Genomic DNA, 61,646 nt, shown 5'->3' on the forward strand with positions numbered 1-61,646 from the left:
TGGGAAAGACTCATAGAAGAGTGGCTGGTTCTCCACATGAAGAGGAGTTGATCTGGTTTGAGCATCTTGTAAGAATTCCCTGCTGGAGTTATACTGGATGCATCGCACTGGCAGGAGATCCCAAGGACAGATTCAGCACACATTAGAGAGATTATACAAATACATCGGATGGATATTAAAAGTCTACACACCCCTACTGAAATTTCATGCTTTGATGATGTAATGACTGAAATCAAGTCAAGCGATGCCAGACTCATTTTGATCTTTATTAAGATCTTGAAACAAACAATAATGTAGTGAAAAATGAAAGAAAGCCTTCTAAGAAGAATAATTAAACACAGAACACCTTTGATGGCTTGGTTGCATAAGTATGGACACTCTTTGTGCTGAAGCTGTTCTGATTTGCTGGACTTACAGTGCAAATCACTTGAAAAGAGAACTAAAGGTTTCTAACTCACCACACATGAACTGAAATGATTATGATTTCCCTTTAATATCATCAGTTACTTGTGAAGGATTTTGCCGAAGGTTTCTTCGTTGAACAGTGCAAGAATAATCACAAAGAGATGGATGGATCAACTGGATCTCATTGTTGAAAGGTACAAATCAGGAGAGGGATGTGAAGGAGTTCAATGTACCATGGTGCACTGTTAAGGCCATCAGTAAGAAGCTGAGGAAGTATGGAGCTACCTGGTAAGTTCAAAGTTCATGACCAGGTGAAGAGCGAGCTCATCAAGAAGGCTACCAAAATTGTCATGCTGCGCTCAGGAAAGGACTCAAGCACGATTACTTTGTAGCTGTAGGGAGCAGACAAGTAGCGGAGTCAAGAACAGGCGAGGGTCGAGAAGCACAGAAAAGCCAAAGTCGCAGTCACAGAGCAGAGGGTCGAAGAGCCAGAGAAACACAGGATGGGGAAGAAGGGAACAAGAAGGGGAAAAGGAGACTTTGCTGTAGATCACTAGGAGCTGCTTCTTCTCAAGATGAGGTTCCGCAATCAGGTGTTTCCTCATTGCTGCTCTTATGCCCGTTCTCCTTAATCACCAACAGGTGCGATCGTCGTTTGGGGGCATGACAAAAATATCAATGGCAACCTTGAAGGAGCTGCAGGAATTTATGGCAGTAAGCGACCTTTCCCTGCATATTACAACCGTTTCTTGAATAAGTCTGACCTGTGGGGTAGGGTGGTGTTAGAATTCTTCTTTTTCAGAAAATTCAAGGTACTTTGGAGTCTCAGTGGTCAGTCACAGTACAGCTAATAAAGGTTTTAGTACTATTCTAGAGAATTTCACCAGCCGTTGTCCATCACACATATATGCACACAGCCGGAAAGATGTACAGCCGCGCTCATGTTAATGCACCCATGTTTGCCCTATGTGTGTCCTGTGTGCTTGCAGCTGCACCCCTAGCATATGTCTGATACATCTTTTACTACTGCCCACATATCAGTGTGTTCGTAACAGAAACACTAGTCAAGGTCTTTTAGCCTCTATTCCTGGTCTGCAGAAAATTACCAAGTTGCTCAGGTTTTTCATGTTCTGGAACTCTCTGCAGTATGCACGTCCCAGTAACACTAAAACAGTAAAAAAAATAAATAAAAAAGTAAAAAGAAGATGAAAATTACACTCCAACAGTGTCAAGACCAAAGCCATTGTTCACAAACACAGAGACATCAAAGCCAGTTTCTAAATATATGTATATTCAGTCTCCCAAACCCATGTGGAAAAATGTCTCCAAAGTGACATACACCTAGAAAAACACCAAAATACTACATATTAAAGTAGCATACATTTTCTTCAGTGGTGACACCTTTCCTGCATGTAGGTGTGCATCTGGTTTGTTTTTCCTTTAAGGTGCTACAGTGCTACTTCAGACATTGTATTTTTGTAGAATTTCAGTCTTCAACTTTGGCAACCAGCTTGTCACGTAATGGTAATTTAGTGAATGGGGATTTATAGTGTTATATTTAAGTTGATTTTTAAAAATTTTTTTGAAATTTGATTTCTCTACTTGCTGGAAGCCTTTGTACTAGAGTGTTCAGAGCTTCCTGGAGACTAACATATTTTGACTCATAACACATGTATGACAGGGGGTGCGGCAGCACAGCGGGTCTGGCCTGCACCCGCTCTCTGGTGGGTCTGGGCTTTGAGCCCTGCTGAGGGTGCCTTGCGACAGATTGGTGTCCTGCCCTGGGTGTGTCCCCTCCTCCTCCAGCCTCGTGCCCTCTATTGCCGATTTAGGCGCCTGTTTGCCGTGACCATGCTTGGGATTAGCAGTTTCAGTCAATGTGTGTGTGTACATGTGTAACATATAGATAAGAAATTGACCTGCTAGTGTTTTTCTGTGTCCTCAAAATGTATGGTGTTCATGCTTAATGCCACTGAACAGCATCGACTATGATTTTAATTCTTAGCATATAATGCAACATTGTAATTGCATGCAATCTGTGTACAATAAAATGAATATATTCACGCTGTTCACTTACACAGCATGCATTTAAAGAACATGTTCTGAATCCCTTTCCTGTTGATAATATTGCTCTAAAACAATGTAGCCATTTAATAAATGTATCTGAGAGCTTCAGTCACATACTACATGGAATGACCTCCTCTGCATAAAATTTGCAAACGTTTCTGATAGAAAAGATATTTACCACAAGTTAAAGCTTAAGTAACGAAGAAAAATATTAAGAAACATTCCACAAAATTTTGCAATCCTTGATTAGGTATTGCAACTTCTCTGCAACACCAAAATGTTTGCTCTCCAAGAGCAAGAGCTCTGATGTTGCAGATATTAAGTTGCTATGATGCTGGATATCATTATTTATTTAAAATGGGCCAAATAGGAATGATATAGTAAAGTGTGATGATAATAAAAAAAAAAAAATAAAGTCTGAGAAAGGAAGCTGCATGACTTTACTGAGTAAATATTCGCCTGAACATGGGCTTTTCAACAAAATGTTCACCAATGTAAATATAATGAAAACAAATCATTTTTATTCTGCTGTGATAGAAACCCCATTTCTTGTTTATAAATAGTAATGTCATTACTCACAGAGGACCCCTGTGTAGCACAGTGCCACAGACAATGGAAGCAAACCCAGCACCTCAGAGGATCCACCCCTGTGCACTGATCAATGCCTTTCATGGTTTGTACCCTGTCCAAAGCCTTGTCTAGACCCAAGTACAGTACTTGTCAAAGTCCTCGTCCAAGGCCAGTTCTGATTTGCGTCCGTGTTTTGTGTCATCTTCATTCGAACAGCTTTTACATTATAAGACTGTATGCTGTATACTGGAAAACTAGTTCCTGATTCACAAAATGTTCAACCATGCAAAATTACTGTTGTTTTTCAAACATGGAACCAAGTCCAGAATATTAGAGCTACCTGTAAATCGAGGCTTTGGACCCGCATGTTAAATATCACTTATTTACAATATGTTTGCATGTTCCATTTTGCACCAAACCTATCCCAGAATCACTGTGGACAAGGCTAGGTGGCATATACTCTGGACAGGACACCAGTCCATCACAGGGTTTGCACAGAGATGCACACAACTTAACATCACCAATCCAGCTGAAACACATGGCTTTGGACTGTGGGAGGAAACTGGAGCAGCTGGGGGAAACCCACAGACCTGGGGAAAACACAAAAATCTTTCACAGACTGAGCTGGACTCAAACCTATGCCTGAACTACCAAGGTGCTGTCAGGCAGCAGCACTACCCGCTGTGCCACCATGCCACTCCTTCTCTTTTCATTGTGTCATTTTATTCTGTTGTTCTATGGCAGCATGGTGGCACAGCAGTCAGCACTGGTTCCTCAGCTTGTGTCTGTGGGTGTGTGTGTGGATTTGTACCTGCTTCATTCTATGTGGAGTTTATATGTTCTCTCCGTGCTTGTGTGCATTTCTTCCAGGTTCTTTTGTTCTACTGTTCCTGCCTCCTGTTCCAAGGAACCTTGTTGATTCACACTCAGATCTTCATGTACATGCTTCATGAACAGCACAGAATCTGCACTGATCTCCTTTTGCACTTTGCATTAGTCATTAGTATTTGCAGTACATTAGTCATTTACACTAGTAATTTTGTGAACAGCATTTGTAAATAGGGGTGTGGTGGTGCAGCGGGTTTGTCCAGCACCTCGCAGTTTGGTGGGTCTGGGGTTTGAGTTCTGCTTGGTGCCTTGCTATGGACTGGTGTCCTGTCCAGGGTGTACTCTCCCACCCCTTCAGTCTTGCACCTGATGTTGCTGGGAAGGCTTCGGGGCACTGCAACCTCACTTGGGACAAGGGGTGGTTGACAATGGATGTTTATAAATAAACAGTGTAACTGCACCCAGAAACTTTCTGTCACGAACCCATCTGCTAGCACATCGGCAACACCTGCTGCTCCCCTGATGGGATAGCAGATAAAATGGAACGCCGATGTGTCCTCAGTGTAGAACCATAGTAATGAGCAACCGCTGTTTCCCACTCGACTTGCGTTTGCTGAAACACTTCTTGGATTACTGACCTTTTACCTATTTTCTACTCGACCACGATTCCTGTCTTGTCCTTTCATTGAAGTTCGCCGATCGCCTGACCCTTGCCTGTCCCTTGACCATTCTCTTGCCTGATCCTGGATTGCTAATAAAACCGAAAACTCCATCTGCACTTGAGTCAGTCACCTTCCTGAGCCCCGTCGCCATGACAGAAGGTTCTGCCTTTACACCAGACTCAGCAGAACTTGCCCAGGTGTGGACTGCTTTGGCGTCACAGGGCGCACTCCTCAGTGCTCATGAACAGACACTAATGGGCTGATAAATGCTCTCCAAGCCGAGGGGGGTCCTCCAACCCACAGAGGAGACTGAGCCCACAGCCTCCGAAGACGGCACTACGTCTACACCCCCGAGTGCCCCCTACCCGGGAATGCACATCGCCACCCCAGAGAGGTACGATGGAACACCAGAGCAGTGCCAAGGTTTTTTGGAGCAGTGCGAGCTGGTGTTCACCCGCTTGCCTCTCATGTACCAATCTGACGATGCTAAGATCGCATTCGTAGTAGAGCGGTTGGAACTCCACAGCCCTCCTCACCTGCTTTCGCAATGGGCTCCAACCCCAGATCCAAGCGGAGCTGGCCTATCGGGAGGAACAATGGGGCTTCGACCGCTTTGTGGAGACCGCCATTCTGGTGGACAACCTCGGCCAGGAAGGAACCCCACGACATAGCCCGCTTTTTTTCTCCACTGTCACTGCCCGGTGAGTGTGTGGCTACAATGCAGGTGTACCAGAGCACACTGGACCTCAAGGAGAGGAGGCGCCGCATTCTGGGAAACCTGTGCTTCTACTGCGGCTCCCCGGGCCACGCCCGGATGGTCTGTCCATTGCGGCCACCTCGAGAGACCCCAGGGTAAACGAAGGTGAGCTCCAGGGAGTACGAGGACAACTGTCTGTGTATCCTGGGAGGGATATCTGTTGCATGCCTGCATGGTGGCGGCCGGTTGTTTCATGGATATGGAGTTCGCTAACATGCACCGCATTCCCTGCCAGACATGTGAGTTCAGGCTGCTCGTGAACGCCCTTGACTGCTAACCCTTAGGCTTGGGTGTGGTGGACACTTGCACCATCCCGCTACAGATCGGGATAGGGGTGTGTCACCAGGAAAGCCTAACATTCTTTTTGATCCATGCTCCAGACACCCCGATCATCCTAGGCTTCCCGCGAGTAGTCCGTCATGACCCAACATTCCGGTGGAGTACCTGGGAGCTGGTGGCCTGAGGCGACAGGTGCTGGTACTCCTGCCTGGCACTCCTGTGCTGGGCCAAGTCCGTGGAGGGAGTTGCAGGCCTTCCCTCTATGGAGGTGCCTCAGGAATACAGGGACCTTCAGGAGATCTTTAGCAAGACCTGAGCAGCCAAGTGGCCGAACTTCCCCCTCACTGATCCTGGGATTGTGCTATCGAGCTGTTGCCGGGAACAACACTTCCCCGGGGTCGGGTGTACCCTCTATCCTTACCAGAACAGAAAACCATGCAGGAGTACATCACGGAGGCGCTGGCTTCAGGCCTCGTTTGGCCTTTCATCTTAGCTGGCTTCTTCTTCGTAGGTTAGAAGGACGGGGGCCTCCGTCCCTGCATCCATTACGGCGGGCTGAATGCCATCACCGTCCGTTATCCACATCCCTTGCACCTGATAACAGCCACCCCGGAGAGCATCCACGGATCCACCATCTTCACAAAGCTAGATCTCTGAAGCACATACAATCTGGTGCATATCCGCAAGGGGGAGGAGTGGAAGGCAGCGTTTTCCACCTGCCTGGTTCATTATGAGTACCGTGTCATGCCTTTTGGCCTGTCGAATGCCCCCTCAGTCTTCCAGGCCTTTGTGAACCACGTGTGGGGGGGCTTCGTGATTGCCTATCTTGATGACATTTTGATCTTCTCCCAGACCCGAGAGGAACACGTCAACCAGATATGGACAGTCTTACGTGGATTACTCCAGCACCGGTTGTACGTAAAAGGAGAGAAGTGCTTGTTCCACCAGAGCCAGGTATCTTTTCTGGGATATGTCCTAAGGCAAGAGGGGATAGCTAAGGGCCGTTAGAAAGTCCACACAGTGACCACCTGGCCTAGACCCACCACGGTGAAAGCCCTCCAGTGCTTTCTCAGCTTCACCAACTCCTATTGTCGCTTCATTTGTGGCTTCAGCACCCTGGCGACCCCTCTCTCAGCCCTTTCTGCGCATATGGAGCGTAGACTACCACGGAGTGATGCTGCTGAAGAGGCATTCCAGGAGCTGAAGGAATGCTTCACTTCGGCCCCGGTGCTCAAGCATCCCGATGCCTCCCTACCGTTCGTGGTGGAGGTCGATGCCTCATCTGTTGGAGTCGGGACTGTTCTCTCTCAGAGAGAAGGGAGACCACAAAAGTTGTTCTATTGTGCATTTTTTTCCCGTAAGTTGTCCCCGGCCGAAAGCAATTATGACATAGGAAACCGGGAACTGCAAGCTGTCAAACTTGCTCTCGAGGAATGGCGACCCTGGCTTGAGGGAGCAGTGCACCTGTTCCTCGTACTCACTGATCACCGCAATCTCGAGTACCAAGAGAAGGCCTGTCAGCTGAACGCCCTTCAGGCCCGGTGGGCCCTGTTTTTCACTCGTTTTAACTTCACTGTTTCCTATCGACCCGGTTCCAAGAATACCAAGGAAGATGCCTTGTCTAGGGTCCAGCCAGAGCTAATCCTACCCGAGGGGTATGTCATGGGTCCCATCCGGTGGCAGCTCCTGGAAGATTTGCAGGCTGCGCAGACCACAGAGGCTGAGCCTCCGGGAAAGCCTGCTGGGAAGGAGTGTGTGCCCAGTCAGCTAAGAGCCCCTTTGTTGCAGTGGGCCCATGAAGCGCCCAAAGCCGGGCATCCAGTGCACTCTTTCTCTCCCGTAGAGTCCGTTCTGGTGGCCCTCCTTGGCAGACGATATCCGGGACTTCGTGCAGGCATGTGTCACCCAAGCCTAGACCCTGTTGGTAAAGCCCACCGGCCTCCTGGAATCACTTCCCATGCCATTCCGACCGTGGACCCACATTGCAGTGGATTTCCTGGTTGACCTTCCTGCATCTGAGGGTAAGACAGTTATACTAACAGTAGTGGACTGTTTCTCCAAGGCATGTCGGCTGATTTTACTTCCCAAGCTGCCGTCTGCCTTAGAGGCAGCCTAAGCCCTCTTCCACCTTTCGGCTGTATGAGCTTCCGGAGGACATCGTCTCGGATAGGGGACCTCAGTTCACCACTAGACTGTGGAAGGCCTTCTGGGCGCAAATGGGAGTCAAGTTAAGCCTGACATCAGGGTACCAACCGCAGGCCAATGGCTAAGTGGAGCAACTTCAACAAGATGTCTCCAGGTATCTCCAATCCTATTGCACCCATCAACAACAACACCAGTGGGCCCGGTACCTACCTTGGGCGGAGTATGCCCGCAATACCGCTTCTCATTCCACTACAGGGCTCCCCCCCCTTCCAGTGTGTACTAGGGTATCAGCTGGCCCTGTTCCCTTGGGAAGCCCCTCCAAGCCAGGTTCCTGCAGTGGAGGACTGGCATCGGGACAGTGGGAACGTGTGGCGGTCCATTCAGAACCACCTGCGCCAGAGCTCCGAGATGTACAAACGGCAGGCCGACCGCCACCGGCGCACCCTCTCGTTCATGCCTGGACAAAGTGTCTGGCTCTCGATGCGGGACCTCTGGTTAAAAGTGCCCTCGAAGAAACTTGCACCCCGTTACATAGGCCCGTTCAAGGAGGGTGACCCCTGTCACATACCATTTGCAATTGCCTCCAGACCTTAGGGGGCACCCTACCTTCCATGTGTCCCTTCTGAAGCCCTGCGGGGTCTCGCTCCATCAGCCGGCCGCCACAATGTCCCAGCCCCGTCCGGTGCCGGTGGATGGGGATCAAAGCTATACATTCCAGTCCTTGCTCGACTTCTGCCACCCACGGGGACAGTGTGTGGGCTGATAACACTACATAGAGTTCATTGGAAGTCACGTCACTGAAAAGCCTCTGATAAATAAATAAATGTAATGCCAGAACATCTCCTGGTGGTGGGGCAGTGTCAGGGACATTTCCCTGCAACTGACCTCAGGATTTACCATTCCCACATGTGATTCTTTCTCCATGACCCCAGCAAATGTCTCCTTTCACTGCTAACTACAAAGTCCTGGTCTTACACCCATTGCGCTCCCCAGCTTTTATCTTCCTTCTTAAGCACAGCAGGAAGCTTCCCTTTTCTGCCTTCTTGGCCAGCGCCTGCAGTGACCGTCCTCTCTGTACCTGTCGCTCCAACTGCTATCAGTCCACACTGGCTAGGTGTCCCACAAAGCCTTGGCATCCCAGCTCCTTCAGGCTGACAGCCGCCCTCCATCCTGTTTAAATTTACAGCTATTCACTCAGCAGGTGCTTTTCTCCAAAGAGACACACACACACATTTTCAGAACCGCTTGTCCCATACGGGGTCACGGGGAACCAGAGCCTAACCCGGCAACACAGGGCGTAAGGCTGGAGGGCGAGGGGACACACCCAGGACGGGAAGAGACACACATCTGCCGCAATTTCACAAATATAGAACATATTATTTAAACAAAATGTAATTTTCATTTGAAATTCATTGTTGGAGACAAATTATTTTTTCTTAGCAAAAGTATAATGAATTCTGAAAGTATGATGACACCTGTGGTTGGCTTATAACTGTTTACATTAAAGTAATTATGTGGCAAAGCAGTACCACAATATCAGCCAACCACACTTCTCAGATTTTTAAAACCACTGTTATGTTTGGCTACATAGTAATGCCTCCAAACTTAATGCTGACATAGCCGAAGCCTTTATTTAAAATTTATGCATTTTTCATCACTGGGATATTTAATCCAGTCTGAGCAAAGCACTGAGAACATTGATATTGAAAGGAAATTCTTGCCTTGCTAGTAGTTATGAAGCCTGTTTGGCACAAACAAATGGTTTGGTCTTTGAACAGAGGAAATCATTCCACTGTTTTCTCCCTGTGAAAAGAGACACACACACACACACACACATACACTTTCTAAACCACTTGTCCCGTACGGGGTCACAGGGAACCAGAGCCTACCCGGCAACACAGGGCGTAGGGCCAGAGGGGGAGGGGACACACCCCAGACAGGACGCCAGTCCGCCACAAGGCACCCCAAGCAGGACTCAAACCCCAGACCCACTAGAGAGCAGGACCCAGTCCAACCCACTGCGCCACTGCACCCCCCAAAAGAGAAACACACACACACACACACACACACACACACACACACACACACACACACACACACACACACTTTCAGAACCATTTGTCCCATACGGGGTCACGGGGAACCGGAGCCCACCCAGGAACACAGGGGCGTAAGGCCGGAGGGGGAGGGAACACACCCAGGACGGGACACCAGTCCATCACAAGGCACCCCAAGCGGGACTTGAACCCCAGACCCACCTGACAGCAGGACTGTGGTCCAACCCACTGCGCCACTGCACCCCCTCAAAAGAGAAACAATTCAGTCATAACGAGAGATCTTGTTTCACAATTTTAACAAATCATATAGAATCGAGTGCGAAGGGTTGGACACATCGGCTCTGTATATTGCAGTGAATAAATAGAAAGCAGGAGACAGCCGCTCTGTGAAAAGATTATCGCAACGACTTTATGAAAATTACGAGGCAGAATCTGCTGATTTTCAACAACAAAATTCATAAAGTAATAAATAACCAGAATCTGCTTTACTGCAGTCAGTGACGGCAGCAGCAGGCATCAGCGCTGCTAACCAACTTACTCTCGGTGAGGAAATAATATAAAAGTTCCGACATTCTGATAAGTGCAAAGCGTACAGGAAACGGATACAATTACAATATTTCTCAATATCCTATTTTTGAAAAAATATAAAGCCGTGAACCGCCACCTTATCGTGGTGGAGGGGTTTGAGTGCCTGAATGAGTCCAGGAGCTATGTTGTCTGGGGCTACATGCCCCTGGTAGGGTCTCCCATGGCAGACAGGTCCTGGATGACAGACGAGACAAAGCGCGGTTCAAAAACCCCTTATGAAGGAAAAAGCAAGGCGTCCGTTTACCCCGCCCGGTATGGGGTCACCGGGGCCCCACCCTGGAGCCAGGCCTGGGGGGGGGGCTCGCATGCGAGCGCCTGGTGGCCAGGTCTATGCCCACGGGGCCTGGCCGGGCTCAGCCCGAAGCCATAACGTGGAGCCGCTCTTCGGTGGGCTCACCATCTGCCGGAGAAACCGTAAGGGGCCGGTGCATTGTGAGTTGGGCGGTGGTCGGGGCCGAGTGCCCGGCCGACCCAAACCTCGGGCGCCAACTCTGGTTTTTGGGACTTGGAATGTCACCTCACTGGCGGGGAAGGAGCCTGAGCTGGTGCGGGAAGTTGAGAGATACCGTCTAGATATAGTCGGGCTCACTTCCACTCACAGCTTGGGTTCTGGAACCACTCTTGTCGACCAGGGGTGGACTCTCCACTATTCTGGCGTTGCCCAAGGTGAGAGGCGGCGGGCGGGTGTGGGCTTATTAATAGCCCCCCAGTTCAGCCGCCATGTGTTGGAGTCTACCCCGGTGAATGAGAGGGTCATCTCCCTACGCCTTCGGGTCAGGGAACGGTCTCTCACTGTCGTTTGTGCTTATGCGCCTAGCGGCAGTGTAGAGTACCCGGCCTTTTTAGAGTCCTTGGGGGGCGTGCTGGAAAGCGCTCCCACTGGGGACTCTGTCGTTCTACTGGGGGACTTTAACGCCCACGTGGGCAGCGACAGTGATACCTGGAGGGGCGTGATTGGGAGGAACGGCCTCCCTGATCTGAACCCGAGTGGTGAGTTGTTATTGGATTTCTGTGCTAGTCGCGGTTTATCCATAACGAACACCATGTTCATGCATAAGGGTGTCCACCAGTGCACTTGGCACCAGGACGCCCTAGGTCGGAGGTCGATGATCGACTTTGTAGTCGTTTCTTCTGACCTTCGGCCATATGTCTTGGACACTCGGGTGAAGAGAGGGGCTGAGCTGTCAACTGATCACCACCTGGTGGTGAGTTGGATTCGATGGCGGGGGAAAAAGCTGGATAGACCTGGCAGGCCCAAACGCATAGTGAGGGTCTGTTGGGAACGTTTGGCGGAGGCCCCTGTCAGAGAGGTCTTCAACTCCCACCTCCGACAGAGCTTCAACCAGGTCCCGAGGGAGGTGGGGGACATTGAGTCCGAATGGACTATGTTCCGCTCCTCCATTGTCGGTGCGGCGGTTCGGAGCTGCGGCCATAAGGTCTCCGGTGCCTGTCGCGGCGGCAATCCCCGAACACGGTGGTGGACACCGGAAGTAAGGGATGCCGTCAAGCTGAAGAAGGAGTTCTATCGGGCCTGGCTGGCTCATGGGACTCCTGAAGCAGCTGACAGGTACCGACGGGCCAAACGGAGCGCGGCTCTGGCAGTCGCCGCGGCAAAAACTCGGGCTTGGGAGGAGTTCGGTGAGGCCATGGAGGAAGACTTTCGGTCGGCCTCAAAGAGATTCTGGCAAACCGTCCGGCGACTCAGAGGGGGGAAGCGGTGTTCCACGAACACTGTTTACAGTGGAAGTGGTGCGCTGCTGACCTCAGCTGAGGATGTTCTCGGGCGGTGGAAGGAGTACTTTGAGGATCTCCTCAATCCCTCCGACACGCCTTCCATAGAGGAAGCTGAGGCTGGGGACTCGGAGGGGGACTCGTCCATTACCCTGGCTGAAGTTGCTGAGGTAGTCAAAAAAACTCCTCGGTGGCAAGGCTCCGGGGGTGGATGAGATCCGCCCCGAGTTTCTCAAGTCTCTGGATGTTGTGGGGCTGTCTTGGCTGACACGCCTCTGCAGCATCGCGTGGAGTTCGGGAACGGTGCCTCTGGACTGGCAGACCGGGGTGGTGGTCCCTCTTTTTAAGAAGGGGGACCGGAGATTGTGTTCCAACTACAGGGGGATCACACTCCTTAGCCTCCCTGGGAAAGTCTATGCCAGGGTACTGGAAAGGAGAATCCGACCGATAGTCGAACCTCGGATCCAGGAGGAGCAATGCGGTTTTCGCCCTGGCCGTGGAACACTGGACCAGCTCTATACCCTCACTAGGGTGCTGGAGGGTTCGTGGGAGTTTGCCCAACCAGTCCATATGTGTTTTGTGGACCTGGAGAAGGCATTCGACCGTGTCCCTCGTGGCATCCTGTGGGGGGTACTTCGGGATTATGGGGTTCGGGGCTCGTTGCTACGGGCTGTTCGTTCCCTGTATGACCGGAGCAGGAGCTTGGTTCGCATTGCCGGCAGTAAGTCAGACCTTTTCCCGGTGCATGTTGGACTCCGCCAGGGCTGCCCTTTGTCACCGATTCTGTTCATTATCTTTATGGACAGAATTTCTAGGCGCAGTCAGGGAACGGAGGGTGTCTGCTTTGGTGGCCGCGAGATCTCGTCTCTGCTTTTTGCGGACGATGTGGTCCTGTTGGCTTCATCGAATCAAGACTTGCAGCGTGCACTGGGGAGGTTTGCAGCCGAGTGCGAAGCGGCGGGGATGAGAATCAGCACCTCCAAATCCGAGGCCATGGTTCTCAGTCGGAAAAAGGTGGATTGCTCCCTCCGGGTTAGGGGGGAGTTGCTCCCTCAAGTGGAGGAGTTTAAGTATCTCGGGGTCTTGTTCACGAGTGAGGGAAAAATGGAGCGGCAGGTTGACAGGCGGATCGGTGCGGCGTCCGCAGTAATGCGGTCATTGTACCGGTCTGTTGTGGTGAAGAGGGAGCTGAGTCGTAAGGCGAAGCTCTCAATTTACCGGTCGATCTACGTTCCTACCCTCACCTATGGTCATGAACTCTGGATCATGACCGAAAGAATGAGATCGCGGATACAAGCGGCAGAAATGAGTTTCCTCCGCAGAGTGGCTGGGCGCACCCTTAGTTAGGGTGAGGAGCTCAGTCACCCGGGAGGAGCTCGGAGTAGAGCCGCTGCTCCTCCGCATCGAGAGGAGCCAGTTGAGGTGGCTCGGGCATCTGTTCCGGATGCCTCCTGGACGCCTCCCTGGGGAGGTGTTCCGGGCTTGTCCCACTGGGAGGAGGCCTCGGGGCAGACCCAGGACACGTTGGAGAGACTATGTCTCCCGGCTGGCCTGGGAACGCCTTGGGGTTCCCCCAGAGGAACTGGAGGAGGTGTGCGGGGAGAGGGAAGTCTGGAGTACTCTGCTCGGACTGCTGCCCCCGCGACCCGGCCCCGGATAAAGCGGAGGAAGATGGATGGATGGATGGATGGAAAATTCATAAAGTGAACATGATGGACAAAAGTTTTGACACTTCTCCACTTGACTCAGTGCTACTAGTTCTTGATTTGTTCACAGCTGACTGCACCTCTGTGGAATGAAAATAATCTGTCATTCTGAAAATGACTGAGGTGAATCAATCTGCTGATTTTGAATGTCTCCGAATAATAAATATCACATGTAGAGCGTTTTGAGACCTTTCCACTGAATCAGTGCCACTGGTTATTTGTTTGTCAAATCTGACAGATTTGTTAATCCCTGTTAATCCTTCAATTAAACCAGGTGAAGACAGTGAAGCTGTCAGAGGACCGAAAACACATCCCTGCACCGCAGGGAGAAGCTACAAAAGGCGTCTGTACAGGTGAAGTCATTAAAGAGACAAAACTGATGTTTTCAAGGAAGTTCAGCTCAGTTTTCGTTCAGAAAGGGTACAGTGGGTAGTATAGTGGTTAGAGCTCCTGCCTTTCGATCCCAAGCTCAGTGGTTCATGTGTCATCTCCCGTGTTAGTATCCTTGTGCAACATCACACACATTATCTAAAACTGCCTGTTGCAGCAAGCCAGAGTCTAACTTGGCAGTGTAAGGAGGAGGGGGCACACCCAAGATAAGACACTGATTTATCACAAGGTACCCCCAGCAGGACTTGAATCCTGGACCTCCCAGGGAGCAGGCATGGACCAAACCTGCTGCACTACCATAGCCCACATTGAGCAACATACTTATCCTATATTTTTCCAGTAAAATAAAGTTACAGAGCTGTATAAATGGATAAATAATTGTAAGTAGCTCAACACTGTAAGTTACTTTGGAGAAAAGCATCACTAAAATGAATAAATGTAGTGGAAAAAGTTACTTAGCCTTATCGATTTTGTGCTAAACTGAAGATTTTATTTACATTTACATTTATTTACACCATTAAAAGTATTTCATCTTTACAGTTAATAAGTGTGCAATGGTTGCACAGCAGGTAGCGCTGGTGACTAACATTATATGGGCTCTGGGTTCACTTTGGGTTCAAACCCCTATCAGCGTACGTGGAGTTTCTTCCCACAGTCCGCAGATGTGTGTTTTATGTGATCTGGTGAGTAAATTTCCTTTACTGTGTGAGTGACTCTGTGGGATTTCCCTGCAATGGACTGGTGTCCTGTCCAAGGTGTGCCCTGCCTGTCCTTACTTTTACATTTACATTTATTCACTTAGTAGACGCTTTTGTCCAAAGCAACGTACATCTCAGCAAAAGTACAATTTATGCATTACATTGAGAGAAGGAGACATAACTGCAGACATAAAAGTCTCAAGCAAACCTAGTTTGTTCCCTACCACTTGCTGCACCGAGGTTCATCGCTCAAGTAGGCGCATAAGACACAGACAAATCCCGATACTGACACCAATTTTTCTTCTTTTTTTTAAATTAAATATTATAAGATACACAAATGAGCAGTACAATACCAGAGTAATGGCTGAATAAAGGTTGTATCTGGGGATGCTTCTGGAGTTACGATGCGTGAACAGTTACACCACAGATGATCTGAAGAGATCTTGGGCGAAGTGGATTTGGAAAAAGTGGGTTTTCAGGCCCTTTTTGAACATAGACAGAGTTTCCGCAGTTCTGAGTGACAGGGGAAGGTCATTCCACCACAACGGACCCAGAACCGAGAACCTCCAAGCTTTGCCTTTTGTGCGCAGGACCGCCAAGCGAGCAAGGTGACTTACATTGCTAGATACACTACTTACAATGGGTCAGTCATCCATACATCAGTGGAACACACTCTCTCTGTAACTCACACACTATGGGGGAACCTGAACAGCATGTCTTTAGACTGTGGGAGAAAACAGGAACACCTGGAGGAAACCCACGCAGACACGGGGAGAACATGCAAACTCTACACAGACTGAGCAGGGATTGAACCTATGTCCTCGTACACCACCCAGGTGCTGTGCCACCGTGCTGCCTCTACAACAAGGCCCCGACCACTCTCAAACCCATCCTGCCAAAGTCCTGCTTCATGGCCCCTGTGCAGTGGCAATTCACAGAGGATCTCTAGAGGGCCCAGGAGAAAAATCTAGGACCAGTGGACACCTCGAAGGCAAGGAGTACCGCTGGGTACATGATGCCCCGGCAGCCGGCCACCTCGGGAGCCGACTCTTTCCCTACTGGAGAAGAGGTACTGGTGGCCCTCTCTTTGGGAGGAAGTACAGGAGTTCGTGGAGGCAGGTAAGGTCTGTTAACAGGCTAAAACCCTGAACCAAAAGTCTCTTCTGCTGAAGAAAATCATGTGAGGAGGGTTGGAAGGTACAGTAAACCTGTTTGTACTGTGTTCTTGACTTCCTTCTACTGATCCCTTAGTGAAACTTCACTTTCCAACACAAACTACAGAAAACAGATTAGTTCCCAGATATATACAGTATATAAAAAGCTTCTATTAAAATTCACAGTTGGTTTGCATGCGACAATTGAAGAAATTTATCTTTCTTAGCTAAAGTGTAATGAATTTCTAGTGTAATGTCTAATGAATTCCTGAAGTGTAATTTTGCCTCTAGTATAAACTGTTGGATATTTAGAAAGATTACTGTACATTTTATCATTATATTTAATTATGCTATACAACAGTACCACAATAACTACTAAGACTTTTTTTTTAAAGCCCTGCACTATTTAGCTACATAGTAATGACTCCAAACTTAATGCTGACAAAGCTGAAGCCTTTATTGAAGATTTATGCAGTTTTCATCACTGGGATGTTTAACCCAGTCTGAGCAAAGCACTGAGTACATTGATATTGAAAGAAAATCTTTGCTTTGGTAGGAGTTATGAAGCTTGTCTCGCACAAACAGATGGATTGTACTTCTTGCAGGAGATATCGTTCCACAATTTTTGATCTGTCAAAAGAAAAATCAAAGTGAATCATAAGGAGGCAGCTTCTTTCAGAAATGAAACAATAAGTAAAAATTTAATACTTTAAATAATCCTTGTCTGACTTTGGATGCTTTGTATATTATTTTTCTCTTTCCAAAGTAAGAATAACAGTGAGACCACATATAAATTTCATATATGTAGTCAGAGAAACACAAAAGAATTACTGTGCAATAAAAATTACCTCCAAAGTTCATTTCAAGGCAATTTTCACCTCCACGGTTATTGGGTTCTCCAGGGGTCCATTTGGTGAAGTCAAATGGAGTCCCATCAACCCAGATCCACTTTCCCTCCTGTATTGTAAAAACAGGGTAATTTGTAGTCAGCACACACAGCATCAGAACCGCTTGTCCCATACAGGGTCACAGGGAGCTGGAGCCTAACCCGGGAACACAGAGTGCAGGGCTGGAGGGGGAGGGGACACACCCAAGACAGGATGCCAGTCCATCGCAAGGAACCCAAAGGGGGACTTGAACCCCTGACCCACCAGAAAGCAGGACCCAGTCCAACCCACTGCACCACTAGACCACTGCACCCCCTGGTAATTTGTAGTGTGAGAGGGAAACGAAAGGTTAGAATTTACTGTATGACACATGAGGTCATTACTCACATTAAGGGAGAGGTGGTGCATTTTGTACATACGTTGCATCGTGTCTTTCCTGTATTATTTATTTAACCTTGAGGCACAATATAAAACAACTTTCTGTTGAAAACTGTAAAAATTGTATATAACAAATATGCTATTTGTTATCATATCAGTTCACAGCACTATTATATTACTCGCTAGAGAACCATAAACTTAAAAAATCAATTCTGAATTAATCGGATTTTAAGTGTTACATCTATATGAAAATGGTATTCAGCAATGTTTTGATGATGATGCCAGCGGAAGCTGGTTGCGTAGGAGTTAGAGGTGCTGCCTTTTGACAGCACTATTATACTATATTATACTACTTGCTAGATGTGAATAAACTTAAAAAACTACATTTGAATTAAATTTTAAGAATTTCATATATATTAAAATTGTATCCCCTGAGTAGGGGGTGTGGTGGCGCAGTGGGTTGGACCGCAGTCTTGCTGTCCAGTGGGTCTGGGGTTCAAGTCCCGCTTGGGGTGCCTTGCGACGGACTGGCGTCCCGTCCTGGGTGTGTCCCCTCCCCCTCTGGCCTTACGCCCTGTGTTGCCGGGTAGGCTCCGGTTCCCCGTGGCCCCGTAAGGGACAAGCGGTTCTGAAAATGTGTGTGTGTGTATCCCCTGATGTACCCGGGGCAGCTGGCAGCATAGCGGTTAGAGATGCTGCTTTAACACAAGTTATTTACTGTAAATAGCTCCAGTGAAATTATCCATCTGTGTAAATTTGCAAATAGTTCTTTGCACCTTAAGCTTGTTAGTTGGTCTGGAAAAAAGTGTGAACTAAATTAATAAATGTAATTGTAATAAATGTTTGCAAATGTACAAAATAAATACGGAAGATACGCTTATTTTTAAGTCACCTCTTGAAAATTTATTTTGTACCTTTATCTTTTTTTATAATATAACCTGTCTGTTTACTAATGTATATCACTAATAGTTTACAGCACTATAAATCTCATTATATTCACCAGAATGATAAATTATTCCATGGGAGACATTTCACCTGAGGGGCATCTGTTCCTCCAATCCAGGCCAAAGGAAAGTTGTTGCCCAACCTCCGTGTGACATTTTGCACAAAGCGGTATTCCTGTAGGCTGTGTATAGATGCGAGGGACGCACTGAAGCGGATACAATGAATCTGCGTAGAAAACACTGCAGGTTATAAAGGACAATCATTTCTGCAATTTTGTGTTATCATTAAGCATTTTTCATTTTCTTAACTTTTAAATTTGAATTTAGTTTATTTGCCATGAAACAGTTACAGACATGTTACACACTGAAATGAACAGGAACGGAAGCATTTTGTCAAACCAAGTGTGTTGCTTTAAAAATCTGAGGAGCATGTTGTGTTTATTCAATAAACACACTGAGAATGATTTTGTTAACTGGCACGTAGCCTCGTTTAATGTCCACGCTGGGTTTTCACAACCATGTGCTTTTTTAGTATCTCCGCTAAATCCGTTTCCTTGCTGCCTAGGTATCCTTCCTGTACCTGCCATACACTTCTGCCCTCTATAGGTAATAACAGAAACAACAACTGATCACCACAGAGCATAATTAACTATTCAGTGGATGTTTGCTGCAAAGTAATTATTCTATACACACACACACACACACACACACATTTTCAGAACCGCTTGTCCCATACAGGGTCACGGGGAACCGGAGCCTACCCGGCAACACAGGGCAAAAGGACAGAGGGGACACACCCAGGATGGGACGCCAGTCCCTCGCAAGGCACTCCAAGCGGGATTCGAACCCCAGACCCACCGAAGAGCAGGACTGTGGTCCAACCCACTGCGCCACCGCACCCCCTATATTGATCTTTAATTTTTTCACCATAAGAGGTTTCCCAACTGAGGCATCTTTGTTATAATTAATTATATGGCGAGAAACATTCAAGGTGCCCAGTGCAGATACATATACAAGTTACCAGGTTTCACCATCCGAAGCTATACTTGACTGTGTTCTCCATGAACTCATGGAAATACTTCTTCTCAATTGCTTGTATAATGTGCCCCAAACAATGACTCACTTTTGATAAAAGTCACGGCCAAGTAACAAATAATAAAGTATAAATAAACCTGAGGAGGCTGTAACAATTGCTGAGGAAGAGTTTAGTGCTCTAACAGTATTACCTGTGCATGCACCCACGATGTTTTTTGGCTGATGTAGTGGAAGCAGCGTGAGTTAAACTTTTGCCATCCAGAAGGACATCCTTGTGTAGCAGAGGTGTTTTCCATGTATCCCTCAATAATCACTGCAATTAAACTGGATTAATATCATTTTACACTGAACCACTAGTGACTAGTAACTAGTATTTAGTGCCTGGGAAACAATCCAGAACTAGGACTAAACTCTTAGGGTACTACAGTCTGGCACATAAAATCATAGGGTTACAGCGGGTGGGTGACATAAGATGAGGTGTCTGCATACCAAACAGGCAATAGTTCATTAAGCATGAGTAGAATATAGATAGATAGATAGATAGATAGATAGATAGATAGATAGATAGATGAAAGAACAGATCAGGAGACAGAAGTTCTGGCTCAGTCGTGGTAGAACGATCTCCCCCGTCACTAAGAACTGCTGAATCTCTGTCCACATTTAAAAGGAGTGAAGTATCTGTCACCTGATTTCTCACGCTGTTCCTGAGCTCTGGGTGCAGCGAAACCACCACTGAGAACAAGAGCAGTGAAGAGCAACACAGAGATGCTCAGTGGCCCCATGATGCGGCTCCTGGAGGGACAGGAAACAGTTGGACCCACTGGTCAGTCCAGAGGAGAAGTTCCTTCACTGTGTGGGGTTTTACTGAAGGAATGTTGAAGCCACCTGCTCTTTCTCATCTAACATTCCTCATTAAACAGTGAACATTAAACTCTTCGAGTTGCTGCAATAGAACAGTTTCACAGTTCGACACTTTCATACTCACATGAACGCTATTTAACATCAAACTGTAATGATCACCCTTTGTTCAGCTAATTCCTCATTCACAATAAACGAGTGAAATGTTTGGTTTTCGCAAAATGTTTCTCTTCCGCTGAGTCTGTTGACTAATAAAACTTACAGTTCTCGAATCAGTGCTGGAGTTATATAGGAAAATTTATTTTTTAAAAAAAATACAATGGGAAAGACAGTTAAGAACTGAGTTTTAGAAGCTGTACCAATGTGAGTTACAGAAAACAAAAACAGTAGAGAAAAGGAGTAAAGAGAAATAGATTCTCACCATATTTTTTCTGTGACACTGAAATGATGTCGTTCTTTACTCTCTATCACATAATATGAGTGTCCTGTAAACCTTTATATAGGTTTTGTCTGGAAAGACTTGAAAATGGGAGGTTCCTCCTGTTTGCACTTTGACCAATTACAAAGAGGTAGAACCTGCGTAATTGCCAAAAATTAGACTGAGAACTTGTCTGACCTCCAGCAGTGGAGGATGTAGCAGCACAAGAGCCGCAGACTGAGAGCATGAAAAGGAAGGTAATAAAATGTGATGGTATGAACAACCTGATAATAAAGGATTACAATCGTACAGGCTGCTTGAATCAAAAGCATGAACCAATTTGTCAGCATCCTGCCTACGTAGGAATCGCTGTAATTTAGCTGTTTATTAACTGAAGGAAGTACGACTTAGTCAAAGCATTTACATGAGATACAAATGACAGCTTTCCATCCAACAGGACACCCAAATCCTTGATACAATTTGTAAGCTTGAAACTAGTACCATTTGTGGTAAATATTGGTGTGACTGTGTCAAGTTTTGGCATCACCACCCACCACAAGTACCTCTGTTTTACTGGCATTTAGAGATAAAAACATTTTTACTCATCCATAGTTTAATACTGGTAAAACAATTAGCTGAAGACACCACATGTCATGGGTCATGGAACATATAGCTGTGTGTCATTGGCATATGAATAGAAACTCCCATTGTGACTGGGAATAATGTCACCCAATGGTAACATATAAAGTGAGAACAGTAATGGACCCGACACAGAGCCCTGAGGCACACCATATAGAACTGTAGTTGAGATGGAGGGGGTGCAGTCATCAGACTACTACAATTATTCACCCATTAATACAGCCAAGCAACTTTACTGGAGCAATTGAGGGTAAATACCTTGCTTAAGGGTACTACAGCTGGTGGTGGGGTGCAAACTTAGGACCTTTGGGTGCAAAGGCAGTAACCCTGACCACTACACCATCAGCTGTCTGTATTGCTGGGGTGTTGAGAAAAACACAGATTTTTGAATTTTTCCCTTAATGGATTAGAATGGACACCAAAAGTGTGTGGTAACACAGACGGTCCAACATTACAGGAAAACTCCTCCATTCATCACTTCTGCGCCATTAAAATATTTATTCAACAAAGCAACCCATAAAGCGTGTCATGCCTCCTTTGAAATATAACCAGTACAATTTTCAAATTCACTACATGTACCATAAAGAGGCTACATGCACCATAGTTCAGAAACGTATTTCTCTGCAACCCCTCTATGGTTTTCAGAAAAGAGAGTTTGAAACCCATCGTCGCCCTGCATGTCCAGCTGTGTAACTAAACATTATATATATATTATATACAATGTGTAACTTTTCAAGTATTATTTTGCAAACTAAGGTGGCAACACTTGCGTCTTCACAACATTGCACAGCGTCCTCCATAGAAATAGATTTTCTCCACCTCTCGTTCACACACAAACACACAAATATCACTGGCTGTGCTGATAAACCACATGTAATGTTTCTGTTCTTGACGATAAGGGAAGGTGTGAGATTGTGAGGCCAACAGTGTTGCAATGTTTCTTTTATGTTACGCTATGTTGTTTAGAAAAGTGTTTCAACATGTCATGCCTTTATGGTACAGGACGGAAAATGAACGCTAAGAAATAACTATGAAACTAAAACTCTGAAATCACAGGCTGTTCACTGTCTTGTCCATTTACAGGATGAGTTTATAATCATTTTCACATTTTATAATCAGTTTTAGAAGGGGTCCAGGATGCAGCCGATAGCCTCTTGGTTAGTGCTGCTGCCTTAGGATCCGAAAGTTGTTGGTTCAACTCTTACCGAGTGCTGTACTACCCTTGAGTAAAGTACTTGCCTTGCTCAGGAGTCAACGGACCATCAGACCCATCGATGGATCTGCTCCCCAGTATCTACAGGACCTTCTCACTTGTTACACCCCTAACAGACTGTTACGCTCGTCCACCTCTGCCCACCTGGTGGTCGAAAAAGCACAAAGGTTGTTGGTTCTGGCTCCAATGTGGTAGAATGACCTCCCCCTCTCACTCAGAACTGCTGAAACTCTGTCTACATTCAAGAATGGTCAATCCAAGCAATAATCCTAGCAGCAGTACATTATTCAGAACCAACAGCAGGCTGGACATAGTTTCAAATCGACAGCCTGATAACAGGGCATTACAGTAGTCTGTCTTGCTTGAGATAAAGGCATTAAACAGCTTTTGCATCTTGTTGACATAGACAGCACTTCAGTTCTCCTATGTTTCTGAAATGAAGGCAACAAGGCCTAGATAAGGCATTAACATGACACACAAAAGATTAATACTCAATAAGATTTCCACCTCTGAGGCCCTTGATATTAAGAAACTGTTAAGCATTTTTGTTATTTTGTCCACCTGCTGCATGTTCAATATGGTCATATGGAAATGAAACGGCGCTTCATAATATTAGAAAACAATCCAGACAAAAGTAAGAAACTTTTCCACACACACACACACACACACACACTTGATAACCGCTTTTCCAGCGCAGGGTCAGGAAGGTCTGGAGCCTATCCCAGAAAAATGAGGTGCCAAATGAGGCAGGATACACTGCGATGGCAGTCCATCACAGCATAGACACACGCGCTGCAGGCAGTATCCCAGCTCCAAATACACAACCTCACGTGAAGAGTTCATGAGCAGTTTCACCAACTAGTTTCTTGTTTATTTTTTCTGCAGGAGTAACACCTGTGCATTTGGTTGGCAGCTACTTTAACTCTCTGCAGCACAACCTGAGATACTGCATTTTTGTGGAACATCAGAGTCTCCAGCCTTGACAGCAAGATTGCGAGGTCACCGTGGTATCACTTACTAGACTTCGCAGAGTTAGTATGTTTTAAAAAGGTGTTACCCCATCTGTTTCAGCATTCAGCAGCCTTTGCGCTCTGGTTTCCTTATCAATAACACATTTGTCTGATAATACCTGTGAATGACACCTTTAGCCCACATGGCAACAAGCTCAGCTGAAGTTCTAAGCATATTTTACAGTTTACAGCTGCTCGCTCAGTAGGGCGACTCGTGTCTATCAGAGTACAAGTTAGTTTTTACTTCACGTATGGTTTCTGCAATATTATAAACCGTGCTGAACAAATTGTCTGTGCATAAGTCAGCAGTGACAAATCGCACACAGGAGCTTCAGGCTAACATTTCTAACATAGCGATGTGAGATTCACTTTCTGGGTCTGTCCATCTGGGTCTTTCTATGAGGTCCATGCTGAACTGCAAAAGTTAGTCTGTATGACGGTCACCCTTAATTTTCGTAGCTTCATCTGTTGTGCTTCATCTCTACGTGGGTCTGACCGTAAAGATGGGGCAGCATGAATAGCCAAAGTACCATATCTGCATAGTGCATTAGTTGCAATTAAAGAAACTAATACTATATATATGTATATGCACTGCATAATGGCAACATGTACTGGTTGGACAGATGAGACAAATGACATTAAGCCACGTGGACACAAAACTGAGCATAACTGGGTTGCCTGCGGCACATGAACTACAATATAATACATACATAACTTATCAATAATGAAATTGTGCTTTCTGCTGTTATTATTGACCTGTGGGGCAATTCATTAGTGTTCAGACCCTCCGAGACCTCAGATGAGGCCCAGGCCGTTTAACATGAGGTGTAAAAAATGTTTTATTGTAGAGATTAGCATGTAGTATTTTCTTTGTAGAATGCACAACAGTATAATTTTATTTCGGTCTGTCTTTAGGCACTCTTGACCAACTAACTTGTACATTACAGCATCTGTAAGCAATAACACACAAGTGAAAATTCAAAAGAGCGGATTGTCCGATGTGAGCAGCCCCTTTGAGGTGAGGACTGGGACAAAAATGGCCTTGTTTTGTTTATGTGCATCGTGTGAAACTTACGGTGTCCGCTTTATGCTGCTGATCGGGATGAACTACAAGTTTAATAGTTGACATGTATTGAGACAGCACTGTAAAACAGATGCTCTTTGGTGACAATTATGACACCGTTCTGTGGTGCAACTTATTTCATTGACCTACTTTTCTCCTTTTCTAGAGTATATATAACTCAATAGAGGTTAAAAGTCCTATTTTGATTTGTTTTATTTTTGTATTTTTATGTCTTTTTCAGTTGTGTCATTGAATGCCATGGGGTTGAGAGATAATGTAAAGCCTTGTTTTGTTTACCGAGCACTTTAAAACTGATTTAGTTTTTTTTTTTCCAAGAGACACACTTTATTGCTAGTGATGTTAATTTTTGGAAATCACAATGGGGTGGGGATATCTGGCTGTCCCACGGGTCTGAGCACTCCGCGGGGGTTTCTTGCCCAAAAAACAATTTCGAAGGTTGGGTCCTGCACTCTGACTCTGATCTTAACGGCCATTTCATTTGTTTAGTTATCAGATGTTATAGCGTTACTGTGATTGTGCTTAACATTTATGGGTTTAACTCTAAAACTAAAAATGGCCAATTACTTAATTCATTGGAGGAGAGACTTATACACTGGCTGTCCAAGTATCCAGAGGCTTATTTGTTAAGGAGGAGACTAGTTTAATCATGTCGTTTTGGATGAGGCTAAGGATACGTGGCCTCTAGGTCAACCTTCGTGCTTAAAATCTACTTTAAAACTTCTCATGGAAAAATTTAATGTTGTTGACATATGGAGGGAAACGTTTGTAAATGATACGCTATACACCTGGAACAACAGAGACGGCTCAAACAGTCACGTATAGACTTCTGGCTCGTTTCTGAGGCGTTCGAGAAAAATAGCTGTTACGTCTCCCTCAACCAGCGCATCGGCGACACCTGCTGTTCCCTGATGGAACAGAAGATAAAAAGGGACGCCGAGGCGGCAGCGAGGTGGCGGCAATGCGGAACCTTGTTCAGCGACTTCTCTTGCATTCCTGATTGTGTATCCTGTAACCCCTTCCGACTGCGACTCTCGCCGTGCTCTGTGTGTCCTGTTTGCCGATCGCCCGACCTTCGCCTGTCCCCAACTTCTCTCTTCTTGGATTACGTCTGTCTGTTATAATAAACATCGCTTTGAAGAACTCTGCACTTGAGTCCGTCATCGAGTGGAACGAAACTATCACTATGACAGTAGCATTACACTTAAGTTAATGTTTTGACAGCTCCATTGCTGACCCCAAAGCTGTTTTTATTAGTACCGGTCTTTTTGCTGCAGCATCGTCTTCAAGATCTTGCAGCACTGAGAGGGGCTTCTAACTGGAAGACGAACAGCTCCATGCTTAAATATGACTCGGTAAAGGCGAGTCTGATCACTTATTACTGGAATAAAGCCAGGGTCTAGGGATGCTATGTATGTTTAGTTGTAGCTTGGAGCTTTTATTAAAGTTTGAAGTTGGCAACAAGTTTTTGACAAAATTAATACGGCAGCTGGCTAGCCAGATCTAGATGCGTTTTAGAGGAGGAGATTCTTTCAGAGATCACTACCCTTTCCAGTTTACTGCCAGGGAGTTTCAGAAGAGGGGAGAGAGAGGTTAAGGTTAAGTGAACTACAGAGCAAATGAGATGACTTGTACAGAGCGAGAGCAGGGGGGCCTTTCATAAGGTCTCGATAGAAGTGGCTGGAGCATCATGACATGGGGAGCAAATGAGCAAATGTCTGCATATTTCTTCAAGCTTGAGAAGTCACAAGCTAAACTTAATTCTGCTTTTCAGTTGAACCTTGGAGGTAGTGTTACCAATAGCCCAGAGGAAATTTCCAGCTTTTGTTAGAACTATTACTCCGCGCTGTACGAATCCAAGTTCAGTAATGACATGCCATGGCAGCCTTTTCTAAATATCTCGGCACCCTGAACTGCCTTAGTGAGGATGAAACACTAATGTGTGATTTTCCAATTACTGTGGAGGAAATTATGGATGCCATTAAATGCTTTAAAAATAAGTCACTGGGCAATGATAGGATCACTGCTGAATTTTATAAGCTCTTTCCTGAGTTAATTGCTTCCTTTTTGTTTGAAGTTTATTCAGAGAGCATTGCTAGAACTGCTCTTCCCGCTAGTATGTGTAACATCAATTCGTGGCATCCCTGTTAAAGAAAAAAGTAAATTATTTAAGAATTCAGATAACTAAGGATCCCGTGGACAGAACTGCTCTGAACTTCAATTGATAAGACAATGAACGAATTCAATCTTTGGTTACAGAGGGACTTGTCTTTAAAAAGGCGGGTCCTTCTGTCCAAAGTAGAAGGTATTTCCAGGCTCACTTACAGTATGTTGCCTCTTCAGTACATTTAGCCAGCAAAACTGCTAAAGTAATAGACCAGATGCTCTTCAATTTTCTGCGGACAAACCGAGTCCGCTATATCTGGAAGTCTGTGGTTGTCGACTCGTATAAGAATGGCGGGCTTCGTTTCTTGGACTTTACTACCTTGAATATGACTCTTAAAATTAACTGGATGAAGCAATTTCTCAGAAATGATTCCTCCATCTGGAATTTAATTCTGAAATTTGTCTTTGACCAAATTGATGGTCTCTCATTCCTTCTGATGTGCAGTTATAATGTGGAGAAGTTACCTGTTAAATTGTCAGCCTTTCACAAACAGGCTCTATTGGCATGGAAATTAATTTACAAGCACAACTTTTCTCCGCACCGGTATTATATTTGGAACAATGGTGAGGTCCTGTATAAGGGTAGGAGTATCTTTTTAAGGAGTTGGTTCAACAGGAATATCCTTCTGGTGGACCAGTTGCTGACCTCACAAGGAGTTCTTATGAATTACACTGAATTTGTGTCATGTTTTGGGTTTCATGTCACAGAGGAAGAGTTTGGCCTGGTAATGAAGCCTATTCCAATTGGTTCTGTGAATCTACTTAGAGCAGTCTCTTACCCTGCTGTTGTTTCTATAGTTCAAGTTCATTGTCATAGGTACAAGTACAGTGTACAAGTATCATGAAATTCTTCTTGAATGCTTCTCCACAGACTATGGACAAAGACAACAGAAATACTGCACAAACAAAACAATGACAATGACAGTGTGTAATGCTAATAGCAATGACAATAAATAACGGTAACAATAATAACACTAATACCAGTAGACAGCCAGAGAACTCAGAATGTGAGAATGAGAATGCCTAAAGTGACAGTGTAATCTACCAATGTGCTTTGAACAGTCCAACTCTAGTTACGAAAGGTGGCACATTGGTGATTGCTGTATATTCTTACAGCAGTGGGGTAAAAGCTGTTCCTGTACCTAGCTGTGCGGGTTCGAATAGACCTAAGCCGTTTTGCAGATGACAGGGAATAGAAAAGTGCCCGTGTGGGGCGACTATGATCTCTCATGATGCGCATCGTCTTTCTGAGACAGCCTATGGTGTAGGTGTCCTCGACCGCTGGTAGCTGTGTGCCGATGATTCCCTGAGCCGTTTTGACCACCCTCTGTAGGGCTTTCTTGTCCTGTATGGAGCAGCTGCCACCCCAGGATGTAATACACCCTGTGAGGACGGACTCCACAGCACACCTGTAGAAAGTGGTGAGGACTGTAGTGGACATCCGGGCTTTCTTCAGACACCTGAGGAAGTGGAGGTGTTGATGGGCCTTTTTGATGGTCGATGCTGTGTGCTCAGTCCATGTGAGTTTGGCAGTGAGGGTAACACCTAGGAATCTGAAACTGTTGACCCTCTCTACAATGTCCCATCCGATGTAGATGGGTACATGAACCGTGTCCTGTTTCCTGAAGTCAGTCACCAGCTCCTTAGTTTTACTGACATTGAGAGACAGGTTGTTGCCCTGGCACCACTCTCCCAGGAGCCTCACCTCCTCTCTGTAGGCCGTCTCCTCGTTGTTGGTGATCAGACCCACAATGATGGTATCATCAGCAAACTTTATGATGGTGTTGGAGCTGTGCCTGGCCACACAGTCATGTGTGAACGAGGAATACAGCACCGGGCTCAGGACGCTATAGCGGATCCAGTTGACACTCTGTGTGGAAGCATCTGTTTCTCGTGGTCTCTCAGAAATAATAACAGAGCTGTTATCGGCTTGTGATGGACTGGCGTCCCGTCCTGGGTGTATCCCCTCCCCCTCCAGCCTTGTGCCCTGCGTTGCCGAGTTAGGCTCTGGCTTGCTGCAACCCTGCTCGGGAAAAGCCGTTGTACACGTTGTGTGTGTGGATTACAGCTGAAAGGTGATTGGACTCTTGCTGCTGTCTAACTATGGTTGCACGTCAGGTGGCGGCTGTTAAAATGCAATTGACAGAGCAGCTACCAAACAAGACTGTAGATGACATGAAACACATGCAGATGGAGCATGATGCAGTAGGTGTGGTGCAGTAGGTCCAACGGGAAAGGCCTCCTTTTGGAAGTTATCATTTTAGAAGATTGCCTTTCTGGATCTTCAGTGCCCCAGAGATGTTCCAGCATGTTATGCGTTACCTACTCAGAGATCATGAAGGAGTACTTCTCCATATGGATGATATCCTGGTCTTGGGAAAGACAAAGGAGCAACATAATGCAAGGTTAAGCCAGGCAACTGGCAATATAAAGGACTCTCAGCTCAAGCTGAATAAGCGTCGGTGCGTAATTAGTCGAGTCTGGATTTCCTTGGTCACTGCGTCACAGGGGAAGGAATTAGTCCTTCAAAGGACGAAGTTCGGGCAGTCATTACCCTGGACTCCCCCACAAACATTACAGAACTGAAACGATGTCTTGGGATGTTTGTCTAGGGGAGTATGTGAAGGACTTGGCTGCCATTCTTCAAGCTTTGAACGAGTTTCTGTGCTCTGACTCAACATGAATGTGGGAAGCAAGTCAGGAAGAAGCTTTTCGCAGAGCCCAGGAGATGAGAACACAGGGCCCGGTTTTGTCCTTCTTTCACCCTCCCAAGCACGACCATCGGTGCCGACAGCAGCAGCTACGCAACAGGCGCCCGTCACGGGCGACGGACCGAACAAAGCGATGTACTCAAATGTAGACTTGTATTTTATTCGTGGAGCAACCAAATCTAGAGGGGCAGGGAGAGGTGAATTCCAGACACAGCACAGGTTGAGCGAACAGCAAACGTCACCAAGGGGATGATACAGGAACGTGGTCGAGTGAAACGGAAAGCAAGGGCCACGACCAGAACTGCGAGGACCATCTGAAAAGCACACAGACCGGGCGCCGCAGCTGCTCCGAGGAGGTTCCGCGCCGTGTGGTTGTTGGGACGCTTCCTTATGCTCGTCCCCGGGATGAGCTCCAGGTGCTGTCGATGCGCCGTCCGATGAGGGTGCGACACAGTGCTTGTTTACTGCATAGCCATGGCGCCAGCCAGGTGTGGCTTTCAGCTCGAGATCTTTAGTTGTGCTGTTGTGTAAATGTAAACATAATGCAATGTACTATAGTACAGTAGTACAGTAGTGTAGTGCAATATAAACAGCGGAATGTGGAGTCAAGTAGTGTAAACTGGGTAACGTACTGTACTGTCAATGGTACGGCACAGTATTCAGTACAGACCGCCCTGCAAGGAAGTGAAGTAAAAGTAATGAAAATGGCTTTGTATGGTGTAAAGTACTATAGTACATTTTAGTGTAAGCGGTGCATTGTGGTTGTTGGCTGTAAAGTAAAAATAGTGTAATAGTGCCGTGTAAACGGTGTAAAGTGCCGTACTGTCACACTGTGACTGTAGTGTAAACAGGGTAAGACCCGCCCCGGATTCCTGTTTCTCCATAACACCCCCCCGCCCCCCACCCCCCACCCCACCCCGCTTCCTTCCTGCTCCAGTCCTCCTCGGCCGTGCAGTTTCTTTGTGTGAAGAGTGTAAAAGTGTTTGAGAAGTGGGGGGGGGGTCCTGTCCTGTCCTGTCCTGCCATGGCCCCCAGCGGACTCGTGGACCCTGGATTCCTGCGCTCCTCGGAGGGCTCGCTGAGCGTCGCGCAGACGGTACTCTGCTTTTACCCTGCTTTACGCTGCTTTACCGCTCTTTCTCTCCATCCATGATAACGTTTAACGGCCGCTTCGCGTTTCGGCTCCAGCTGCGAGATGTGTGTGTGTGTGTGTGTGTGTGGGTTTGTGTGCGTGTGCGCGCGCGCGTGCGTGTCGTCGAGCTTTTTTTCGCGGCGGTAACAATCACAATGTAACGCCGGTGTTTCATTTCCCCCGAACATTCCAGTAACTAACTGCTGTGAGAAATGGCCACAATGTTACACTGTTTTATACCTCGTAACATACACAAGTTGGATTTGGGGAAACTGCTAGTCTACTGGTTAGAGCTACTGGAATTCCGAACTGGTTTGAATCACAGCTGTTGTACCCGGCTTGAGCAAGGTACTTACCCTACTGCTCCAATAAAACTACCCTGCTGTACAAGTGAGTGAATGACGAGGTACAGTAAGTTTACAAACTGGTAGCGTAGAGATTACAGTTACTGCCTTTGGACCCAAAGGTCGCAGGTTTGATCCCCACCTCCAGCTGTAGTACCCTAGAGCAAGGTATTTACCCCAGATTTCTCCAGTGAAATGACCCAGCTGTATAAATTGGTAAATAAATGTAAGAACATTAACGTTGTAAGTTGCCGTGAGAAAATGTTTAGCGTCACGAATAAATATAGACTACAGTTACTATGACAACCTTCATGTATATACAGTATAACACAGTGAGCTCCCTGTGCCCCCCCCCCCCCATTGCTACATGGGAAAGAGTGCAGTGATTGCAATACAGTGACACGTCAGTGTGAAAAATGCTGAATGTCTGACACCAGGGTTACCAGGGTAAGCAGAAGTCAACCTGACACCCAGTTCAGAGCACAAGTAGAGGCAGAAACAGTTTGATTCCCCACCGATTTTCATAGCTGACGTGGAAAAGAGGAAAAGCTGCCAACCGGAACTGAAAGCTTGAACTGTATGTGAAATAGGTCTTTAAACACTAAAATGATGCAGGGATCTGCTTGTGTTCAACGTTGCATCACATCCAGGGTCAACCCCCCTCAGCCTTGCGCTCGATGATTCCAGGATAGGCTTCACACCCTCCCGACCCTGAACAGGACAACAGGTTGATGAAAATGAATGGATAGCTGGAATTCAACAAGACAGTTTAGAAACCTTAGTTTAAATCCAAACGCGGTCTCCCGGTAGAGGCTGTGTTTGACGTTGCCGTCCCTGCAGCGAGTCCGGAGTCAGGGATGGAGGATTCGGTCCTTCTTGAAGAACGGCCCCCATACGCTCGCAGTGCAGGCATCGCTCTTCGGAACTCGCGCAAACTGAATGTGCCGTCTGCTATCTCTGCACCCTGCCTGCAGGTGGCGCTGCTGATCGCCTTCCTCTGTGTGCACTGCTCCTCCTGGTGGACGGACTTCTCTGCATTCCGCTACTTCCAGGTGGTCACGCTGTGGTTCCTCGTAACGTTCCTCATCTTCCTCTTCATGCACATCTTCAGGCTCCAGAGCAAGATGCCGTGTATCAACTGGGCGCTCACGGTGAGATGCAGCGGGGTTGGGACGGGTACCGGCTCTTGACCCGTTACCACGGTAATGGGCGAAGTATTCTGTATGCTGCAGGAGCTACTTTGCTGTGGCGAAAGTTGTTTTTACTGGGAAAATGTGAGCACACTTTAGGTGTCTTGGTGTCTCTGTTGGGCTTGCTAGAGTGGGAACAGCGGAGCTCCGTGGACAGTGGAGTCGCGACGACGAGCCCGTTCCCACCCTTCCTAACCATCTGTGGGACAAACACTCCTCTGTATTAAGTAAAAGAAACACTGGAGTGTGTCGCACGCTGAGCCAATTGGATTTAAGGGCAAACGGTGACCATGTCACCGGTTTGGATGGTTGGTGTGCTGTGGAGATACCTTGTGCTCTCAAGACAGAGCTAAGAGCTGTGTAAGACAGGGCTGTGTGTCAAGTCAAGGAAGGCCAGGGACGTGTACGCGTGTGTGTATGAGGGAACACGTATGTGAAGTAATCTGAAGGCTCATAACGACTTGAGAAGGCCGAGGTTATCGAGCTGCTGTTGACTGTGTGCTGCAAATTCAAAGATCTCAGCTCACAAGGCTTCCTCTTCTCTGCGACGTGAACGTTGCCAGGAGTTCCTGCACTACGCCGTGGGGATGTTGCTCATCTTCATCGCCTCTCTTGTGGCAGCGGTGAAGTCTAGAGGCATCTTCGCGCTCATAGCCGGATCGGTGAGTGCGCTTCCCTTTCCTCCTCCTCTTGGGACAGTTTGTACGTCTAGGGTGAGTCTTTAGTCTCTGGGTCCTCCAACAGCTGTAGGGGGGCGTCGATCATCGGCCTTTGAGAGGAAACTGAAGCTCGGCCGTCTCGCTTCTCCGGCAGGTGTTCGGTTTCATCGCCACCGTCCTGCTCGCCATCAGCGTGTGCCGCTCCTACAGGGTCGCCTGCGGCTCCCAGCCAACCAGTGAGAGACGCGTCCGTTCACCTCCAGCTTTTTGTTTGGACCCCCGCTGTTGTGTGTGTTCTGGCAGGAACTGCAACCAAACTGCCTTCCTTCTGCACTGGAGGTTTAACTTGGTGGCAGCAGAGACAGGCTGAGCCTGAACTCCATCGGGGTCCCAGACTGATGTAGTGTCTCCGTATTAATAATAAGTGTGTTGCGCTAGTCTGAGATTTAGGTCCCTCGCTGTTGTAGCGAGGGAACAGCTGGTCGCCGGTTTGGGCATCTCTGGTGTGAATCGCGGTTAGCAGTCGGAGAAACACCTGTATGAGGTGCGAACGGGGCAGTAGGACAGTGCGTGTATCAGGTGAGTGACCCGGACTGATGGCTGCTCACCACTGGTCACCAGCCTTCTCTTTGACCTCTCCTGAGGGGTCCCAGTGTCCAGTATTCAGTGTCCGGTGAAAAAGTCCCGCGTTTTCTCTATGGTTTAAGGCATTCGGTTTATTTTCATTTTGCCATTTCACAGAGGTGTACAGCGCAAATAAAGTTTCTCTGTGCGGCTTCAGGTGGCACACGGTAAACATGGGTCACACGTATGAATACAAATGCAGACATGACAATGATATGGACAAGGGGACGTCCAGCCACCGATCTCTGAGGGTAGCGGTAAATGCAGCATAGTGTGAGGCCCTCAGGACAAGGTGCAGATGCCGTGGTGAGTAGGTGTGTAGGGTTAAACAGCTTTAATAAATGCCAGTGTGAAACGATGTGAGTGTAAAGTGTTAATTTACCACGCTCCCTCTGGCTCTTTTTCAGGTGCTGCCATCTCATAGGGACACAGCGGTCCTGCTGCCCTCCATGTTTGAAGACGTGAGACGCGTTCAGAGCACCGTTGTCCCCAAGTGCCACATGGAGAGCAGGATCTGTGCCAAGTGTCCTTCCGCTTACTGGGATGGACACTGATGTCCTGCAGGTCTGCCAGTTTACATACTGGGACCGTATAGGTGTGTTTGACGTTCCCTGTCCAGTCCCAGTGCGCGTGTTCTTTCAGAAAAGGACAATGTATTATGGAGCTTCTGCAGGAAAGAATCGCTGCTTCCATTTGTATCTTTTGCTGATGTCTTAAGCTTTAATTTTTACACGAATACACAAACACTAATGGAATTGTGAAGAATTGCGGTTTTGCTCTAATGGCTTTTCTTTGCTTGCGGAAATTTCGAACACGACGAAGGAAGCGCAACGGCCCGTTTTTAGCGACAGCAACTTCACTTACGATCAAGTGACTTTTTCTGGAAATACGGATGTTTTCAGCCCCTGAACGTATTCCGATTTCCTCTTTATAACGGTTATCCTCATTATAAAGAATAATAATGTGAGCGAATAAAATTAATTTGCTCTGTCCACATGCAGGGCAGAACCAGACCTCCTGTCCTTTGGGCTTTTTTGTTCTGCTTTTTAAGGTTAACGGTGAAACAGTAAAAACATCCATCCCATCCCCCACCCATGGGGTAAAACATGAGTCTGAACCTTCATCTCCGGGAGACTCAGATAAAGAGGAGATTCCAGAGAGTGAGAGTCGCGTAGCTGGGTGCACTGGGTGGACTGGGAGGACTGGGAGGGGGGTCCGCTCCCCAGAGGTCCAGCTCGGACAGACGTCTCCACCTCTGCTGGATCGAGTGGCAAAAAAGGAGGTGCGGAAGGAGCGCCTGGTCCATGCCAGCTCTGGGCGGGAGGACAGACTCGCCCGGGATGGAAACGTGAGTCAGCGAGCGAGTCCCTCCCTCCACAGGGGCGTCTCAGGGTGTCAGCCTGTTTGGACGGAGGGTTGTTGGGTCGATGAAAGGGACGCGAGTGCAGGGCCATTGATAGAGGGGTGAATTGTGCTGACGATTGTAGGGACCCACAGGTGCGGAGGGCCCGTTAAGAGAATTACTTTAACTTTTGAATTCCTCGCTACGTCCCTGTCCAAGTGGCACCAAGGTGGCGTCGAGTTTCCCACTTTGGTGCCTGTCCCCATTTCCCACAGGAAGTGCAACCATGGAAACGGTCTGAAGACTAAGCCGTGCAGTAATTGCCCATAGTGTTTAAACGTGCTGCTGCGCATACGAGCAGAAACACACAAGTGACAGTGGAGTGTGTGTACGAGAACCCTGCAGGAGAAAAGCCGAGACGCTTCTCAGCTGTAAGGGGAAGCGAACGTTGCCGGAAGGAACTGGGCTCCGCTGGACAGGAAGCAGAGGCCTGTTTTTTGGAAGCGGGGGAGGAAAACCGTCCGAGAGCCTCGCAGCCGTTGGATGTGCGGAGAACGGCAACGGCATCACGTGGATCACCTGCCGTGTGCCGTTTTCTCCTCGTGGTGGGAATCTAAACGCCCTCTTTGTAAAATAGGGCGAGAGAATTTATTTGACGGGCAGGACGAAGCGGGAGCGCTTCTTCGGCGATGCTGACATCTGGTGTTCAGCCGCGGTATGTAAAGCAAACTTCTCAAAGGTACTTGTCGAATTGGACTACTTAGCAGTTTTCTGAACCTACTTTGAAATGTAGGCTTGTGGTGCTCCAGAACTTAACCCTGGAAGTGATGTCTTTATATATTTATTTAAATCAAAGAAGTGTGACTGTATGCCACAGCACCGCAAGTAGAGCTGCTGTCTCACAGCACCCGGGTGGTGCGAGAGGATGTGGGTTCGATTCCCACTCAGTCCGCGTGGAGTTTGCATGCTCTCCCCGAGTCTGCGTGGGTTTCCTCTGGGTGCTCTGGTTTCCTCCCACAGTCCAAAGACATGCTGTTCAGGTTCCTCCAGAGAGTGTGTGTGCTCCACTGATGTATGGATGAGTGACTCATTGTAAGTAGTGTATCTGTCAGCGTGAGTCACTGGGGTGAATAAGGTCTGTGGGCTGATAACACTACATAGAGTTCAGTGGAAGTTGCTCTGGAGTAAAGTGTGATAAATGATGTAACAACATGCACGGTGGTAGAATGCAGGTCTTTTGTGGCAAGGAGCGCAGCAGTGAAGGTGACGTGTTGCTGTGAAAGAGCTGAGCGCTGAAGGCAGGACAGCGAGAACTTGAATGTGTGCGACAACAAGAGCGGGAGGCCACATGTACCGCTAACCCCTCCAGACAGACACTACAGACATTTAATGTTGTAAAATTACTCATTTTATTAAATTGTGGCTTCAGTTACAGCAGAATTAGTGGGCAAAGATGCAAAAAAATAAACGCCAGCCCAGGCTCTGGGTTCTAGTTGGACACCGGCGACCGGAACACGGTCCCATCGCCACCGTGTCGACACGAGAACAGACAGTTGGGGAGAGGAGGAGAGAAACATCCTCGTGGACGAGCGTCCAGCTGCTGCCCGCGTGCCATTAAGCTATATTTACAATTTTCTTTTTGAATCAATATTACAGTATGAAAAACCCCAATGAACAGCTGCCGCAGGACAAAGCGGTTTTGCACGAGGCCACAGCAACTGAACATCTGTCCTGCCCCCAATGAGCTTCTGCCTAAGGGTTTACAAAAATGTTTATCACATTAAAAATTACATATTAACTGTTGATTAAAGTATGAATTGATCAGTTATTTTCTTACATCACTAAAAGCAGTTTCCACACATCTAACGTACACAAGTCAGCATTTGGAAAACAGGAGGACAACAGGTAGAACCTCGCAGTGTAAATATCAAAAAGATACAAGTACGTTTTAATATGTATACAAAATGATTAAAATGAAACCTTTGCAGGATTAATAAAAAAAGTAGGACTGCTTCCGATGCAGAAATCTCTCTCTCTCTCTCACTCACTCACTCACACACACACACACACACACACACACACACATCAGGCAGGTTGTGATTTGACAGTTTTACAGCAGGTTTTTAAAACCCCCAAATTCCAGCTGTTATCACCAGTATTCGTGTTCAGCTCACCCATACTGCAATTCATCTGCTTTATTCTCATTTTTACTTTAATTTCTGGAAACAATCTGTATCACTGCTCACTCTGTAAAAAGCACAGATTCAAGGTATTAAACTGGTTTATATTTCTTACTAACAAAATGTGTAAAAGAGCAAAAATAAAATATTCAGAAGTTATATTCAGACCATACATGTGCTGTAGTACAAAATGATGTAAAAACCAGGGAAACTAAGTCCCGGGGGGCAGCGTCTTCCTTCACAATTGGACTACAGTTTACTACGGTGCTGTACGTCAGGGCTTCGCAACTCGAGGACCTGGGTCTCATTCCAGCTGCCTTTACAGAAAGGGATGAGAAATGAGACCAATCAACCCAGTCAGTTAAAACAAAAAAACACCCTGGAAAAGCAAGCCGGTCGAGGCAGGGCTGTGGAGTCGCTACACAGAACCTCCGACTCCCGCTCCAGTAATCCAACAATTGCTTCCGACTCCGACTCCACAGCACCGGTTCGAGGCCCACAGTTCAGGCTGGTTGTCTAACAGGAGACACCGAGCAGTTATTTAAGACATGGCTGTAGGTAGAGGCTGGTTATACTTTCTGTTGGAGAGGCATTGCTACAGTACGTACACACACACACACACACACACACACTTGTGGGAGACGCCAACAGGCCCAGGCACTTCAGGTCGCTTCCTTTAAGGACAGATATTAGAAACAGCCGAACCTGACATGAAAGTGCAAAAGTCTGAATGTGAACAAATGTCTTTGGGTGTTAAAACTGAGAAACACCTGATTTACACAGTGAAGAACTACATTAAAAATATTGTTTGGAGAAAGGAAAAAAAAATTGCATAACCTTTAAGCTGGATTGTCCTGAACCGTTTTAACAACATTTATTCGTAATAAGTTACACTTTTCCTGTGCAAAGGCACCATCCAAATTAATCTGTATTTCAGATAAAATATATTTAACATTCTCTTAAAACAGCAGTCTGAACAATGCTTGCTGGTGGTTTTTATGTAAAAAAAAAGGGTAGAAAGGGGACGCTAAACGTTTGCGGAGGAGGAGAACACTCGAGAGGACGCCGTCTCACAGCGATGCTGGAACGTCCTCCTGAAAGCTCCCTACGCTCCGACTGAGGGCCCACGGAATCCTCTGCTCGTCCCCTTGATATCTGTCAAGTACCTAAGTTAAACCGAAAAAGGAGGAAGGCGGGATGTGGGATGATATGATTCGGTACGAGGGAAATGACGATCGCTGCAATAGAGCCCTGCCGGGTTACTCCGTGCCATTGGCGTTGAGCTTCTCCACCTCGGGGGCCCGGTGCTGGGGCCCGTCGGGGGCCGGACGGGGCCCCGAGCGACACGGCAAGCCGGATGTCTTCACAAAGATCCCGGCGTCCACCAAAAACGCAAAGGAAGCCAGGAAACCAAAGACCTAAAGGATGGAAGAAGAGGACCGAGCGTCTCAATCCCCTTTGTTCAGCTCACATGAAGGTGCAGCACGAGGAGCTGCGCAAACCTGACAGGTTGTCGGTTCAAGTCCCAGAGCGGGCAACTGTTAATGTACCCTTAACGTAGACCAAGCCAGCCGCTTTGGGTCAGACTCATCTTATAGTCAAACAAAACAAAGTGTAGAACCATGTAAATAAAGTAATAAATAAGGTAACTCTTCCATCCAGAGCTCACCACGTGTACTGATGAGCAGCAGCATTTTAAGGGCATAAAGTACAGAGACATGAAAGCCAACAAGTTACAAGTGGTTCCGCAACGAGGATCAAGCGGACTCTCGAGAAGGAAGAGAACGTACCACAGCAGCCCCCTCCAGCTGAGACCCCCCGTTGTCTGCGCTGAAGACGACGGAGGCGATAAGGAAGAGGACGCCAATGGCTAATGTGTAACACAGGTCCTGTGGAGATAAAGAGTTTAACACGACCCGGAGAGGAACGTGACATGAAGCCACGCGATCAGAATCATCACCATCTTCATCACCATGTAACCCTGCGCTGCACACACTGTAGGCTGTGGGCAGCACCGTGGTACGGCGAGCAGCACTGCTGTCTCACGGTGTCTGGGTGGTGCGAGAGGACGTGGGTTCGATCCCCGCTCGGCCTGTGTGGAGTCTGCATGTTCTCCTCGTCTCTGTATGGGTTTCCTCCCACACTCCAAAGACATGCTGTTCGTTCCCCCATAGCGTGCGAGTGACAGATTGTGTGTGTGTGTTCCACTGATGTATGGATGAGTGACCCAGTGTAAACAGTGTATCTAGCAGTGTAAGTCACCGCAGTGAATAAGGTGTGTGGGCTGATAACACTACATAGAGTTCATTGGAAGTCGCTTTGGACAAAAGGGACTGATAAATAAAGTAAATGTACAGCACTATAACACTGGACCTTAACCATTAGTGAGCCCATGCAGCAAACTGCTCATTCTAAAGTATCACACACACAATTTTTTTTTTTTTTTTAAAACTCAATCTTAATGATGTTAATGAGAGAGGTGTCTGGTGCAAGGAAAACAATGATTCCTTCCACTTCTGTACACGAAAAAATAAATTTTGTATTAAGTTATATGCCTGAAAATTACTTTTTTTTTTTTTTAACACTTCTGGTTTAATAAATTAACTGATCTCATGTTGGAGGATGGGGCAGCATTCATGACATCTCCTGAAAAAATCTGAATTCATAATTTATTGCATTTAAACAAATACATTACTTCAAATATTGACATAAAGTGTCACTTGTGTAACCCTATGCTGATTTTAAAATTTTCCGGAAAATTCTGAAAAATGCATAATATCAATAATAAAAACATAATGAAAATGTGCTGCACTGCACGAATTCAGCCAAGTACCACAAGTGAGGCTACTGCACGCAGGAGCATGGAATGGGGTTCGAACTTAACACTTCGGGTTAAGAGTGCATGTCCTGGGGCCCCGTGAGGCTGTTAGTTTAATTGCACTCACTACCGTCTCACGGGCAAAGCGTCGCAGAGGGCGACGCGCTGGTCCTTCATCATCATCACCATCACCACCACCGCCAGCGTTACCGCTCACGCCAGACTCACCAAGGTGGGCCAGCAGGTGATCCCCACTTTCTGGTGAAGAGTGGTGGCCAGGAGCACGAGCAACAGGGTGGTGAAGAGGAAGGCCGTGCAGCTGAAGAACTCAAAGACGTAGAGCGGGGTGCAGGACGTGCAGTTGGACACCACCTCCTCCAGGATAAAGGCCACGAACGACAGTAGCTGTAGGAGGGGAACGCACCAGGTTACAAGGGAACACCGGGCAGAAGTGCTATGCGCACGGCCAGCGGGCGGCAGAGCGCTTAAGATAATCCATAAACGCAGGAGGCTCAGGCGCCGTCTCCGAAATCATGCGACGCACCGCGTGTCCAGCAGAGGGCGACACCGATTAACCAAACTGCTTCACCGGTGGAGCACCAATGTAAGTGTACCAGTGTAACAATGTGTCAGTGTAAGTCACAGAACAGAGCTTGTGACCACAAACTTGTGACTCAGTCCACACAAGGAATCTGCTGAACAAAGTATCCAGCGTATCTTACATATACTGTGTTTTTATTTAAAAAAAAAATGTCCTGGGTGTGTCCCCTCCCCCTCCGGCCTTGCGCCCTGCGTTACCGGGTAGGCTCCGGTTCCCCGTGACCCCGTATGGGACAAGCGGTTCTGAAAATGTGTGTGTTTTCACCGTGTCTTTACTCTCACTTAATGCCACACAAATGGTTCCGTGGAGACGCAGTGAGGACAGGAAACAAAGAAGGGCAAAAACATTGCTTGAAGGAGGGCTGCACCACTCTCCAGCACAGCAGCAGGTTCAACCCATCAGGGAAAACGCGTCTGACACAAAAACACAGCTTACACACCCCCTGTAGCGTTACTTACCATGGCACACGTCATCATGGGGTAAAACCAGAATACCACCGCGTTTTAGGCCTTACGCTGAAGCCCGGAGACTAACGCAGAGCTGCCCAACCCCCCGACCACAGTAATTAACCGCGTCTCCAAGTTTCCCCAGTAAAGACGGACGTTCGGGACACGCGGAAGCTCTACGGCTCGTCCCTCGCAAAGCGGAGCCCAGGAAGGACAGAAGGCCCATGTGTTCATTCTGCTCATCGGGACAGTTGCGTGATCAGAGCTGAAGTCACGCGAAGGTTATTCACACATTCGTGGAAACTGGGAGTTTCCGCCGAAGAGCCTCCGGGCTGAGACACACCGCGAATTTACCACGTTCTGCTCCTCGGTCTCATTTCCACCGCGTGGACAAGAGGGGTTCGGTAGGAAGAGCGGAACGTCGGGGTCACGGCGGTCACCTTGCGATCCAAGGAGCTACCGTACTACCGCTGATCCTGGTTAATTACACTGATGTAGAAATCGAGACCCGTAGCTTAGCGCACAAACCTAACGCTCCAACTGACTCGAGGGAAATAAAGACTCAAACACTTTGCTCTAATATACAGTAAATGTAGCGAATACCCTGCTGCAAAAATGTAATCATCAGAATAAAGGCTGTTGAAAAATCTCAGTGTCTTAACCTGTTGAGCGCTGGGCAGAAAAGAGAGCGAGGCTACGTGCGGCCGCCACGTTCCCCACCTTCCGGAAAAAGCGTAAGCACCCCAGAGACGGCCGGTGACGTCGGCGCCACCCATCCGTAAAATACCACGTTGTGCAAATAAAGCTCTTTCCCTGGAGAAACCCACGTGTGTGTGTGTGATAAAGATAAAATATAGCAGTTTGAGAGAGAAGACAAAGTGTGTGTTCATCACAAGGGAAACAGGATTGAGGAAGTACAGGCCTGTCTGGGAACCTGCGTAATCGTGGGCCTTGGCTGGGTTGTGTGTGTGTGTGTGTGTGTGAGAGAGAGAGAGTTCAGTTCCGAGCAACAGTCGTATCAAACTGCTACTGTGGTCTCAGTACCGTGAACAACGAAGAGAGCAGACCACCCACTGTAGGACGACAGCGCACCGCACCTCCCTTCTCCACACGTGCGATGCGGTGTAAGGAGCGTGGTAAAACACTGCGAAGGACCAGCGACCGGGCAGCTCCTGCGCTACTCTCCCGGCAGGGAGCAGAGACCACGGAGCGGACGGTTCGAGGCTTTAAAAAGCGGACCTCCGACTGAGGATGCTGCAGGTTCAAGTCCCAAGAAACTCTGAACAAACATCCACTGCTATCGATGGATCAGAGAGAAATAAAAGTAAGTTGTGCTGCATTATGTGATAAATGTGCTCAACAAAGATATTAAAGCACATAACAGGTTGTGGTGGTAAATGTGGGGCAGTAACCTTTTCAATTAAAAAAAAAACCCACACACACACACACACACACACACACACACTTCTGCTCAGTGTGTTGTTTTCACTCCTAGTTAATGAGTGAGGAGGCCGGAGCCGACAGGGGTGCGAAGGCCACGCCAGCCGGCAGCACTGGGACTTTCCATGGCTTTCAGGGATCAGCCCGACAAGCTCCGCCCATCTCCAGCCCAAGCGGACTTTTGTACCTGGTTCCGCCCACCCGAGGGCCGAGCGAACACGGAACGCCTTACTCCCCCCGTGTCGGCCCAGCGCGTACGTCCAGAAGCGGCTCCGCCCAGCTCCGGCTCAGGGCCCGCGCCACCGCGGCAGACCCGAGAGACAAGCCGTAACCTGCGGCGCATACTGCGGCGTCGTACGCGATGCCACACCTTCTGCGCTGCGTCACTGTCCAGCAGCTCCCAGACACTAAGCACGCAGAAGCAGCGAAAGCAGGACGTCGATCTTCGGGAGAAACCATCCCACGAACGGACAGGACGGCACGGCAGACGGAACACGGAAACTCCGGGACATCACCGGACCTTCAGAGCGGGCACGCAGGGCGGAGGCGACTCGTTCGCAGCGGCGACGCTGACCTATTTGAACCCATAGCCTTCCAGCAGCTGTGCACCGCCTCGTGACGACCGCCTGCGGTCAGAAGACCTTAACGCCGGAGCCGCCCTTTGGTTTGCTCGTACGGTCGTAATTAAAGTCACGACTGTCCCCGGCACGGCGAACACAAGGTCACCGAAGGTCGCGTCTCGGACCCAAGGCTGCCAAACGGCACCAGAGATGAAGAGGAAACTGACCACATGGACATAACCCCTCTTGTCCACGCAAACAATGCAGCAGTTCAGAGAAGCTGCGGGACCTCAAATACGATTAAGAGAGACGCCCAGGGGGCAGGTGGAAGGTGGGGGGGCACAATTAGTGATTCACAGGAGAGTTTTGATGGTTAACATTTAACTTTGGAGGGAAGAATTGTTCATTGGGGTGAGAAAACAAGGTTGCTGAAGGTCACACAGAGAGAGAGAGAGAGAGAGAGAGAGAGAGAGAGAGAGAGAGAGAGAGAGAGAGAGAGAGAGAGAGAGAGAGAGAGAGAGAGAGAGAGAGAGAGAGAGAGATTGTGCGCGCGCGCGCACCGATGCCCCGGGCCCAGAGCGATCCAACAGTGTTCTGTAAGGCCCCTTTGGGCCGTCAGCTCCTTTAGGGGTCCATTTCACTCCCGACTTGCAGGTCCAACACTACGACTGCATTACTAGTACCGTACCCTATTTTTTACAGTATGACCACGGGCCTTTCGGGCTCCTCGCACCCGAGCGCAGGGCAGACGGCGGAAACCAAGAAGCAGAATGGAGTCGCAGACGAGCCCAACGTCCACAGCGGAGCACAGGGAACAGAACTCTGAGCTTGGGGCGACTCTCATGGTGTCAAACTATCACAGGGTACTGCCTGGACTGAACACCAGTTCATGTCTCTCTCTCTCTCACACACACACACAGTTTTACGTATGATAAACCAGCATATTTTGAAGTATCTATAAAGAAAAGCTGATTTACTTGCAGACTTTAAGAAAAGTCTCACACATACACACACAGACTCACATACTGCCAAAAATTATAGGGAAAAAAACCATACCTGACAGCCATACACCCCCCCTCCACACACACACACACACACACACACACACACACACACACACACACACACACCTTTTCCCTTTTACAGATGTGTCTCTAACTTGGAAAAACTACATTTGCTGCAAAAAGCATTAGTGACGCCTGACTCCGGTTAGGTCACTGGGGGGTTTAATAAAAATCTAATGATGCAGATGCATGGGATGAAATTAAATGCGTATTAAAAGAACTATTAGCGTGGCGCCTTCATCGCTCTGGAGGATCTCTGTACTCGTAGAGCTTTTCATGGAAGTTCAGATGTTAAAAAGGCTCGTCTTTCACCACCGGAAAGTGTCTGTAAGGTCACCTGATCAAAACTAAATGCCAGACTGTCGCTCCCCATCAGGCCTCATGTCCAAACACACACACACACACACACACACACACACACACACACACCCTTCCCCGTGTGGCTGAGGGGTGGTGTTCAGTATCAGCAGCTGCACACTCCTGCCACTGGTGCTTGAGGTTGTATAAATTCTGGATCGTGTAAAATATCTGGTTGTCACGGGACACGACGTGTGTGTGTGTGTGTACAGGACACCACAGCTCCTGGGACGGGGAACTCTTGCATGGCCAAATCACACAGTGCTTTGCTCCCCCGAAGAGCAAAGGGAAACAACTTTCCTTCCTTAAACCCTTCACTGTGAACACATGTCCCCTGAAGCCTTCAGGGTAAAGTACCGCGGTCACTGGGAAACGGAGAGAAGCCCCTTTCTGAAGCGCAACACATTCCACCTTTCAGCGAGATCTCCAGCTCGCCCAAATGCATCACGATCGACTTTGCAGAAATCGGACAAGTTGCAGCTCCTGGACAACATGAGGAAAACAAGTTATTGTGACACCATAATAATATAAAATACTTCGCTACTGCTGTTTTGGTAAAAATTAACCAGTAAACAAAACCAAAGCAGCTCAGCCTGGTCTCCTTTTTGGACAGCATTTGCACAAAAACTGCACCTTTGGACGCGAGAAACATTTCAGCATCAGCGAGTGTGAAATTCGGGGAATTCTGGGAACACCTGAGCGGCCGTGAGGTTTTTCCCCACTCGGGCCAGATTCCGGCGAGAAGCTGTTTCACACCTGAAATGCAAGGCGATGTTCACTCGTAAAGCGGTCACTGATGTAAAAATAATACTACTAAATAAATGAAAGTTTGCCCTCAGAAGCGCAGAGCAGCCTCACGAGTCCGAGTCCAAGTCCCCCCCCCCCCCCCCCAGTGCAAAGTGGGGGAGTTCATGTTCTCCGTCTCCTTCATTCACAACATCCTGAGTCCAGCTCAAAATTATGCCCATGAGGGTTTATTTAAGCAAACAAACAAACAAACAAACAAATCCCATCATCTATGGAATTAAGTGAGCAGTTATACCAAAACCCAGCAGAGAATGAATCTCCAGGACCAAAGTGGACAATTTCTGGTCTCATGGAGAAATGTGTCATATTTTAATACTTTTCTGTCCTGGACTTTCAGCAACAAGCGATGACTTTCATCACCCAAATTTTGGCTGAACTGTAACCGCTGGAGCTCTCCACTCGAACGAAAGCTGCTGGTCCAGGTGTCTGTGTTACTCATCCATCACTTCCCCTTTTCACCTGCTAATATTCCGAGAATCCTCCGCCAACACACACACACACACACACACACACACACACACACCATCTGAAACCGCTTGTCCCATACGGGGTTGCGGGGAGCCGGAGCCTAACCTGGCAACACAAGGCGTAAGGCCAGAGGGGGAGAGGACACACCCAGGACGGGACGCCAGTCCGCCGCAAGGTACCTCAAGCGGGACTTGAACCCCAGACCCACCGGAGAGCAGGACCCGGTCCAACCCACTGCACCCCCTCCATCGTACCCTGGCTGTGCCAATTCACCGGTTCATTGGCTTCAATACAAGAAAGTTATCAAAACCATAAATATTCAGCAAGTGAAAGAGAGAGTTTTTTTTTTTTTTTAATTTTAAATTTACATTTTACAATTGTACATCACAAGTTTTTTTTTTTTTTTTTGCGTTAGGTTTGTACTCTAAGCTACTTACAGAGATTTACCCATTTATATTAGTCATTTTCGCTGTATCACTACTGGGTAAGTACCTTGACCAAGCACAAATTCCAGAGATGGTTCAATAAGATCAAAACTTCATTAGCGGAACGTTTTCTTCTACGTTCCTCACACTGACGACACAAATGCCGTTTCAGACATTGAAACCTTACAGCAAGTTATTAATCCTTGAGGGTAAATTAACACATCGGCTCAGTTTATGGGCGGCTGGTAGCGTAGTGCTTAGAGCTGCTGCCTTTGGACCAAAAGGTCACTGGATCGATTCTCGCCGCAGGACCCCTGAGCAACAAGGTACTGACCCTAAATTACTCCGGTAGAATTACCCAGCTGTGTAAATGGGTAAATAACTAAGTCACGTTGGAGAAACAGACACACACACACACACACGGCTACTCCAGGACCTGGGAAGAGGAAGCACCATCTGCACCACCCTGAAGAAGCCCATCCTCAAGACATCCCCAGCTGACTGTGGGCCGGGGGGGGGGTTAGTTCAGTTCAGGAGTCAGACGCGTTTTTGGTCAGCCACCCGACACAAAATAAAATTACATGCAAACAATTTTCCAGCCACTGTTTGCTAAATGCCTGCAGTGCTTCTCTTTTGGGCTCCAGTCATGCTGAAAGGACCATTTCTACTTCCCTGTAGCCTGGAAATAAATGCAGTAAAAGTAGCAGCAGCGCAGCAACAACATTTCCATATTTACTTAGCAGTTTTCTCAGCCAAACGCGCACGCAGGTTCACAGGCTGCAGGTACACCGAGGTATAACCACACAGGAAAACCCCAAACGGCCGCGGGACGAAGGTCACGCCGTCAACGGGCCACCTGACGATACGCCACACGCCGTAGGCAGGACTCGCGGGCGAGCGGCCGCGAGCGGGGAATTTGCGGCACGGGTGTCCACGGTCACGGCGCAGGACACGGGAAAGACGGCGTCCTCTGGACGCTGAGCTGCGAGCGCAGTTTCACTAGAGCGAACTGCTCAACTAGTAGGAGCGGCAACAATAAACAACGTAAGGCCTCAATTCGGAAAGCAAACGGCGATGGAAACGCGCTCAGGAGCGGCCCCGGCGGACACCCACGGGGGGACAAAGCGCCCGCTCTCTCTTCGCACACTTTGCAAAGTAAAGGCGACAGTTAAGTGCCCAGGTTAGGGACTCTTCAGAGACACCCCCGAAAAACCCGTCGATCCGGTTCAAGCTGTCCTAACAAAAAACACGAGGGGAGGAGCCCAGACACGGTGCGTTCACTTGCCCTCATACAGTGTTTGCACGCAGACGGGTTCAGAGCCCCCCCCCTCGGCAAAGGCCTGCAGGTCGCTTCCCGTTCCAGCACAGCTCTTACAGCGTTCAGCAGGATTTTTGTGTGTGTGTGTGGAGATAAACACTGGGACACACACCAAGTTTTTCATACCAACTCAAAGATAACGACGTTCAAGTCTTCTCAGGTAGTCCTCCACTAACACACACACATATATCCTAACAATGACACTTTAAAGACTGACAAACAGCAGCCTCCCCAATTTACCACGTTTCACATTCTTCATGCAGTCAGCAGCGGCAGTGGGCAAACTGACCAAGTGCTTTGTTGAAAACCCATCAAGTGGGACCTGCACCAGTGAAAAGACACAGGAAAGTACAGCTCATCTCCTCCTCCTACCACCCGAGATGCTTCTTTCTGAAGGAGCTCATTGTTACATCGTATAATAAAGGAAAAGGTGTTTGCAATAAGCAACAAACTGTGCTTTATTTCTTAAATATTTCAGACGATGGTCAGCATGTTCGTAGCTTAAACTACATTTACTCTGCGTGATATTTATAGTTAGAGCTACTGCCTTTGGACCCCAAGGTCGCGGGTTCGACTCCCACCTCCAGCTGTACTACCCTTGATTGAAGTACTCACCCTAAAATTGCTCCAGTAAAAATCACCCAGCTGTATAAATGGGTAAATAATTGTAACCTTAACATTGTAAGTTGCTTTGGAAAAAAGCGTCAGATAAACTAAGAAACGTGCTACGAAAATCAACGTACCATATTGATAGGGCTACTTCCCATCGATTCGGTGACGCAATTTCCACAAAGTGACAGAGGACATGCTGCTCAGGGAGATATAACCAACAAAGTAAACTAAATAGCTCTCCTCCCTGCCTTGACCACGGTAAATCTGCTGTTCGGTCACAGACACAAACGTGGAGGGTTCTGCAGTAACAGAGCTCATACTACGCCTTTGAGAAATGCTGCGCTTTACCGCTACGTTCGTTATGCAGAACACAGGAAAATGTGGAAAAGAACCGTGTGGGTGATGAGCCTCGGACGAAAACACGTTCGGCGCGTACAAGCGTGTACGTACGAATGCAGTAAAGCACATTTAAGCCCTGCCCCCCCACCTGAACCAATGTGGTCCCACCTGCTTGCAGTTCATGTCAAAAACGGGGGTGCAGGAGGTAACTCGGCCTCCTCCTCTATCGGGTTCGAGGGATCTGCAGCCCGGCACCTTCGGAACCGCGCGGCGCTTCCGCTCACGAGGGATCCGAAGCTCAAAGCGTAGCTCCGACGCGGTACGACCAGCTCCGTCCCTTCCCGGGAGCGGCCGAATCCCCCGGCACTTCGCCGACTACATTTCTTCGTTGAGCCGATGAGTTTCTCCAAAGCGACTCGCAGTAGCGTTAAGGTACTTTTACAATTACTTCACCCACTTACACAGCTGGGTCACGCTAGAGTACCGCGTGTGGTAAAAACGGCGGAGCCGCTGCACAAACACACTGCTGGAAATGATCACGTGTCGCCGTTTAACCGCTCTGCGAAGCGGCCTCTCGTTTACTCCGGGCCCGGGGCGTACCACGCTTCGCCCCGCAAAGCGAGCGAAGGTGAACGTGCACCGAGGTAACTCCTCCTCGCGGGGACGCCGGAGACGACGCGCACGATGCACACTCACCACTTCGGCCACTTTCAGGACAAAGCGAGGTTTGCTCAGAACGCTCGTTGGCACCACAAACCATCCGGGCCTCTTGGTTTCCGCAACGGTGGTTGTGTTGTACACCTGCTGCTCGTTGGCGGCCATGGTGGTGGAGCTGCTGGAACGCACAATAAACGCACAGTGAACACACAGTGGTCAGAGTGCAGAGAACACACACCCCCAGAGACACTCGGAGCGCTACTGCAGCAGATACACACTTTGATGTACAATGTAACACTTTGATGTACAACGAACGTAACACTTGTAGCACTTTGATGGGACCGAACAGCGCGGAGCAGGAAGTGTCACTCAGTGCTGCTTTCGAACTCATTTCACCTTCTGTGTTTCTATTCCCATCATCATCATCATCATCATCACACCGCAACCCCCCCGTGGGTGTGTTACACGAGCTACTACTTACTTCTCCATTATTACACTCCTTTTTACACACATTTCACCATGTTTCTCCTCCGACACGTGTTCTTCTCCACTTTATACCCACTTAAGTTAGAGCCGTTTCGGTTTCCTCTGCAGTCGGAGTGTTTTCGCCCACGTCGCCATCTGTTGCGAGTGGAAAACGAAAGTGTGTGTGTGTGTGTGTGTGTGTGTGTGTCGTCGCTCCACAGCGCGCCAGCAACACTTCGCTTTACGCTAAATAGAGTAAAACCTCTAGTTTATGAAAATCGAGGCGATTCTTGAGAGCGAAAAAACAGGGATTTTCGACACTCGCTGCCACCGCCGGTACTGCAGCAGAGACTAGTCTGACTAGTTAGTAGACTAGTCACTAGTGTCTCTCCGAACGAACGAACGAACACACACCGTGACCGTGTACAGCGCTTCGCCGCCCGCGTGACCCTTTTGGTAAGAGAGACACAGAAACATTGTGGTCAAAGAGTCATTTCCACTCACCGTGTCGTGTCGTGTCGTGTCCAGCGATCTCTCCCCTCGCGCGCACACACACCCTCCAAGTCACACACACTCTCCTTCTTTCGCCTGTAGTCCTGTGTGTGTTTCTGCGCACTGACTGAATATTATACACTACTCACTACTGACTAGTGCTGTATTATTACTCTCTCGTTTCTTAAAACTGTTCTGCCGCCCGCGCCTCTGCCCTCTCTCTCTCTCCGTCTGTCTTTGTGTGTGTCTGTCTGTCTCTCTCTCTCTCTCTCTCTCTGCCTTCCGGCGGCCAACACACACACCGCAGTCCACACGCACAGCTGGGGGTTTCCTTCACATCACCTACGTGTCGCCGCCCCTTTCCAACACACGTCTTTCGCTCCCCTCTCTTCTTACATATTTTATTGTGTGTTTTTTCCTTCCTCTCTTTATTTTTCTTTTTTTCTCCCCCCCTTTACTGGAAGCGCTACTTCCGGCCACCAGGGGGCGCCGTCGCTCGCGGGAATCACTTTTGCTGCGTTAATGAGTAAAACTGCTACTTTGTTACTTGTGTGCAAAGCGACTCGGGCTGACGGGCGTCGAACGGGGCTCCTTTGGGGGCGGGGGTGCATTTTATTGAAGCACAGACTAACTGCTACAGGTTGACCATTGAGCTGATCAGTGATCGTTTACATGAAGAACTAGACTCACTGCTCCTGTTATTAATATTAATAAGGACACTGTGACTGTGGAGCCCTTTCTCCTCCAGGCCCCCAAACAGGAGAAACTCAAAGGCTCGGAATAAATAGTTTTAATGAGTGATTTTTACACCGTGCAACATCAGGACCCACCGTTTCCACGGCAAACTGCCACTCCTCACGTGAGCTTTAACACCGATGTGGGCACGGTGGGCCTCCATACCATAGTAAAGTGTACGGCGAGAGTGCAGCGCGACCCAAGGCGGGCAGAGGGGTCCAGACCCGCCGCTCACGCAGCGGTCGGAAACAGCAGTCATACGGACTTCTCGCACGCTTGGTTCGGTCTTTCGTTCACGCGCAGCGCAGCCTCCTTTTTAATCAGGGTCACGTGACACAGCCTGCAAAGGGGGGGTAGGTATGGTGCACAGCAGCACATCACAGTGCTCCCCTCCACTCTCCCTGCCCCCGAAAACACCATTGTAATTAATGACATTAATGCCCCATTAACATCCCATTATTCCCCTACTATGGAAGAAACAAACGGTGCACACAGACACTCCCTTCCTTTCCCGCAAAGGTAACAAGTGCAGCATTAGTTCGCGACCCTCCCATTAACCGTCAAGCCTCTCAGTCCTGCGCAGACGCAGCGGGAGCGCCAGCGCCATCGTCAGGGCAACCGTCAGCGCGAGCGGCTTCACAAAACGCCCCGAGGGCCCAGTTTCTCGTAATCGTTCGTCTCGCGGTTCTTTCCTGAGCGCTGGGTTCACGGGGCAGCAGGTGAGGCGAGGCGAGGGGCAGGGGTGGGGAAGGGGGGAAAGAGGACTCGGGCACTGCCCACTTCAGGACTCGCCCCCCTCAGCCGGTGCCGTGGGGGAAGTGGGGGAGAGGAAGGTTGTATCCAGGTCCGACTTGCTGGAAATGCGGTCCAGTTGGGCCTGCGCTTCCGTCAAGCCGAGCTTCGACCCTGCGGGAGAAACACAAGACACGAGACCTGTGACGTCCGCAGGCGCGTGGAGCACTTCCCCTTTCTGGGGGATGCGGTCATGCAACTGAATGGCGCCACCTTGTGGCTAAAGCCTGGGGATTTGGGGAGGGTACAGGCAGCACGGGGGTGCAGCGGCGCATGCAGCCGAAGGGGAACTTGAGCTCAGTTCCCACTGGGTCAAGCTGCAGGTGCAGGAGCAAGACGGGGAGCTGCTGCAGGGACGACGTTTCAGCCTTTGTACGAAAGATGCATAAACATCCCTGGGAAGGCCGGGGGCGGGGGGTAAAAATGGTTAAGAAACAACAGTCGGTGTTAATGGTCGAGGTTCTTGTGAACATTCTGGGGCTCAGTGTTGCCTGCATGCAGGAATGAAGGGGAACCGTGTAACCCTTGAACCCCCCCTCAAAAAAATAAAGTGGGTTGCAGGAATATGGAGTGGGCACCATGACAACACCGACCTTAGCGGGGCCAGCATCCTGTGACTGGCACGCGCACGCACACACACACACACACACACACACACACGATGAAAACAGGAAACAAAAAAGCAGCAGAAAACACATTTACACATCTGTGTGAAGAGGGAGTATCTACTGCACCTCCAGCCAAGTGTGTGTGAAGGTGCACGCCCTCCGACACGATACACTCCTGTATTGTGACACTACCTGTCGTTGGCACAGCCACGCATCTCATCCGCACACATGGTGAAACGAGAAGACGCGCAAACCATACAGCACATGTTCCTCGAGGGTTGTAAAACATAGTACGTTGTCTTGTGCTTCAGCGCAGGGAATAAAGCGCACACACACACGCTGTCAATTTCCTCGCACTTGGAGCAACCCGAAGGTGGGAAATGCAGCTTATAACCGAGGTACCCGGCGCTGCTATTACCGCATCTCACGCCATCTGAGCTCCTCGCCACTCAGCCATCCAAGTCGAATCACATTTAGCCAATAGACAGGTAGCACAAGTCCATCTATGCCAATATAATCTATTTGGAATATTACAATATAATAAGTTAGTGTCTCATCTAATGCTGATATGATCAAGATATAAGGATGGTTGCCAAAGTAATGTTCATTGTTGAGTGCAAATACATCAGATACCTGAGCATATTTTCACCTTTGGGATGCTGTTGATGCCCCATATAAATATATTTATGTAAACAAATGTGCATAAATATATGCGCTCCTATAAAACTAAAGAAAACTCATTCCGTTTAATTCCATTCAACCAAAACCCCAGTGGATGATGGGTAGCGAAGAGTTCAGGACACCAACCGTGAGGTGGACGGTCAGTCCAACAGCAGGAACCGCAGCTGAGAAAGCACACGCTCCTCAGCTAAGAAAACACCCCCAGGGTTCATATAAGGTCAGTGCAGATTTAGTTTTGTTGTGGGGTGCATGTTGTGTTTTAACTCTGTATATGTACTTTATCATTCACCTACTCTACTAAAACAGCAATAGGGGAGACATGTTGCAAAAAGGGAATCACCCAAAAACGGTAGGTAAGGTGTACGGTAACACCCTGGGAACAGCCAGGGGACCGCCCATATTGAGCGGTAAATGTTACCGGGTAAGTTTTCCTTTAATTATTTAAGTATGGTTTTAAGCCTTGGGGTATGTCCTTTAGGGTTTTACAGGTTCTGCAGGTTCTGCCATGCGGTTCTTATATTAGTTGGTCTTATTGGTTTTAGTATTTATTTTAAATTTTATTGTTTGCATGGCAGTTTTTAGAATTAATTTATTGAATAAAGATTTTAAATTATCGGAAATGATGAATGGAGAAATTTATTCCTGTTGAGCAAGACAGTGTGTGGAGCCAGACACCCTTGGGTGGGTTGGTGATCCATTCTGATCCGTAGATTTGAAAGAAAGAAAGAAAGAGAGAGGAAAAAAAAAAAAAAAAAAAAAAAAAAAAGTCAGTGCCAGGCTGGGTGTCAGGTCCACGCTGAACTCACCATACCTGATTTCTTGGCTGTGCCAGGGGTGGCGCCCCCTCCCCCAGGTGTGCTGCCCGCAGGCCCGGGGGAGCCCGTCTTCTTGCTGAGCAGACTGTTGAAAAAGTTGGCCAGGACGCCCTCGCTGGTCTGCCCCCCTGCGCCGAGAGGACAGGAGAAAACCGCGCTCAGAACATGTGGCCACCAGGGGGCGCGGCAGCAAAGGTCACAGACGGGCGGCTCAAGAGGAGGGCGTGTGCAGGACGGCCGTTTCCCAGAAAGCAGGAAGGAGGCGCGAAGCGAAAGGCAGCCCAGCGCCCTGCCGAGGAGGAGGAGGAGAAAGAGCAGGCGGCCATGCAGGGCCATGCTGGGTGCGCGACGGCTACACACCTTTCACCGTGGGATCGATCTTCTTGGTACCTGTTTGCACGGGCATGACGTTGGGTACGTTGCCAGGCGCCGAGCGGTTGGTGGTGCGCGGCGAGCCGCCGGGTCCTCGGTTGGAGGCGTCCTGCTCCGAGGGGCACGGGGGAAGGAGGAACGCATACGGACACCGTGAAACACACAATGCGCGTTTGCAAAGGAAGCGCGTGTAACGCTGGAGGCCGTGCGGGAGATACTGACCACTGGACGTCCTCCGGACACGGCGGGCTGCTTCGCCAGCAGGGACTGAAAGCACACAAACGAATGTTAGTCGGAGCACCTCGCCGTCAAGCGTTACTTCCTCCGCCTCTAATGCGGCCGAGGGCCACGAACTGGTTGCCATGACAACTGGGTCACAAAAGCCAAAATGCAGCTCCGAAGCCGACGACGCCCACGGATACTTGACGCTGAAGACCCTAACCTCTCAGCTTGCTTGCTCCAAAGTTTTACACTGCTGTCTGTCTCAGACAAGACACGTCAGGCCTTAGGAAGGCAATGGCGACACAAAGCACAAAGATGTCACGGGTTCGAAAGCAACGCCTTCAGCGAAGCAGGGTCAGCGTACAGCAGGGCGCGGCCTACTGGAAAACAGTGGCTACGAACAGCGCTGTCCCACCGCACTCGTCACCACTTCCGCTCTATTAACAGGACACACAACACATGCCCCCCCCACTACAGGTACCACGAAACCTGTTCAGTCCGCTGTACGACGGTTTGATGCTCCTGCCATAAACCGCTACCACTCAGCTCCTACCCTTTGGACGACCCCCAACGTCACTCTTTTACATTTGAACTTTGTTGGTTGTTTTAAATGAATGAATGAATGAATGAATAAATGTATTTTTTCCTCCAAAGTGTTAATGTTCTTACCTAGCTGTATAAATGGGTAAATAATTAGTTTACTGGAAAATTTACAGTAAGTATTTTGCTCAACAGTGGAGATGGGATTCAAAGCTGCAGCAGCTCCGTGGACCGTACCTGTAGCTTCACGAGAAACACCTGGTTGTCCTCGGCCACAACCTCCTTCTCGTGCACAAACTGCAACGAAACGCCAGAAAGAAAAACACTGAGGTTTGAGCCACCAGTTGGGAAACTTTGCGAAGCCTGAATCACCGACCGGGGGTGTGTGCATGAGAGAGAGAGGATAATCTGCTTTTTCCACCTGCTCTGCAGACTCTTGTACCGACAACAACATTTCCACCAGGCGACGAAGCCGAACACGTGCAGAGACCCAGTGGAAGGGAGACATCGCCTCTCAGGAAGTCAAGGCGGGAACGTCGAGACCCTCGGTCACGTGACCGTTTTGGCGATTGACAACGGGTTCAAGGCCACCTTACCTTCCGCACGGGCGGCTTCACGATGACATCTTCGAAGCCGTCGTCCGCCTTCAGTGTCTGGAAGTTCTCGTGCAGGATCGCGATCTTCTTCTCGTTGTCCCACCCGGACGGGCTGGAAAGAGACGCAGCAGATCCAACGAAGGGTCGCGACACCTAATCGCTCAAGGAAGCCGGATCGCGTCCAGAAACGGACGGCATACAGCCGCCACCTTCGCGCGTACAAACTTTACACACATTTACTACCTGACGCTTCTCCCCAGAAGGGACTTACAGCATCAAGATACTTACCTGCTGCATAAATGGGAAAATCGGTGTAATTTCTACTGTATCCGTTCAGGTTCAGCACATCGATCAAGGACACTACAGCAGGAGGTGGGACTCAAACCCGGGACCTCTAGGCCACCTGCCTGCCCTTCTGCAATGTATCAGAGTACCGGCGGTGGTACGGGGGAAAAGCCCGACTCAGACGTACACAAACACCGCGTCCTTCTCCACGACTTGCGGCGGCAGAGCGAAAGGGAAGCCGTACAAGCTGTGGAGCAGGTACTTGTAGAGCACGTCCACATTTTTGTTCTCCTTCACCGACGTGTACAGCAGGGCGGCGCCATCTGGTGGACGTGGTGAAGGATGCAACAGAGCTCCGAGACGCCTCTCGTCCCTCCTGCAGTACCGCGCTACCTCGCTGGCTGAGCCCAGGCGGCCGAAGCCGGTTTTCACCCGTAGCCTGACAAACTGGCTCCAGAACCCCCCCCCCCCCCCCCCTCCCCCGCAAGTCACGCCCACAAAACTAATGAGCCAAGACAGTGAGTGGCTCCACGAATCCTTCGCAGGATACACTGCAGGCAGAAGCGGCGGATGTGCGACTGGATGAAGTCAAAGTGCTCGTCCCGGTAATCGTGCTCCTTCTCCAGGCTGCTGATGGCGTCGCACTGGGGGCAGGGGAAAGGCGGGCAGGGTCAGGTTCACGTTACCGTACGACATGGCGAATGGTTGTGGGGTCGCGGCCCACGCGTTCCTTGGAAAGAGCGGAGTGAGCGCAGCCCTACCTTCGTGCACACAACCACGACCGGGATGCCCAGGTTGTGCGTGAGCGTGCCGTCGCTCAAGGGCAGCATCACGCCGTCCTCCTGGGCGTCGGTCACGGTGGGGTTCCTCCGCTGGTGGGACGCGCTGAGGTCGCTGCCCGGCTCCGTGTATTCCTGGAACCGGCGCGCCACTGACCGCAGAAACGGGGCGTTAGAGACCAACTCCTGGGTACCGTGTGCAGGTGTGTCTAACTGTACATGTGGTTTGTACCCAGGAGTTGAACCAGCTGTCATGCTTGAAAAGGCTGGAGACCCACAGACTGTGAATGCAGCTCTGAAATCACCGTGAAAAAGGGTAAAATACATTGTTTTTCATATATTTGCACGTAGAACCTTGTTTGGATTCTTCAAAGCTGGTAAGGAGTAAACAGTTAAAAAAAAAGTCACATTATGTGTAAAACTGGAGAGAGAATCAGACAAATGAGTCTACTGCCACACACACACTCAGAATGTGGATTTTGTGAATAATGAGAAGCACTGATTTAAAAAGGGATCCACATTATTAAACACTTTCTGCCCCTCGGGGGGGTTGTCATCATTGCTGGAACTTTGTGCACAACGAACAGTCACTTTGAAGACAAACTTGTGTCCTTTCTGAGATTAATAGTTTTAGTTCATCCATCCATCAACAGGCCCAGGACTGTCGAAAAACCACCGGAAGAGAAATGATCTCTGGTTCGGAGGAGGCAGAAAGCAAAACGCCAACTACCCAGAATTCCGAGCTGAGCAGGCAGCCCGCGGTGCTCCAGACTCAGCGCTTCTCTCCGTGCTTTTAACCGAGAGCCGAGCGACAGCGAATCCCAGCAGCCCCTTCCGTCACCATGTGAATAATGTGTGGGGCACCCGTGTGGGGTGGGGGCAGAGCAAAGGCTGCCCGCACTCACGTTTCTGCTCCATCTCCCTCATCGCCTCCGGAGGGAGCCTCAGCTTGTCGATGAACTCCCGCAAAACGCTCGCCCACTTGCGCAGCGACTCCAGGGCTGTCCACGGTCGCGAAATGTCCACTACCAGCAGGGCGGCGCTGTCCATCAAACTGTCCGCTGTCACCGCAAACTTCTGCAGCCCTTTGTGGTACAGGTCGCCGTCCAGCACCCAGGCGTTACACCTCGCGTGGTCTGCAAACAAAACGAAACGGGAACAAGTGGAATCGCCTGTTTTTTTTTTTAAAGGGGAGAAAAATGAACCAATGGCCAAACAAAAAAAGGCACCAAGAGTCTCACAGAGAGCTACTCTGTGTGTAAATCAACAAAAAGTCACAATAAAGCGAGCTACTGAAAAACTTGTCTTCATCTAAGGACTCATTTCCCCTCGTCAACAGCATTCCACGAGGGTCTCGAACCCATCTCCTTCTGAGTCACTTCTCTCCTGACAGCTCCATCAGTAAGTCCAGCACCACCTGCTATGATTATCCATGTGTTTGCGCTTTGGATGTCACTTCTATAAAGTTAGGGTTGTGAGGGATGGAACCAACAACATGCTGGTGTCACACACAAGCTGCGTGTCCCTAGTCCCGCGTATGTGTGTGTGTGTCTAAAGCTCTTTGTTCACGCCGAGATGTACGTTGGTTCTAGCGTCCGCTGAGCTCATGAGAACGCCCACGTCTCCCCGGCGGCAGGTACCGTCCACATCCTCATCGTGAACGCTGAAGTAAAGGTACTCGAGTCCCCGTCCCTTCATGTAGTCCTCCACTCCTTGGAGTTTGGCCATCAAAGAGGTTTTGCCAGAGCCGTCGTCCCCTAGAGGACGCAAACAAAAGTCATCAGTCGGGGGGGGGGGACTGATGCTGACCAATGAAGAAGGGAGGTGTAAATGTCTGCAAGGTGCAAACATGGGGAGAAAACACAAACACGCACACAGACTGGAGTCACACCCCAGGCCCACTGAGTACAGACTCTGGACCTGGACTTGGGGGGGGGGGCTTCCATTACATCATCTACTACATCATCATCCTCCAGCTGTGTCACCGTGACAACAGCACATCACCGTCGCACACCCCTCCCGTGACGACTCACCTAAAACGAGCACATTCTTCCCGGCGGGTAACTTGGACCTGGAGCGCGTGGACACCTCGCTCAGGATGGAGGACCTGCAGGAAGGGGGGGAGGGGGGGGGACACACACTCTCCGGCGTGATGCTGACGACCCTCCCTCCACACACACACACACACACACACACAGAAGAGTGACCCCGAAAGAGCTCCTCGTGCTCTGCTCACCACAGGTTCTGTCCGTCCTCGTCCCCGCCACTCGTCTCCCCCTCTGTGAACGCGCCGGTACCGCACCATGAGGATGCGCTTCTGCCGCGAGACGCCATGTTCCTGTGCGCGTACACGCCCGCCGCGGTACCCGGATGTGAGGAGGAGGCGCGCGATTAAAGCGCAGAGGGGTGTGTCCGCGGGGAGGGGAGGGGAGGGGAGGGTAAGCGCAGTGGACGCGCCCGGGAGCGCGCCTCTCAGCTTTCTTCAGTCTGTTCAACGTACAGGGAACGTGTGTCTTGCGATGCGGATCTGAGGGTCGCTACCTCGTTTCTATAGCAACGCGCACAGCGAGGCAGTCGCTAGTATCGCGTGTCATTCATTGATGCAGTTTAGCTCTGATGTAACCGTCTGCACCCCCCACCCCCCAGTCACACACAAAGTAAAAACACACACAACAGTCTGGGCTCGAACTGCGTTCCTTAACCACTGCGCCCCCTATGTACTGCACTGCTTTCGCCCATCATCAGATGTGCAGCAGATCTGCGATGTGTCCATGAGCCGCAGAGTCACATTGTGACGTTACATGCAGTGATGCGAATGACACTGAGTCTGTTTATTTCCCTATAGTATTAGTATTTATTTATTATCCCTGAAGTTTCATACGTCACTGCGCGGAGTCGATTATCAGCAGAAGCCGCCGGTTCTTTAACGAGCTCATCAGCCACGTGTCGCTTCTGTCATTCGCAAGGCTTGGTGTTTCACTCTGTCTCTGTGTGTCTGTCTGCGCGTTCTCTTACATTTTCATCACCTGTCTGTCGGTGCTTCAGTCATCTGTCCGTATAATCCGGTGTCGGTGCTTTAATTATCTTTCCATGATACATTAATCAGCTATGCCGTTGCTGTTATCATCTGACTGTATATTAATCAGCTGTTGTGCTGCATTAAGTTTCCATATTAATCAGGTGTCTGTGCTTTAATCATCTATGTATTGATAAAATATTGGTGGTTTGATCGTCTCTCTGTACTTTAATTCGCTTCAGGTTCAATCAGGTTTAATCAGTGCAGACCTACAGCTCCTTCTGTGCGGTCAATGAGGTGCAGCAGTAGTGTGGAAAACCTGCAAATCCCTCTGGATGCTGCGGGGCTCCACTGGTCCTGGGTCGGTAATAAATAACAGTCCATTGCAGGGTTGTGGTCCCTTCAGAGACACATCGAGTGTAACGATGAAGTCACATCTCCAGCATCAGAATGTCAGCACCGGGTCAGGTGAAATCTGCATCCCTGGGATGGTGAGACAGTGACACTAAACCGCTAAGCTGATCCTGAAAGTCACTCCGTCTTCTGCTTGTCCAGTGTAGGGTCACGGTAGTCCGGAGCCTATCCCTGAGACATAGGCCCTGTGCCAAGGTACATCCTGGATGGGACTTGATCCCACCACCTTATGGGCAATTTAGAGTCACTACTGCCTGCCCATGCCTGGTTTTTGATGCTGAGGGCACCTGGAAATGTTCAGTAAAAGGGAAATGTGTGGCCAAGTAAAGACTTTAATAAATAAACAGTAGAAACAAAGTCACAGTGGAGCTTTATCTGTTTTGGGCTCATGTTCTCTGAAATATTCTTTTAAACTTTATGGATAGTATATGAAAGCACTGTATGTGATTACATCATGCTGGTGGTTAATGAATCCATGATGCCCGTAATTATACATGGTATGTCTGCACATGATTTAGTTTTACACGTATATATTCCAACAAATAGAAAGAATCACCAAACTTGTTGTAGTTGCCATAAAAAAAGAATAATGGTTATTTCTGTGTTTATAATTATTGGGCCACGCTGAGCATGATTGCGGGAAGGAAACCTTGTTTCTGGTCGAAACGATTGTTGACCCTCCTGAAGAAAGTTCTCACATGACCACTACGCAAACACTCTGATGATGACTGTTACACCCCCCCCCCCCCCCCAAGCATCTATAAATCACAGCATTCAGGTATGATTATTGTTATTAGTCTTCCTCAGGAAGTACCTCAATTAAAATGGTGCACTTAAAGGCACTAGAAGTGATGATAATAATAACTGTACTATTTTCTCCTCATCATCTATCCCTGAGATACAGTGAAACACACTGCTGGGTGGTGGGTGCGAGTGGGGGCAGGGAGCTGTGTCTCGGTGTGAAGTTCTCAAGAGAGAAAAATGGCTCAAGTCGCACAAGTCAGAAAATAATGTTGCATATGACGCCAAACTGCATGTTAAGACACTGTACCAGTTCACAGCACAAGAAGCCTGCAGAAATATTCCTGCCACGTATTAATTTTTGTCCACTCTAGAGGACATATGTTTTCAGGCATGTTTTCATCGAACACATCCTACACTGCTAATGCCCTTACGTACGAAATTCTGCAGATTTATGTAAATGATGCTTCGCTTCGGGGTGGATTCCTGGAAATCCAAGGCGGGGGGGAAATACAAAACCTTTTTTGTTCCCTCTTGGGAGGAGGCATCCTGTCATTCCTCCTGTCGTCCCTGCTGTCACACATGCTGCCACACATCCTGTCGTATCCCCCAAGACACAGCCATTTATTTCAGTCCACTCTGGAGGACATGTGTGCTACAGTGTGTACGGGACCTGCCGCAATGTTCGGCGCCCTTTTCAGAGGACGTTCTACGGTTTCACATGCTGTACATGACGATACATGTTTTGTGGGTGGGGCTTTGATAACTTCCCGAAAGTCCTACAACTAAACCCAAAAACATTTTGCTGGTTCCTAGGAGAAAATATCCTGTCACAAGTCATGGGTCGTCACAGCTCCCCCCCATCCCGTTTTCTGAGTGCACCTCACATTCCTCTCCATACAAACACTCTTACTGCCTGAGATGAGTTGTAATGGCCCTGTTACCACCCCCCATCCACCCGCCACCTGGGTCTGTCTGTATCAGTGGGCTCTGAGCACAGACCAACCCTGTGACATTCATTCTCTGTATAAAACACCACTTTTGCGTTTTGCTATCAAAAGGTTGCAAGTTTGAGTCCTACTTTGACAAAGGCAGTCAATGTAACTGTTAATTGTTTCAGTAATTTTTTTTAAATCTCAGAGCAGCAGGTGGAGTGGTGCTTAAGGACTGTGCATTGCAGCCCTGAGGTTGTTGGTTTGAATCCCAATCTCACCCCTGGTATAGTAGCTCGAGCTGGATGCTTAACCTATTTCTCAGTAACAATACCCTGGTGCACAAGTGGGCGGCAATGTGTGTGTGAGCAGCTTGGGTGAGAAGTGTCTGGGAAGGAAGG

General features: G+C 48.6%; 4 protein-coding genes across 10 annotated transcripts; 1 reads left to right on the plus strand and 3 right to left on the minus strand.

Moving 5' to 3' along the window:
- Positions 1-16,497: 16,497 nt before the first annotated feature.
- Positions 16,498-20,592, minus strand: LOC114912551 (ladderlectin-like). The gene is made up of 6 exons (XM_029259880.1): positions 20,561-20,592; positions 19,967-20,073; positions 19,473-19,594; positions 18,338-18,472; positions 16,886-16,994; positions 16,498-16,667 (listed from the first exon to the last, which is right to left on the minus strand). The coding sequence occupies exons 2-6, from the start codon at positions 20,061-20,063 to the stop codon at positions 16,597-16,599; spliced, it is 534 nt and encodes a 177-aa protein (XP_029115713.1). The 5' UTR covers positions 20,064-20,073; positions 20,561-20,592; the 3' UTR covers positions 16,498-16,596.
- A 9,730-nt stretch (positions 20,593-30,322) lies between these two features.
- On the plus strand, positions 30,323-34,339 carry cmtm7 (CKLF-like MARVEL transmembrane domain containing 7). Of its 3 annotated transcripts, XR_001965242.2 has the most exons (6): positions 30,323-30,473; positions 31,828-32,004; positions 32,607-32,705; positions 32,857-32,938; positions 33,484-33,632; positions 33,734-34,339. XR_001965242.2 is itself a non-coding variant. In XM_018734586.2 (5 exons), exons 1-5 carry the CDS (start codon positions 30,402-30,404, stop codon positions 33,748-33,750), a joined length of 447 nt encoding a protein of 148 aa, XP_018590102.1. In that variant the 5' UTR covers positions 30,323-30,401; the 3' UTR covers positions 33,751-34,339. The 3 variants fall into 3 exon arrangements, 1 of the variants encoding a protein (XP_018590102.1); XR_001965243.2 differs by having other exon boundaries at positions 32,857-33,632; XM_018734586.2 differs by lacking the exon at positions 33,484-33,632.
- A 1,729-nt stretch (positions 34,340-36,068) lies between these two features.
- Positions 36,069-50,418, minus strand: cmtm6 (CKLF-like MARVEL transmembrane domain containing 6). 4 transcript variants are annotated; one of them, XM_018734585.2, is made up of 5 exons: positions 49,730-50,418; positions 48,800-48,938; positions 39,895-40,071; positions 38,639-38,737; positions 36,069-38,266 (listed from the first exon to the last, which is right to left on the minus strand). In XM_018734585.2, exons 2-5 carry the CDS (start codon positions 48,923-48,925, stop codon positions 38,108-38,110), a joined length of 561 nt encoding a protein of 186 aa, XP_018590101.1. In that variant the 5' UTR covers positions 48,926-48,938; positions 49,730-50,418; the 3' UTR covers positions 36,069-38,107. The 4 variants fall into 4 exon arrangements, with proteins under 4 accessions (XP_018590101.1, XP_018590100.1, XP_018590097.1 ...); XM_018734584.2 differs by having other exon boundaries at positions 48,800-48,935; positions 49,730-49,758; XM_018734581.2 differs by lacking the exon at positions 49,730-50,418 and adding an exon at positions 49,242-49,610.
- Positions 50,419-50,492: 74 nt separating this feature from the next.
- LOC108923678 (cytoplasmic dynein 1 light intermediate chain 1-like) lies at positions 50,493-58,497 on the minus strand. Of its 2 annotated transcripts, none has more exons than XM_029259869.1 (13): positions 58,379-58,497; positions 58,176-58,249; positions 57,783-57,899; positions 57,048-57,278; positions 56,125-56,294; positions 55,914-56,007; positions 55,551-55,686; positions 55,079-55,190; positions 54,720-54,779; positions 53,943-53,987; positions 53,739-53,829; positions 53,345-53,476; positions 50,493-51,358 (listed from the first exon to the last, which is right to left on the minus strand). In XM_029259869.1, exons 1-13 carry the CDS (start codon positions 58,474-58,476, stop codon positions 51,234-51,236), a joined length of 1,485 nt encoding a protein of 494 aa, XP_029115702.1. In that variant the 5' UTR covers positions 58,477-58,497; the 3' UTR covers positions 50,493-51,233. The 2 variants fall into 2 exon arrangements, with proteins under 2 accessions (XP_029115702.1, XP_029115701.1); XM_029259868.1 differs by having other exon boundaries at positions 53,709-53,829.
- Positions 58,498-61,646: the final 3,149 nt, after the last annotated feature.

This window comes from Scleropages formosus, chromosome 18 (genome assembly GCF_900964775.1).
Source record: "Scleropages formosus chromosome 18, fSclFor1.1, whole genome shotgun sequence".
Taxonomy (NCBI): Eukaryota; Metazoa; Chordata; class Actinopteri; order Osteoglossiformes; family Osteoglossidae; genus Scleropages; species Scleropages formosus.

Excerpts from the sequence above, each read along its gene's own strand:
- LOC114912551 (XM_029259880.1), bottom strand. The coding sequence starts at position 20,063 with ATGGGGCCACTGAGCATCTCTGTGTTGCTCTTCACTGCTCTTGTTCTC. Across the intron at positions 16,995-18,337 it reads GAGGAACAGATGCCCCTCAG|GAGGGAAAGTGGATCTGGGT; the intron begins GTGAAATGTCTC and ends TTTACAATACAG. Across the intron at positions 16,668-16,885 it reads CCTTGAAATGAACTTTGGAG|ATCAAAAATTGTGGAACGAT; the intron begins GTAATTTTTATT and ends TTCTTTTGACAG.
- cmtm7 (XM_018734586.2), top strand. The coding sequence starts at position 30,402 with ATGGCCCCCAGCGGACTCGTGGACCCTGGATTCCTGCGCTCCTCGGAG. Across the intron at positions 30,474-31,827 it reads CGCTGAGCGTCGCGCAGACG|GTGGCGCTGCTGATCGCCTT; the intron begins GTACTCTGCTTT and ends CCCTGCCTGCAG. Across the intron at positions 32,005-32,606 it reads GTATCAACTGGGCGCTCACG|GAGTTCCTGCACTACGCCGT; the intron begins GTGAGATGCAGC and ends GAACGTTGCCAG.
- cmtm6 (XM_018734580.2), bottom strand. The coding sequence starts at position 41,603 with ATGAACACACACTTTGTCTTCTCTCTCAAACTGCTATATTTTATCTTT. Across the intron at positions 40,072-41,375 it reads TTCTGCCCAGCGCTCAACAG|CTACTGTCGTTCGTGGCCTT; the intron begins GTTAAGACACTG and ends CCCCTCCTACAG. Across the intron at positions 38,738-39,894 it reads TCACCTGCTGGCCCACCTTG|GACCTGTGTTACACATTAGC; the intron begins GTGAGTCTGGCG and ends TTATCTCCACAG.
- LOC108923678 (XM_029259868.1), bottom strand. The coding sequence starts at position 58,476 with ATGGCGTCTCGCGGCAGAAGCGCATCCTCATGGTGCGGTACCGGCGCG. Across the intron at positions 56,295-57,047 it reads GAGGGAGATGGAGCAGAAAC|TGGCGCGCCGGTTCCAGGAA; the intron begins GTGAGTGCGGGC and ends TTCTGCGGTCAG. Across the intron at positions 53,830-53,942 it reads TGTCCGGAGGACGTCCAGTG|GACGCCTCCAACCGAGGACC; the intron begins GTCAGTATCTCC and ends CCCTCGGAGCAG.